Raw genomic sequence first — 72,089 nt, 5'->3', positions numbered from 1 at the left:
CTGCCCCATAGATCACAAGATCTGAAAGGGAAACTTTACTAATGCTTCATTATTACAAGAAGTCTTTCCTGTAAGCTCTCTACACAATCATTTTCTTTTATTAACAGTCCAGCTATGGATTTGACAAGAGTATGTAAACTGTTAGGTCTACATAAGACGGTGCGCAAACTAGAAATGTAGTCTATGTATTTATTCAACATTATATTTACTCCAAAGATTTTGGATTAGGCTTTGTCTTGTGAGCGAGGTGTGCAGATCGTTTTTTCTCGATGCAAGGTTCCATATGTGCTAGATTCGCCTCAAACCAGTCTACATTTTTGTGTTTTTGAGGCCCAAAGGCGGTGATTGCCGAACTGTAGATTACGTCTCTTAATTTCTCCCATCTGATAGAGATGTCTTCTTCATCACTTAACGAGGGGATTGAACTGTTTAGGAGCTCGCCAAAGAGTGCACACTTCTCTGGGTCACCTACATGGTTGACGTTAATTCGCCTAGTTCTGGGTTGAGTGGAAGTGTAAGCCTTCTTGAGAAGTAGCTTGATTTTGCTTAGCACTAGTGAATGGTCTGAGTTGCAGTCCGCACTATAGTATGAACGGGTGTGAATGACAATTTTCAGATCCGTCCTTCGGGTGATGCAGAGGTCAAGCTGGTGCCACCTTTTTGAGCGTGGGTGCTGCCAAGAAACTTTATGGCGTTCCTTGCCAGAGAAGAATGTATTTGTTATACACAGTTCATGAGAGCTACAGAACTCGAGTAGCCTTTGGCCATTGTCATTTATTTATGAGGTCCCAAGCATTTTGGCCATGCATCATTTCCATCACCAACACGGGCATTGAAGTCTCCATTTATATAGAGGTGCTCGGATTTTGGAATACTTTTAATTACGTCCTCTAGAGCTTGAAAGAATCTGTCTTCGTCCTCTTCTGGTGCAGCAAGGGTTGGTGAGTAAGCACAGATTATATTAACTTTGCCTTGCGGTGATGCAAATTTCATGTGTGCTACTCTTTCATTGCCAATGGGAAACATTGCAATGCAGGGGACGAGACTGTTTCTTATTGCGAAGCCGACGCCATGTATTCTAGGGCTTTGTTCTGGTTTTCCTTGCCAGTAGAATGTATAGTTGCTTTCTGTAAGAGATCCACTGTCTGCCAGTCTGGTTTCTTGCAGGCAGGCCACATCAATGTTTAGTCTGCTGAGTTCTCTGTCGATGATAGCTGTTTGTCGCATGTCGGTGACGAGTTCAGGGTCAGTATTGAAGCCAGGACACATTGTCCGTATGTTCCAGCTTGCTAAACGCATTAATGTTGAGGGTTTTTTTTTATTTTATTTGCAGGTGCGGGTGAGCAGCTTGCTTTTTGATTTTGTCTTAGCACCAAGCACCCAGTGGTGCGGCAAGCTGTGGCGGGATAGCACTTTATTGTCCGAGGGCTGCTCGGCTTAAGGCAGGCAGTAGCTATCCAGTGAGCCTAAAAAGCCCCTCCTACCGTCAAGAGTGGTCCCTGGCGTTCCAGCTTACGCCAATCAGCTAGGAACTTATCACCGGTAACTACCACTCTCCGTGTTTTTTTTCAAAGACATTACTGTCAGAGATGGAGTGACCTCTCCATTGCTGGGGGAAAGCCTGGGCGGTAAATTTGCGAGTGCTGGGTTGCCCACACGTCAGCACACGCCTCTCTTCCATACTGACCGGGTCCAAAGGGATGGCGAGCCATCACAATTTGGGGACAGGTGGCTGCAGGAGTTTGCCAGAGAGCAGTAGTCTTACTACTGACCCCCCGCCTACGGGGCTCCAGGACCGGATTTTCTGTTAGGGTTTACTCCCTTAGCCTTAGACCTTACAGGGACACACACACAAGGCAGTGCGGCTATTGACCTATAGCTAGGGATTTGGTTTGTGGGCAACAGGGCGTGTCGCACGCCGACGGGCCATGCCTGCCTCACATCTTGGGGCCAAACCTCCTCCGAGACCCTTGCAGTTTAGCCTGAGGCTTCGCAGCCTCAGTTTCCATCTGCCACCACGAGGAGGTACTGCATAGGACTTGCTGTGGAGAGGCTATGTTCTGGCAAGAGAGACTTACAAAATTGCTCCCCTTTCACAGATGCTAGCCAGCGGTGGCAACAAGTTAAGCTACCACACTAGACGCTTCACTCAGCCATCTAGTTGCTTGGTTTGATCTGTAATTTTTTCTCCTGATTTGGATAGAAGGGGGGCAGGCTTAGACACTGTTGGACCCAGGGCCGCTTTAATGACATCAAATAGAGCTTTGCTATTTCCTGAGTGGAAACTGTCTTGGATTCTGTTGCAGGTATCCCTCCAAAAGTTGTTAGCACATTTTCTAGCCATTTGTTTCGCCTCTTTATTAGCACTTTTGATAAGATAAGATAAGATAAACAATGAGGAAGTGCTACATAGAGCAGGATGCCAGGACATCCGCTCTGTTATCAGCAGCAGACGCCTTGGCTGGCTTGGCCACGTTCGTAGAATGCCAGTAGGTCGATTTCCACAGGACATACTGTATGGCGATCTAATAGAAGGCAGGAGAGCCGCTGGTCGCCCACTTTTACGTTATACGGATGTATGCAAACGCGACATGAAGCTCTTCAAAATCGACACTGGCAACTGGGAAGAGGTGGCACTGGACAGATCCACATGGAGAGAGAGCATAAAGAAAGGGTCACAGATTGCAGATGTCATACACAACAGAAGCAGAAAGAAGGGTGAAAATGCAACGGCGCCTGGTGATTATATATGCCCAGCCTGCGATCGCAGCTGTGTATCAAGGACTGGCCTCTTTAGTCACACAAGAAGTGGCAAAGGGAAAAGATCGTCTCTCGAGACGTAAAATGCCACAGATATTTACTAAATAATAAAAAACCAAACTGTTCAGGCAAAGGCGTAATTCCAGCTAGCACAGAGTTTGGAAAAAGATGCACGCCAAATTAAATTTCAAGATGATTATACCGTACTTAGAAAAATTATAACGGTCAAACCAGAGTTTCCATTGTGCGGCCAATTAGGTAGTAATTGTTTTCTTAAATACAAACATTAACTGTCACATTTATAGCAAAATCATTAGAGCCGTTCTCAAACTACGCGTTCAACATTTCCTCCCCCCATGAAGACAATGCAATGGTAAGGAATGTACAAAGAATTCTTCCATTTTTTTAAAGTATTTAAAAAATAAAAAAAGTATAATTACATGGGCGCCATTTCAAGTGGGATCACGGTGAGACCAGTCATGCCCACTGCCTGTAACACCATCATTATCATCAAGATACATAGAGCAGCCACTTTGTACTCTACGTCTAGAAAGCACAGGGACAGATTGAGGGAGCCAGCAATAATGAAACCTAAATAGAAAATAAATACATTTTGTAAGATCAGGCGATGAAATTAATTGTTGCATATCTTAGAGAATTTTTTTTTCCTTCTGTCATTGAATGTGTGTGTGTATGTATGTGTGTGTTTCTATGGTGACGGTGGTAAGAGGTTAGCTAGGCAGTGTGTATGTATGTGTGTGTTTCTATGGTGACGGTGGTAAGAGCTTAGCTAGGCAGTGTGTGTGTATGTATGTGTGTGTTTCTATGGTGACGGTGGTAAGAGCTTAGCTAGGCAGTGTGTGTGTATGTGTGTGTTTCTATGGTGACGGTGGTAAGAGCTTAGCTAGGCAGTGTGTGTGTATGTGTGTGTTTCTATGGTGACGGTGGTAAGAGCTTAGCTAGGCAGTGTGTGTGTATGTGTGTGTTTCTATGGTGACGGTGGTAAGAGCTTAGCTAGGCAGTGTGTGTGTATGTGTGTGTTTCTATGGTGACGGTGGTAAGAGCTTAGCTAGGCAGTGTGTGTGTATGTGTGTGTTTCTATGGTGACGGTGGTAAGAGCTTAGCTAGGCAGTGTGTGTGTATGTGTGTGTTTCTATGGTGACGGTGGTAAGAGCTTAGCTAGGCAGTGTGTGTGTATGTGTGTGTTTCTATGGTGACGGTGGTAAGAGCTTAGCTAGGCAGTGTGTATGTATGTGTGTGTTTCTATGGTGACGGTGGTAAGAGCTTAGCTAGGCAGTGTGTATGTATGTGTGTGTTTCTATGGTGACGGTGGTAAGAGCTTAGCTAGGCAGTGTGTATGTATGTGTGTGTTTCTATGGTGACGGTGGTAAGAGCTTAGCTAGGCAGTGTGTATGTATGTGTGTGTTTCTATGGTGACGGTGGTAAGAGCTTAGCTAGGCAGTGTGTATGTATGTGTGTGTTTCTATGGTGACGGTGGTAAGAGCTTAGCTAGGCAGTGTGTATGTATGTGTGTGTTTCTATGGTGACGGTGGTAAGAGCTTAGCTAGGCAGTGTGTATGTATGTGTGTGTTTCTATGGTGACGGTGGTAAGAGCTTAGCTAGGCAGTGTGTGTGTATGTGTGTGTTTCTATGGTGACGGTGGTAAGAGCTTAGCTAGGCAGTGTGTATGTATGTGTGTGTTTCTATGGTGACGGTGGTAAGAGCTTAGCTAGGCAGTGTGTATGTATGTGTGTGTTTCTATGGTGACGGTGGTAAGAGCTTAGCTAGGCAGTGTGTATGTATGTGTGTGTTTCTATGGTGACGGTGGTAAGAGCTTAGCTAGGCAGTGTGTGTGTATGTGTGTGTTTCTATGGTGACGGTGGTAAGAGCTTAGCTAGGCAGTGTGTGTGTATGTGTGTGTTTCTATGGTGACGGTGGTAAGAGCTTAGCTAGGCAGTGTGTATGTATGTGTGTGTTTCTATGGTGACGGTGGTAAGAGCTTAGCTAGGCAGTGTGTGTGTATGTGTGTGTTTCTATGGTGACGGTGGTAAGAGCTTAGCTAGGCAGTGTGTGTGTATGTGTGTGTTTCTATGGTGACGGTGGTAAGAGCTTAGCTAGGCAGTGTGTGTGTATGTGTGTGTTTCTATGGTGACGGTGGTAAGAGCTTAGCTAGGCAGTGTGTGTGTATGTGTGTGTTTCTATGGTGACGGTGGTAAGAGCTTAGCTAGGCAGTGTGTATGTATGTGTGTGTTTCTATGGTGACGGTGGTAAGAGCTTAGCTAGGCAGTGTGTGTGTATGTGTGTGTTTCTATGGTGACGGTGGTAAGAGCTTAGCTAGGCAGTGTGTGTGTATGTGTGTGTTTCTATGGTGACGGTGGTAAGAGCTTAGCTAGGCAGTGTGTGTGTATGTGTGTGTTTCTATGGTGACGGTGGTAAGAGCTTAGCTAGGCAGTGTGTGTGTATGTGTGTGTTTCTATGGTGACGGTGGTAAGAGCTTAGCTAGGCAGTGTGTGTGTATGTGTGTGTTTCTATGGTGACGGTGGTAAGAGCTTAGCTAGGCAGTGTGTATGTATGTGTGTGTTTCTATGGTGACGGTGGTAAGAGCTTAGCTAGGCAGTGTGTGTGTATGTGTGTGTTTCTATGGTGACGGTGGTAAGAGCTTAGCTAGGCAGTGTGTGTGTATGTGTGTGTTTCTATGGTGACGGTGGTAAGAGCTTAGCTAGGCAGTGTGTGTGTATGTGTGTGTTTCTATGGTGACGGTGGTAAGAGCTTAGCTAGGCAGTGTGTGTGTATGTGTGTGTTTCTATGGTGACGGTGGTAAGAGCTTAGCTAGGCAGTGTGTGTGTATGTGTGTGTTTCTATGGTGACGGTGGTAAGAGCTTAGCTAGGCAGTGTGTGTGTATGTGTGTGTTTCTATGGTGACGGTGGTAAGAGCTTAGCTAGGCAGTGTGTATGTATGTGTGTGTTTCTATGGTGACGGTGGTAAGAGCTTAGCTAGGCAGTGTGTATGTATGTGTGTGTTTCTATGGTGACGGTGGTAAGAGCTTAGCTAGGCAGTGTGTATGATGCAAGAAAAGCGAAGATTGTCGACAACTGTCTTGGCTAGGACAGACGACTCCAGATTGCCAGAGTAAAAAAAAACGTGTTTTTGTAGTGTGTTCAATTTTGTTCAAAATACCATTTGTATAACATGACTTTAGTCTACTACATTGATTTTTTCACATGAAGTTAAAATTTGTCTCTATTGTGATAAAAGTTATATTTAGTATTTTCCACAAAGAAGTTATGCAAGTTATTTTAAGTTTTCTAAGTTAAAGTATATTACGCCTACAAAGATTTAGTTGTCTCCCAGCAGTCTGGTGCTATAAGTCAACAACCGTCCACTACAACACCTCCAAATTCACGTATAGACAAAAAAGAAAGTAAAGAAATAAAGAAATAGATAAAGTCAATTAGAAAATATAATATAGTATTGTACGAAATCCTGAAAAATATGTAGGTCTATATATGAAGGACAGATTTTCGCAAAAAGAACCACCTTTATCAGAAGTGACATTAACAGGTGAATACGCATTTATCTCAAGTGACTTTTACCTGGTCCAAAAAAAAAAAGAGATGGGATAATCGCACTGAGCATGCTATACCCACGAAAGATCATCTTCACCTCATCTGGACCGATCCCTTAGTCAAGTCTGTTGGACCGTTGGGACACCATGCAAGACTTGTCGACCGTCTTTCCCCATTCCTCTCTGTCTTTTGCCTTAGATAGAATCTCTTTCAATGGCAGGCCCTTCCATTCTTTTGTGTTGTCTTTCCATCGCTTTCTCTGCCTCATCTACTTTTTCCTGGTACCGTTCCCTGAAGGAAGGTCTTTGCCCCAAGACCTTGTACGAAAGATGCACTATATAAAAGCAATTCTTTACAATTGAAATTTACCTGTAAAGACACAGAGTTTTCTAATTTTGGTCTTGCTCATCGAGGTGAAGGAGATCATCCAGTTGCCTAACCCTGTCCAGAAAAAGGCTCCAAGAAACCGGAAGAAAGCAATGAGAGAAAACAAAAGTCCAGTCTGAAAACAGGTTGATACATTTTTATACATTTTATTACACAAAATGTTCATTATTTTTAGCGTCCCTCGTCTGACCCGTCTAAATCATATTCTTTGTTCATAAAAAAACGCAACTTTTTAAAAATATTTCAGAGGAGCTAAGTTTGTATAATAGGTCAAAGACTTCTTTATTAATAACTCTAACTAATAAAGTCGGTAACGTCATATCACCTTGAGGTACAAAAAACTACAAAAACTATTTAAAATGTATTTCTTTTTAAACAAAATAAATAAGTATAATCTACTATAGATTAAAAACTCTTTTTATCGACAATAGTCTGTTCACTTGCATTCAACTTGTGTTTGTACACAAAATAACTATTTTTCTGTTTCTAGACAAAATAGCTACTTCTCTGTCTCCAGACAAAAAAACCTAACTGGCTATTTCAAGAAATTTCCCATAAAAACTTGTATGTTTTATTTACCTTTTCAGCCGTAACTTGTAACACTCCGCTGATGTAGAGGGGCAGGTAGGTGAATATAATTGTCATTGTCCAAAAATGGCAGGTAGAGGAGTAGACATAGGCCAGCATTGGAATGGATGTCACCATCTTTTTGTAGGGTGCTTTGAATTTCTGACATAACAAAATACAAATCTTTGAAGATAGATTTTTTGAGAAAAATTTTTCTCTCTCTTTCTCTCTCTCTCTCTCTCTCTCTCTCCCTCTCTCTCTCTCTCTCTCTCTCTCTCTCTCTCTCTCTCTCTCTCTCTTTATATATATATATATATATATATAAGGTCATCTGTTTCTGTGGCATACGGTTAACGAGGATGTTATGTGGCCAACACAACGACCAACGGCCTTTACTTTTCTCCCAAGTAATGCCAGGTACACATTAAAGCTGGGCGGACTCAGAGGCGGAGAAATTTAAAATTTACGTGGTGGTCTAGGTTAAAAGTAAAAAAAAAAAGGATGGTTTAGATGGAAAAAAAAACAATATATAATCTGGGACCAAATTAACAGGCGTAGCCGATGGGTAAAGCTAGTAATAGTCAATTGTTGTAATTTTAGTGAAAAGAATATTTAATAAAAAAAAACAACAGTTTTCAATGAGATAGCTAAACGTGCCTTTGCACCAGAACCTAGCAAGCTAAAAGCAGATTAACAAATATCTTTTCTTTTAGTGTTTGAGATATAAAGGTAACAGACGAACCAAACCAAACTAATAGCAGCTTCTCACTTTTCGGGGACTTGTTTAAATGTCTACAAACCAAACAAATAGCAGCTTCTCACTTTTCGGGGACTTGTTTAAAAGTCTACAAACCAAACTAATAGCAGCTTTTCACTTTCGGGGACTTGTTTAAAAGTCTACAAACCAAACAAATAGCAGCTTCTCACTTTTGGGGACTTGTTCCAATGTCTACAAACCAAACAAATAGCAGCTTCTCACTTTCGGGTACTTGTTTAAAAGTCTACAAACCAAACTAATAGCAGCTTCTCACTTTCGGGGACTTGTTCCAATGTCTACAAACCAAACAAATAGCAGCTTCTCACTTTCGGGGACTTGTTCCAATGTCTACAAACCAAACAAATAGCAGCTTCTCACTTTCGGGGACTTGTTCCAATGTCTACAAACCAAACAAATAGCAGCTTCTCACTTTTTGGGGACTTGTTCAAATGTCTACAAACCAAACCAATAGCAGCTTCTCACTTTCGGGGACTTGTTTAAATGTCTACAAACCAAACAAATAGCAGCTTCTCACTTTTTGGGGACCTTTTCAAATGTCTACAAACCAAACAAATAGCAGCTTCTCACTTTCGGGGACTTGTTCCAATGTCTACAAACCAAACCAATAGCAGCTTCTCACTTTCGGGGAGTTGTTCAAATGTCTACAAACCAAACTAATAGCAGCTTCTCACTTTCGGGGACTTGTTTAAATGTCTACAAACCAAACAAATAGCAGCTTCTCACTTTCGGGGACTTGTTCAAATGTCTACAAACCAAACTAATAGCAGCTTCTCACTTTCGGGGACTTGTTTAAATGTCTACAAACCAAACAAATAGCAGCTTCTCACTTTTCAAGGGACTTGTTCAAATGTCTACAAACCAAACCAATAGCAGCTTCTCACTTTTCAAGGGACTTGTTCAAATGTCTACAAACCAAACCAATAGCAGCTTCTCACTTTTCAAGGGACTTGTTCAAATGTCTACAAACCAAACCAATAGCAGCTTCTCACTTTTCAAGGGACTTGTTCAAATGTCTACAAACAAACAAGAATCATGAACTGGAGTAGGAAAACACAAAAATTACTTTTTCCGTTGACGTAGTCATGCCAGTTCGATTGGCCAAGATGTACGCTCTCTCTGTTTCACTGATGTAAGGATGTTTCTCTGGTTTGTCCATGTAGAGAAAATACCAGGCCATTAACCAAATCAGGTTGACAGTACCTACAAGGAGAAGAAATCTATTCTTTACACCAGTGGTTCCCAAAGTTTTTTCTCTCGTAGACCTCTTGCCATGATTTCTGGTTTTCGGTAGACCCCCATGCTTAACTTATATTGCATTTTTGCTAATTCATCAACTCCATTTTTTAAAACTAATTTCTAACTGTAGTGAGTGGAAGAATGAAACAGTAATTTGAAGCTACATTTAAAGTTACAGAGATTTATATTTTTGTATTCATAAAAATCAAATTTAAACCAATTAAAATAACAATTAATATTTATTACTGGAATCACCAAACACACTGGAAAAGTTTGTTTGTTTTATGATTTTTTCTCGCGCGTCCATTATCCGTTGCTACCGATATTTTATTTCATATAGGAATTTGTTGTTCTATGGTGTAGTTATCAAACATTAACATATTAATTAATCAATTAATTAATTTGCCTAATGTTTTATTGTAAAAAGTTTTTAGTGTATTTCTTCATCTTTCACGTTTGGCTCAAATATTGGATAAGCAGAACTGTTTCACTAACAGGAGATGGGGCGAAGGTGAGTAACTGGCGCCTAAACCAGTAAGCTTTAAGCAGGAAGGACTCATTAGCCTTGGCCAGCAACCCACCTAGCAGATGGAAAACCTCTGCTGCCTTGCAGCTATACACAAACACGGCAAAGGTTTCGTGGGTCAACCCTGTTGAAAATAAGGAGCACCCGACCCTTAGGCAGTTTGCAGCACACTGTACTACATTCTGTCAGAGCCTGTGACACCGCTGATCCAAAACTGTATGTATGTCGTTTGCAAAGAATTACATAAGATGCTTTAAATTTTATAACTCATGCCATCGATGTGCCCTTGAACTATATTGTTGCTTAAAGAAATTCGTTTAATAATATCTGATGAAGGTTTGTGTAAAACAGTTTTTAAAACTACAACGGCTGATAAAATCAATGTTTTACTTTAGTGTTTTCCATATTTTGCTATAAGTAAAGAGAATTTGTAAAACGCCCACAAACCATCTTCTTCTTTATATGATGTCGAAGAGATATTTTGTGTGTCTATTCTGAACTTTATCTTTGAGTGTTCGAAAGTTTTCAAACCTTTATCTACTTTATCAGGGTGGCATTGTCCCAAATGATCCTTTAGCGTAATTAGTTTCATATCATCATAAAAAAGGCACTTAAGCAACCGCTTGTTTGACAACGAAACAATGAATCCCAATTTTTAAATAATCAACGCTGTACAGTCTTCTTTCTTTTAGTTAAACATTATTTACATGTAGGCAAAATTAAGTTATTGAAATAAATATTGAAATTGAATGTAACAATTTTTGTTTGAATAGCAGGATACATATTTAAAGGATTAACTAAGGTACAAATCACATATTAGTTTAGGAAAGAATTACATTAATGGGATTTTAGAATTAAAGTCACGTCCTGCTTAAATTAAATCTATTATCGTAGACCCCCGTGGACATCTCATAGACCCCCAATTTATTTTTTCACTTTCGTAGACCCTTTGGAAGTCTTCGTAGACTCATTGGGGTCTCTATAGACCACTTTGGGAACCACTACTTAACATAATCTTTTATTAAATTATTTCTTTTCAGGTTAACTTTGCTTAAAACCTGTAACAAACTTTTTCATTCAATAATTTATTATTTTAGTCTGCTGCGGCCCTGGACATGATATTTTTGCGACCTATACGTTGCCTTTGAGGATCTAACGAAGACCAATTGCCAAAGACGGCCTGAATTCCTGACCTGCGACGTCGCAACATGTGGGCAGTGGAGACCAGTAGCTTATTGCTACTTCACTGGCCTGTACGACCTGGTAACGAACTAGTATTCTATATACAACTGGAACTGTATAGCCACTTGAAATACTGTACTCCTCATTACTCTCCGGACTCAATATTATAACTAATTATAACTAACTAAATAAGTTTTGTCTTACCTGTAAAGTAAAAAATAAAAGGCCAGCCATTGTCCAAGGAAACAGTGCAGAGATATCCAGAGACAACAGAGCACACTATAGCACCAACATTAAAACCTGCAGAACAAAGTGAAGGCAACATTTGTTTTCCTGAAGTTCATAAACCGTTAGTTTGTTGTTTTTTTTTACACCTTTTTATGAATCTATGAATCTCAATTTAAAGTAGGCACAATTTTTAAATGATTGTTAATCCTCGTATTAAGTATTACAATTTAATGTACCTGCATAACTAAAAGCTATCCAAGTCAGTTTCTCTGAGTCAGGAGACCACCAAGCAAGAGCTTCTCCGACAACTGGTGCAGTAGCTCCCTGAAGGTGGTCAAAATCGATCTGATCAACATTATGATTCCTTAAGACTAACAGATGGTCAACATTATGATTCCTTAAGACTAACAGATGGTCGACATTATGATTCCTTAAGACTAACAGAAAGTTGACATAAGTGCTTATGTGGAGTTGTTAAATGGTTAATATCCTCCTCCTCATCCAATGGATTAAAACATCGATGTGGTGATGGGACGTTTGATCACATGTGTTTCACCCAGAGAAATGACACAAAGACACATCATATTGTCCGAAATCTCACTGGAGCAAAAAGTTACATGGAGCACCGATTAAAGACAAGCAAGGCAAATTTTTGCTAACGAAAGAAGAACAGGATGCCAGATGGGTAGATCACTTTAAAGAGACCCTTAACAAACCGTCTCCAGACCTGACTTACACATTTAATGAACCCTCTCCGGACAATAATCTCAAGGTCAAGACAGACCCAATAATTTCAGAAGAGGTTACCATGGCCATTGCAGTACTAAATAACAGCAAAGCACCAGGGCTAGACATGGTGTCAGCAGAAATGCTAAAACAGGGGGGGGCAGTGCAGTGCAGTGCAGAATGACAGAGCTCTTTAATCTCTGTTGGCGAACTTCTAAAGTCCATGAGGACTGGCAAAAAGGAGTGATTGCAAAGCTTCGAAAAAAGAGCAACTTGGCAGACTGCAACAACTGGAGGGGCATTACTGTCCTCTCTGTCCCTGGCAAAGCTTTCAGCACTGTTTTGTTGCGACGGCTTCAACAGTCTGTGGATGAGAGGCTCAGAGAAGAACAAGGAGGCTTCCGAAGAGGCAGATCATGAGTAGAGCAGATCTTCATTCTACGAAATATCATAGAACAAAGTCTTGAGTACCAACAACGGCTAACGATCAGTTTCGTGGACTTTACAAAGCATTTGATTGTGTCCACCGAGAAACACTATGGAAAATAGAGAATACAGCATCCCAGAAAAATTCGTCCAGATTCTACGACACCTATACAGTCAATCTAGTTTCTGCATTAAAACAGAAGAAGGAACAACCGAATTTTTTAGCCTCGAGACAGGAGTGAGACAGGGGTGCATCCTATCTCCCTTTCTCTTCCTCCTAGCCATCGACTACATAATGAGGAGAGCAATGAACCAGACTGTCTTTGGTATTTCATGGCGTGAACAACTCCGATTGACGGACTTTGACTTTGCTGATGATGTTGCACTACTCGGGGCTACAAATAAATGCATTCAAGAAATAACGGAGAGCCTAGACAGAGAGGCACCCAAAATTGGCCCCCGCATAAACTTGGATAAGACTAAAATTATGCGAGTGGGATATAAGGCAAAGGGTGTCCCCGTCAGACTTGGCGAGTCAAAGCTTGAAGAGCTGGACAAGTTCACATACCTTGGCAGCATCATAACAAATGTCGAATAGGAAAGGCAGGGAGCATTTTCCAAAGGCTGCAGCCTATTTGGACAAGCCAAGCCATTGGACTCGAGACAAAAATACACCTTCTCAACACAATCGTCATTCCAACTGCTACATATGCATGTGAAACATGGAAGTCATCTGTCAAAATTGAGAAAAGAATAAATGTGGCTCAACAAAAATGACTGAGACGGATTTTAGGAGTCAGTTACACAGATCGGGTTTCTATCAAGGAAATCCTTAGTGAGGTTGTGACAGAGCGTCGCATGAGGTTTGCAAACAAGTTCTTCGACAAAATGAACTACGCATACCGAGAGTTGTGATGACATGGAGGCCAATACGAGGAAAGCGCAAACAGGGACGTCCTCGTATTAGTTGGCACCACACCTTCATGGAGCACCTCAGAACAGTGGACACCAGGTAGGAGGAGGCTTCAGACATTGCCAGTGACAGATCTTTATGGAGACAGCTTGCTGCCCAATGCGCCGAATTCAACATACATGTATTAAGATGTATTAAGAAACGCTTATCATTTTTGTTATGGGGTTGTTTTGTGTCTAGTGTCTAATGTAATTTGTTAGAAAGATTGATGCAATTGAGTTGATAAAAGAAAGTCAACAATTGATGAACGGGAGACAAGTAATGGAGAGACGTGTGTTTATTATGTGCAAGCAGTAACCTTAAAGTGAGTTGAGAGTTTCTAAACCATACAATATCTTGTAATCTCACTTGCGTGTTAATCTATACCTACACTGTTGATACAAGGAAAAAATAAAGTTCCCCTTTAAGACCTTGCAATCTATACTGTTTATAAAAGTCAAGTTTTATTTGAAGATTTTTAGGTGTTTTTTTTTTTTCAAGATTTGTGTACAAGGGTAAGTTAAACTAGCTGACTGGAGCTATAACCTTATACAAACGCCTATCAACAATGTTGCTTTTATTTAGTAGAAATTCGGAAATAAAACAACTAATCGAGCAGCAATAGTAGCTACAACTATGAAACATAGTACAAATAAAACTAGAAACAATACACAAAAGCGTACAGAACATATTCCTGTTATAATACGTATAGCCAGAAGTAAGTAGATGTTGGTCCTGGCTGCTAGAGGAGACACCAGGCTCAGAACAACTATCACCAGTGAGAGCAATATTAGGCACAACTTTCCACCAATCTGACTCTTGATCATGTTGGCCACCAGAGGACCGAGAAATCCAACAAACTGGACGCCGGTCAAGAGATAGCCCTGAGTCTCAGAGTCCCAGTCAAACTCAAATTGAATGTCCTGTTAAATAAAAATGGAGAATGAGACTACAAATATACTGACTAGCACAGAGCAATACTGTAATCATATAGTAGCGATTTACTTTATTGCTAATGAAAAGGTACATGTGTTAAGGTCACTATCAATAAGTCCTAATAAACGTGGTCATAATATAGATATAGAATATAAATCAAGTCAAACCTGCCTTTAATACAGTATACTAAAATTTCAGTGAGCGCAAGAAAAGTTAAAAAAAAATAGTTTAAAAATTACAATATCCGCTATAGACAACTTATAATAAGGCTTGTCTTTGAGTCCAAAGATTAATGAAAAGTGTAACTTATAGAGCAGAACGGCATTACGATTATTACGCATAGATTACATTGGAAAAGAGGCTTATTGCGTCATCATTAGCAGATGGGGCGTAAAATTACTCGTTTATTTATTTAACTCTTGAATTAATGATGCCTTACATTCGAAAATTCCCGAAAGTGATCCTTTCAAAACCGATATTGGATATAAATCTAGACCTAGTTAAAAAAAAAATTGAAATTTATATGTTAGTTTACTTAGAAAAATATTTAAAATCAAAATAGAGTTTTCCGGTCCAACGAGCTAGTAGTTTTTGCCAACAAAAACATCAACTATTTAATGTATAGGAAAATCGTTTGGGCAATTTCCTTATATTCGTATCAATCTGGTTCCACCCACCCACCGACGTGCTTCCATGAAGTTCTGACTTGAATAGAGGCATAGTAAAAAAATCATAATTTAGAGAATTGAATGTAAAAGAACATAATTTCTTTGAGAATATTAATCTTGAGGTATGTATTTGTTTGTTTTTCTTCCTCTTTCTCTCTGTCAATCCCTTACTTTTCCTCTTTCTCTCTGTCAATCCCTCAACATTCCTCTTTCTCTCTGTCAATCCCTTAACATTCCTCTTTCTCTCTGTCAATCCCTCAACATTCCTCTTTCTCTCTGTCAATCCCTCAACATTCCTCTTTCTCTCTGTCAATCCCTCAACATTCCTCTTTCTCTCTGTCAATCCCTCAACATTCCTCTTTCTCTCTGTCAATCCCTTACCATTCATTTTTTCTTATGCCTCTTCCCCTCTTGATGAATTGTGTTTGTTCGAGATGCCTCAAGGTATCTGATATAGTGCATTGAGCAAGGTATTTAAAAGAGAGGATTCCAACCTCTCCAGCCCACTCTCCCGTGGAGTTTGATGTTGGTCAATCTCCTTCCATGCCTTACCATTAGCTGTGTTTCCCTCTCAGTCTCTCTCTCACTTGTTTCTTTAAAAAAAACAACTTTGCTTTTATTTTTCTCGCAAACTCCCCCCCCCCACTTTTTCTTTCCCTTTACCTAATCATTTTCTATCTTACTTTTCTTAATCTTAATCCTATTTCTATCTTTCTTTCCTTTAGGCAGCGTTTCTGTCTGTTAATGATAACTGCCTCACAGAAGACAACGCTGACGTACAATACATTAAATACCTCCACTATGGTGCTGTTGTCAGGCGTGGCTAATGAATCCGTCGCATTCGTAGAATTGACCTCGGGCACTTTGGGTCTATTCACCATACAGACCAAAGCGATGGGCATGTTGTTTCTGGGCAAGACATTCACAAGAACAGACGTATGCAGCAACAGCACAATGGCGCCCCTCCAGGAAAACACTTTCTGCAGAAATGTTGGTCCCGCGTTTTTCTGTGTGGATGTTTGGTTGTTGGTTTTCTTTGTGTTGCTGGAGTCTCTCGCACCAATGTTGTTGGTTTTCTCTGTGTTGCTGGAGTCTCTCGCACCAATGTTGTTTGTTTCCGTTTCCGCTTTGTCTCCTCTAACACTGAAAGTGCTATATCTCTCACTAAGTCCATTGGCGACAGAAGAGCTTTGTAGTTTTGAGGCTTAAAATAATGAACACATTAATTATAGGAATATACTAGCATTAATTAACAGTAATTAATTGACTTTTTTATTATTATTATTGATTCATGTCTTGTCTGTGTCCATGAATAAATGTGCGAAGTTTCAACTGGGTGTGGCAGAAATAACGTGTATACACGTTTTACCAGACAGACAGACAGACAGACAGACAAAGTGAGTTGATACAAGCTTTGTAACTATCGGATTTTTTTTTATCCCAGCCCCTCTTACTGAGAAAGGATACTGGTTAAGAGAATGTATAGATCTACTACACTTTATACTATTCCAATGATAAGCCTTTAGAACTAGACTTAGAAGACAATGCGTAAAATTTTCCTGACCATTTTTTTTTACAAAACTCCTGAATCAATCATTCCTTACATTCTGAAATTCCCGAACGTGAAAGTCCTTTTAAAATTGCTATAGTCCTTTCAAAACCGATGTAGGATCTAGACCTCGATCTGGTTCTCTACCAAATTTAAACTTATTTCTTTTTTTACCTGAGAAAATCTGTAAATAAAAATATCATTCAATTAGGTCTGGTTTTACGCTTGTGCAAAGAGTGCGACCTCAAAGTGCTCGTGACTGATGAGAGGTTACATGTATGCTGAGCGCAATACTTCTGTCTACATAAAGGTTCCTACTGATCCCCCAGACTTTCCTGGGTTCACTGGAGAATCCCTCCACCTCTGCACTGTTCGTAATAATCAGGTCGTCGTTACTGATATTGCAGGGTTTTAATATTCCAATATCTGAGCATGATTAAAAGTTGCTATTTTGAATACAATTTAGGTCTTTAAATATGTCCCTAAAATCTGGGACATATACATTAGTCACACCAACTCTCTTAGTCACTATGTTTGTTTTCTTTTATACTTTTAGTAATAATTATTTTGTCACATTACAAAAATTGTATGTAGTGTCAAGGTCAAAGTTCAACATCTGTAACTTTAAAAAAGAAGAAAGCTTCATGACTAATGCACTTTTCTAAAATGTTCAGTGGTTCTCAATGTTGAGTCACGTGTCTCCGGTAAAATGGAAATTAGTGTGAAAAAAAGTATTTAAAAAAACAACTTTTGGCTTCCAACAATTTAATAATTTCTTTACACCCAGTAGATTAACACAAAGATCTACGAGCACGAAGAACTTATATAAGTGGACTTACCGCACAATCTATAATGCACCATTTATCTCCCCATTTCTACATACAATTATATAACTAATAACCATTAATCAAATTACTACTTTGTTAATTTTTATTGACTCATGCATTGTCTTCAACAATAAACAATTCTACAAAATTTAAACTTGATCCGAGAATGGAAAGTGGAAGAATGAAATGTAATTGAATTCACACGGACAGACAGATGGACTGAGTTCATTTAAGATTTGTAAAAAGGAATCCAATTTCAGAGAACACGCTCTTATGACCTAGAGAACTGTACGCGAATCCAATCGATTTCATGTATCAGGTTGATACTGATGACTTTAGCGTGGGTAGAAGGAAAGAACCCATGACTTTGTGTTTTGTATTTTATTATAGCTTTCTCTTATTTTTGTCCCTTTTTATATCATATAGCGCTTAGAAATGTTATTATGGTGGTCTCGGGTTTTCCCCATTTTGTCCTAAAAGTCTTTGGCGCTAGTGCTTAGAAATTTTGATCTCCGAAGAAATGTCGAAAAGGTTCAAGATAGTTTCGGATTTTCTAATTTTGTATCGGGGGTAAAGCTTACTTTTAAAACTTACAAACAAACATTGACTTCTACCAGGCTGGCGAAACAAGAAAAAGTACACACCAAGGTCAAAGTTTATGTCCGATCTCAAGTTAACATGGAGAAAAATCTTCTGGTCAAAGTCTTTTGTCTAATGACCACGAGAACAAATAAGCTTACGTCATCTCAAGCCATTCATGTCTTATAGGTCACTTTCTAGTATGAGACTTACCTGATAAAATATCAAGACTTTGGCGTCTGCTTTCTAGAAGTCTGTTTCTGGCGGCCATTGTTTTGTCTGATTCATTGGTTTGATTTATATGACGCACACACCAAGAACATCGAAAGGCAAGACAACATGAATGACCACTCACTGTCCAGTCATTCAGATGGGACAATGTGGTGTTAACAATAAATTTTATTTGTCGATAGCAAGTCTAGAGTTGTGCTTAGCTTATAGTCACGCTAATTAACATATTCTTTTAACACCTTATTACTGATAAAGAAAACACTATTTAGAGATTGCTATGGTTCTCAAAGTGGTAGAGGTAAAATCTTGTCAATTCTTTAAAGGTGGCACCAGTTAATACATAGGTTAACATACTTACATATATAGACTATAAATAGTGCAGGATCTAGATTAAACATTTAGGATTGCTTTCTTTATCCCGATTTCGGCAAAAAAATTGAAGCTTGAATAATCGCACTTAAAAAAATAGAATTTATGATGATTTTTAAACTTGTTTTCAGAGGAAAGTAAGAATCGTTCACGCTTTATTCAAACGAATCCTTATCTATAGTAGATGACATCAAGTAATTGTGTGGTCAAAAAGTGTCAGGGTATATCTTGGACAACTTGGACTTGAGTATACGAGAATAATACAAGATCAAATCCTATTCCGATTTGGCTGAAGAAGTTTCCAGAAGTTTCGGGACATCTCTAAATTCATCAAGGTCTCGTGGATTTTATGTCTCTCAAGAAGAACTTTAAAACCTATCTGTTTAATTTTTTTTAGATTAGTTTGTCATTTCAGCTGTCGCGTTTATGTGTTTAATGTTATCACAGCGCATTGAGCTTCCATTTTGTTTTTTAACAGCTGTTAGACACTTAGTATTAGTAGTTTATTTAGAGACGCACCATAATTGACGGACTTTGAACTCGACTAGTGACGTCATGACTTGGGTTAGAGACTACATAGAGACATAAAGTCAGTTGGTGATAGGATCCTTTAGGGATAACACGTATGTATTGACAGAGACTCGACTGTGGCCTATTTAGTATTAAACCTTCATCTGCATTGTCTAACGGTTGGGACTTAGTTTCTGCACTTGTTACTTTGTGTGAGTCTATGTTCTTGTTAAATAGACGCAATGCACTAGAAACTCAGACATCTCCAGAGTAATATGTCGAAGTCAGACAGGCCTCAATAACTACAAGACAGAAGGATCATAACACAGAACTCTAGAAATTAAATTATTATTATTATCATTGGTCCCTATTAGTTGAGGTAAATAATGTCCGTAAGAAGTAATGCTGGACCAATGACCTTCACCATAATCAATAAGCACAGAAACAAGTGCATTCAAGAGTAGTGAGTCATTTAGAAACGTCAGGTAAAAAGACTTTGGTTTTAGATTCTAAAGAGAGATTTACTCAAATCCACAAAACGCTTATGGGACTCGATATCTTTTTCTTGACTGTATTCTTATGCTATGGAACTTTCTAAATGACAATTTTCAGTCATGTTTTTATTTTCATTGTCCTCAACTCGCTAAGGAGATCAAAATTTGATTCTGCCCTTAGAATTGCAAAAAGGTTTTCTGTCGAGTTTCTCAAATAGTTCAAAGTTCAAAAATGGTAAGATGAAGAGCATGAGTTTAAAGGTCACTGTGTTTAACAAACAGAACCTATTGTAAACAAATTATCTAGGCGGCTTATAAGATTCTAAGAAAATGGAAGACCCTTACAGAAGATGCCGTTGTTGCGTTTTTAAGTTTCCTACATTCTTCTCGCTATTTTTAAACTTTATTCTTTGTTTTATATTCTCATTTTTTTATTTCAGCAAGAGTAGAATTTATTAAATATTCCCCACATTGACATACTGCATAGTGTTTGATGTAAAGGAAATAAATGATGAAGTATTAAAGCGAAATGTTTAGGTCAAATATGTTTCGGACAATTATTGTTTCACACGAAACATTTCTGTACATTGAAAGTAAGGGAGGCTCACAGGTTTGAGAACCACTGGAAAAGAAACGTTCTAAGAATAAGCTTTGTCATGATGACCTAGTTAGATACTTCTGTATTAGACACTGAGAATTGCGTGGCTGCTGTAACTGAGGAGCGGCATTGCATGCTAGACCTTTTAGAAAGTTCGGAGTAAACTTAGTACTCTGAGAATACCTTTCCAATCGACTATTTAGACCATAGGCGTAGCCAGGATTTTTTTCGGGGGAGGGGATTTTTTTTTCCAACCCAAAGTATTTCTTAAAATGACTAAGATACATTCGTGTGCACTTACATAAACTCTGTGTCCATATTTAACTATTCTGTTTTAAAACGTCATCTTTCTATCTGGAAAGGGGAAGGGGCGGTTGAATGAAAAAGTTTAATCCTCGCTCCTTTTTATAATTTCTGCTGATGATTGCATTTTGGCATGAAAGAATAGGGTGTCGGGTTTAGGAATTATTGTGTTAACTAGCTGTACACACTTAAGGTCCCGGGTTCAACCTGACAAGAACATCACTCACACACAGTCGTACATAGAGTAACCAACTATCTAAATAGTTTAAATAACAAAAAAAATGAATTTAATTGTATGAAACTGATATATGTGTATGTACAATGAGGATGATAAATAGACAATATATATATTAGATATATATATATAATATGTATATAAAGATATTATTCAATAATTAATTTCAACACCTTTGCCATTGCTATCAACTTGTTACCCTGGTTTCATAGTCCACCAGATTCTGACCGACTGGCGTCACAAACCTGTCAACCTCGGTAATAGTAAAGTTAGACCTCAGATGATCGCCAATTTGACAAGGACACTGAAAACTGTAATATATATTTCTGAGACGGCAAGCGACGCCCACACTAGCATAGACTCGAGCTCAGTATATCCAACTCCAACACTGTCACCCTATAAACGAAATAAACACAAAACTTAACTTCTACTCTAAAACTAGAAATAGTGACAACCTCATACAACATACAATAAGAGATATCACAAACGAATAACTCACACTAAACAGGGGTCCAAAAATCCTACTGAATAATAAGTCCGAGAAACTAGTACAGACTATAGATATAATAAACTTTTACGGACCAATACACCGTCCGTTTCAATCAAATTCAGAGGGTGAACTGCCTCATGACAAAGAATGACCAATAAATGTCACCGGACTTTGTGACGTGGCAAAAACAATTCAAAAGAAAACTACAAGGCACTCTCGCCCCGTACAAGTACTACGAGTTGAGAAAATAAAAAAAGCAGAGTTAGGACAACTACGCGACATCCCCCTCCTCGACGAACTGGATATTTTGAAAGAAATTCCAGTGATCAAAAATCCTTTCGAAGACTAAACTTCGTAGGAAGAATAAGGAAGGAAAAAAATCATAAGTGCATCTTGTTATTGATTTCGAAATGTAATAGTGAAAGAAAAAAAATGATTTCGAATCACAAATTGATTCGCCCATGGTCACCACATGAACCACAATATACGTCAATATAAAACCCCAACAACAACAAAAAGTCGGTTTCCTTGACCTTTAAAGTAATCCCTATCAACTTGGGCCAAAAACAAAGTTATATAAACAAAATCATATTTACAAATACAACATTAATATAATATGCCAATTAATAATCATGGTAAATAAATACACATTATATTTTTTAAATTTGATTCATTTACATAATATAGAATAGAAATCCAAATGTTATAACACATAGAAACGTAATATAAATGGCGGATGGAAGTCTATATCAATCTTGAACAAAGATCAGCCAGCAGATTGTTCTCTCCCTTTACGTGGGCAACGTCCAAGGAGTAGTCTTGTAGCATCAATGTGGTAGTCTTGTAGCATCAATGTGGTAGTCTTGTAGCATCAATGTGGTAGTCTTGTAGCATCAATGTGGTAGTCTTGTAGCATCAATGTGGTAGTCTTGTAGCATCAATGTGGTAGTCTTGTAGCATCAATGTGGTAGTCTTGTAGCATCAATGTGGTAGTCTTGTAGCATCAATGCCCATCTTGTGATAGGTGCATTTGTAAAGTTTGTGCTCCTGAGATACTATAAGGCCTTGTAATCAGTCAGCAGGTGAAATCTTTTACCTACTAAATAACTGTCCAGTTTCTTTACAGAATATACTATGGCTAATCCTTCCCGTTCAATACTAAAGTACTTCTGTCTGCTCCCGAGGCAACAACTTACGGCTTACATACTCTATGGGATGTAACACACCTTTGATACACTGACTTTAAAACTAGAAATAGTGACAACCTCATACAACATACAATAAGAGATATCACAAACGAATAACTCACACTAAACAGGGGTCCAAAAATCCTACTGAATAATAAGTCCGAGAAACTAGTACAGACTATAGATATAATAAACTTTTACGGACCAATACACCGTCCGTTTCAATCAAATTCAGAGGGTGAACTGCCTCATGACAAATAATGACCAATAGATGTCACCGGACTTTGTGATGTAGCAACAACAATTCAAAACAAACATACAAGGCACTCTGGCCCCGTACAAGTACTACGAGTAGAGGAAATAAAAAACAGAGTTAGGACAACTACGTGACATAGAGGTGGGGCGACTCAATATAAGAATTTTATTGAATTTATAGCATACATAAATTATATTAGTGACATTTTTTTTTCCAATTACTTTCTTAACTAAAATACAAAAAGAAAAAAAGTATTGGTTTGCCACCTGGTACAACCCTTTTTATTTTTTATTTACTAATGATAAATTTAAGATCAGAATGTGTGTGCGACATAATACACAAATGGCTAAAACATCAATATGTACCTTATATTTTATACATATTCAACTAATGTTGTTCAAAGACTATGATTTCTTTATAAAAATAGGACCGACATCCCCCCCCCTCCACTCAGAGGGCTAGAGTTGGGAGGGCAGTATAAGCAATCACCCCCCCCCCCCCCTTCACCTCACTGTATCGGCTAAGATACCAGAAGTGTAGCGATAGAATATAAACATTATATAGTACTTCAACTAATTTGTTCACAAACTATGATTTCTAAATAAAAGTAGGACCCCCCCACACACTCAATGGGTTTAGGTGGGCAGGGCTGTAGAAGTATTCGCCCCCACCCCCCAATCGGCTAACAGGGAAATGACATAATATAAAGATCGGTTAAAATATCAACAACAAGTTTTAATTATATAGATTTTTAATTAATTCTATTAACAAGCTGTGATTGATGTTGTTTCCACCTCCCCATCCCATCAAATCTGTCAACTTACTAGAGGGGGAGGTGCGAAATAACCTAAAAGTAGGTTAAAATATAAATAATGAGTACATATTATTAACATAACTAATACATTTATATATAAGTTGTGTGATTTCTTTATTAAAATTCGTCCTCTCCCCCTTAGGGGGGGGGGGGTCACCGAGGGGGAGGGTGATCGCCCCTACTGCACTAACCCACTGGATCCGTCAGTGATTGTGTGGCAAGCTGTCTCCACAAAAATCTGTCCCACCTGGTGTCCACTGCTCTGAGGACCTTCATGAAAGTGTGGCGCCAAGTTGTACTAGGATGTCCCTGTTTCCGACTTCCTCGTAATGACCTCTATGTCATTGCAACTCTTGGTATGCGTAATTCATTTTGTCGGAGAACATGCGATGCTCTGTCACAACCTCACTACGTGGTCGACTCCCAGTTCGGCATAGGATTTCCTTGATTGCGACCCGATCTCTATAACTGACTCCTAAAATCCGTCTAAGCCATCTTTGTTGAGCCGCATTTAGTCTTTTTTTTTTCACTTTCGGCAGATGCTTCCATGCTATTCAATGCACTTTATTAATAGAGCCCAGCGACTGGTAGAAATGTGTAACCTCTCTTGGCTAAACCAACTGGGGGGGGGGGGGGGGTTAAACTAAAAAATATATGAGATCCATTGCCTTTCGAGACAAAAAGAGCCATATATGAGATTTTATTTTTTAAACCAACTGAAAACCCCTTTAGCTACTCTCATAAAATTTTGTGACTAATTTGCTTTAGAATAATATTGAAGAGGGGGTTTTCAACCTCAAAACTATAGGGGTGGGGGTAAGCTTAAAGCCCTCTGGAGGAGGGTGGTTTAAACTCAAAACCCCCCTTGGCTACGATCATAGAATTTTAAGTGTGTAAGTTTTTAATTTTTTTTTTTGTATATTGAAGAAGTGTATGGGGGTGGGTTAAACTAAAAACTCACTGGATGGGGTTTTAAACACAAATCTCCTGTTGGCAACTTTCATCGAATCTTGTGAATGATGTATGCTTTAGTCTTATATTGAAGAGGAAGTTTCATCGTAAAAAAACATTCAGAGGGAGTTTTAAAATCAAAATCCCTCATTGACTATGCTCTTTAAATTTGGGGATTTTCGGAGTGAGATTTTAAGCTCAAAACCTTTCTTGATGGTTTAATATCAAATTTTCCCCCAAAATAAACAAAATCAAAGCAAAAAATAATTCACAAAATCCCAAGGGGGGGGGGGGTTTGAACCCCAGGATCCCCCCCCCTCCCGGTTACGTCCATGATTTAAACTCTAAACTCTTGGGTAGAGACAGTGCCATTGACTTTAGCTCCTTTAAAGAGTTTAAATAGATTACCAGCGTCACACGTGGAGAATAATTTTTATGACAAAGCTTACATTAACTCTGTCTGTCTGGTAAAAAGTTTGAACATGTTTTTTCTCTCATTTCCCATTTTTGGATCAAGTTAAAACTTTGCAAAATTAATTATTGAACCTGACAAGACATGAAACAATAAAAAGAAATAAACAATTACTTTTTAAATTATTGTTTATTCAATATATTTTATTAAATTTCAAAATAAGGGAAATAACTACTACTTAATCATATATATATATATATATATATAGCCAAACCCTGTAATTTTCGGATAAATTGCAGTAATTAATGGTTATTTCCCCTTAGATAAGGTTTTCAAAAGTATTTTTTTTTTCCTATCGCTTGTTTTTGTGTTGTGCTCCCTATCCCCCTCTCAGAATTCCAAGACATTTATTTCAAGAGTGATAATGCTGTAAAGCATCTATATACACTACTGTTAGTGATATAAGCCAGCTCATTATACAGTCGATATTGGCTATGATAGAGTTGAACCTCACCTGATCCCCAACTGGCACAACTGGCACTGTAACTAATGATAATAACTGCTAGTTACACTTGTTTACAGTGATTATGTAAGCAAATTGAAAATAGGCTTCAATGTTCACTAAATTCCAAAGTTCGGTCATTTCGGGAGGGGGGGGGGTTGAATCCCCAACTCCCCCCCCCCCCCGGCTACGCCCATGAGTCTATTTGTCTTTCTTGTTGAAGGTCGTGAAATCCATACCCTCTGATCTAAGGGATGCAACCAAAAGAACTTTATTATTCTTTGTTCTAGTCCTAATTGTCTCTCTTGTTTAAAAAAATATATCTTTTTTTTTTTTACAAAGATTCCCTTCTTCCCTCAACAGTTTAAACAAGTAGTAAGGAGTAAAGGAAAGATCACTCTCTTATTTCTGCGTATAGTCCACGAGAATACAAGAGTAGTGTTCACACTACGGATCAGTGGCGTCACCCGGTGCGGTCAACTCAGGGTCTTACCCCCGCTCCCCCCCCCCCTTTCAAAAAAATATTTTTCTTTTTTGAGCCATTATACACACAATTTTAACTTCACTACATTCATTGATTGTTAAAAAAATATATATGAGTGTCAATCAAATTTTAAAATTCAGTTGTTACAATTTATCTATAGTTCAATTTTGTAACAATACAACCTTAAGTAAATTACTTTTTTTTTCTTTTCTGGATTTCAAATTTGAAAACTTAATCACATAATTTGCTGGTAATTTTTAAAACATTTTCCCGTTGTGAAAGTGTCGTCTATTCCTTTGTGGAACGTATTATGCTTTTGACAAAGTTGTATTAGCCAACACTTTGCCAATAGTTTATAGGTACTTATGTACTTTTGGCCTTCAAGTGCACTTTCACCGCAGAAAAAAAAAATAAAACAAGATTACAAAGAGAGTTTGTGTGGCAACACAGAGGTGGCCCCCGTGGGAGACGGATCCCTGGTCGACTGAGGATGGCATCGAGCAGGGTATGAAACCGAGACCATAGAGATAATCCGTCCTGCGCGCTACCCGCACGACCAGGCATTGCTCTTAATCTAATGACAAACTGGTTACAAACTAATAGCCTACTATTGATAATATACCTACACATTACGGAATGACAACTACCGGATATGTACAATATGTCAGAAGAGCGATTTTAGATAATTTTTTGGCATTGAGCATTTTCATTTAGGCCTAAATGGAACTAGAATGAGGATGTAGATCTACCTAAATAAAACTACTAATTTAGCACTCTCAATATCTATATCTACTAGATCTAGATCTAAAATATATATTTGAGATAATGTAGATGTAATTAAGATAAGATTTATAAAAAAAAACACTAGATAATCAATTAATAGACTAATTGCAATATGAAATATTAAAATAGTAGATTAGTTTTAGTATTTTTTAACATTGCAATATTGACTTATTGACAATCTAGACTTTAGAAATAAAAATCTACACTTTAAGCATAGAAATTAAAATTATAGATCTTGATCTAGTCTAAATCATGGTTGTCTGGTAGTGCGGTTTGCGCGCTGGACTGTCGTTTGGATTTATCGATGGTCCCAGGTTCAAACAATGCCCGCTCCCATCCCCCGTCGTCCTGCGGGAGGTTTGGACTACAACTCTGAAGGAACATCCGAAACATGTAAAACAACAAACATTCCAAACTAGACCAAGAAATTCTAAATCTAGATTCTATAATGATTTTTATTTGAACTTAAAATCTAAATCTAGTTTTAAAAATCTAGCTCTAGTGTAAGAAAAAAATCTAGATCTAGTGTAAAAAATCTAGCTCTAGTGTAAAAAAATCTAGATCTAGTGTAAAAAATCTAGATTAGATCTAAATCTAGCTATTATGTCTTTTTAAAATGCGAGTCACATTATGAGGTTTAATAAACATTACTATACCGAGTTGTTTTAGCATTTAAAGAATTTATCCCATATGACGTCACACGGCCTAGTTACACTAAAAAATATCATCTATACGAGTAGCTTGTTGAGGGTTTATAGACATTGGTGCACCGAAAGATTTCTTTTAGCATTTCATTATAAGAATTAACTCCATATGACGTCAAAGGAAAAAAAATCCATTACGTCACACGTCCTAGTTAGACTAAAAAATGTCATCTATACGAGCAGCTTCTCGAGGGATCATAGACATTGGTGCACCGAGTTAGTTCTTTTAGCATTTCATTTGATGGGCTAGTTAGACTTAATATATATATATATAAAGGGAGAAAAAAAAAGACTAAAAGCGATTGAAAATCTGATTAAAATTTAATTTCCCTTCCGAAACATCGCATTAGTTTTACGTTTCTATTATAGATTGTTACGGATGTTTATACATTTATAGTGAAAGAAAATAAGAATTTCAGATTAATCAAATGCCGTTAATTAAATTTGTGGGATGGTCTGTTATGAAAATTAGATGTACCATAGCCTTATGTAGATTTTTCAAACCATACTTTGGTGTTAGGAAGTTGTTTTCCTTAAAAATCAGAACATAATATTAACAATAATTAGATTTTCTAACGTTTTAGATAGAAAGTTAAATGTAGAGTAAGAGAGAAGTGCGATTTTACATAAATAGAGTTAAACTATTTTTCATAAAAAATCCGGAAAAAACAATTTTCGTAAATGAGAAAATTATTTGTTTTATTTATTAGAAGATGGATTTCAAACATTTATTAGCGTTATTAGATTTTTCATATAAAATTCGGATCATTTTTGGCGACGATTTGTAAGAAAATTAAGGTAATGTAGGTCGATTTCTTTTTCGAAACAAAATCCGGAACATTATTTACCGATTAAACAACTTTTATTATGTTTCGGCAAGAAAATTAACTGTAAAATAAGTCTAAAAATTGATTTTCAATAATCGTTTCTAGTAAATTACTTTCTTATTTTAAAATCCTGAATAACCTAATGTCGATATTTTTGAAAAAAATAAAATTATTTGACATAAAGTTGTTTTAAATAAAAAATTCGAAACAATTGATATTGATAAATAAACTACAGTGACGTAGTGTCAAAAAATAGAAGTGTAATATTAGTCAATTATGCGATTTCAAACAATCATTTGACATTATTTATTTTCTATAAAACAATATCCGGAACATCTTTATTGTTAATGAAATATAAATCAGTATAGATATTTTTATTAGCATTTATATGCTATTTCTCCAAATGGAGAAACCTTCAACGAGATAGATTACATTTGCATCTCCAAACGATGGAGGTCATCTCTGTTAGACGTGCGGACCCGCAGAGGAGCTGATATCGGCTCAGACCACTACCTTGTCAGTGGCAAATGTAAGCTCCGATTGAAACGCCAACCAAAACGAGCCACACGACCCCGCCCATTTAATGTAGAGAAGCTTAAAGACGGCAATACTGCAGCACAGTTCCAATTGAAACTAACGAACCGCTTTGAGGCTCTTGCAGATATATTGACCCTTGAAGAAGAGTGGGCCAACTTCAAATATACCACTATTGGGTGCGCAGAAGAAGTTATCGGAAGGAGGCGAGGTTCATACAAGGAACGGTGGATACAAGACAGAACATGGAAATTGATAGATGAGAGGAAAGAGGCCAAACGTAGACGAGATCAGAAAAATGAAACACAGGATCGCAGCCTAGCGGAAGAAGCCTATAGGGAAGCAGATCTGAAAGTAAAGAGAAGCTGTCGGCAAGATAAACGGGACTGGATTGAGCAGAAGGGACAAGAGGCACAAGCAGCTGCAAGCAGAAATGACACAAAAACCCTCCATCGTATTGTCCGAGATCTCACTGGAGCAAAGAGTGGACATGGGGCACCAATAAAAGACAAGCAAGGCAAAACTTTGTTAACGAAAGAAGAACAGGATGCAAGATGGGTAGAGCACTTTAAAGAGACCCTTAACCAACTGTCGCCAGACCTAACTTACATATTCAAGGACCCCTCTCCAGACAATGATCTCAAGGTCAAGACAGACCCAATAACTGCTGAGGAGGTTACCATGGCCATTGCAGTGCTAAAGAATAACAAAGCACCAGGACTAGACATGATATCAGCAGAAATGCTAAAATATGGGGGACAGTGCATTGTTAACAGAATGACTGATCTTTTAAATCTCTGTTGGCGAACTTCAAAAGTCCCAGAGGACTGGCAAAAGGGAGTGATTGTAAAGCTTCCAAAAAAGGGCAACTTGGCAGACTGTAACAACTGGAGGGGCATTACTCTCCTCTCTGTCCCAGGCAAAGTTTTCAGCACTGTTTTGTTGAGACGGCTTCAACAGTCTGTAGATGAAAGGCTCAGAGAAGAACAAGCAGGTTTCCGAAGAGGCAGATCATGTACAGAGCAGATTTTCGTTTTACGAAATATCATAGAACAAAGTCTTGAGTACCAACAACGGCTAACGATCAGTTTCGTGGACTTCAAAAAAGCGTTTGATAGTGTCCACCGAGAATCACTATGGAAAATAGTTAGAGAATACGGTATACCAGAAAAATTCGTCCAGATCCTACGACACCTTTACAGTCAGTCTAGTTGCTGCATTAAAACAGAAGAGGGAACAACAGAGTTTTTTACAATCGAGACAGGTGTTAGACAGGGGTGCATCTTATCTCCCTTCCTTTTCCTCCTAGCCATCGACTACATAATGAGGAGAGCAATGAACCAGACTGCCTTTGGTATTCCATGGCATGAACAACTCCAATTGACGGACTTGGACTTTGCTGATGATGTTGCACTACTCGGGGCTACAAATAAATGCATTCAAGAAATGACGGAGAGCCTAGACAGAGAGGCACCCAAAATTGGCCTCCGCATAAACTTGGATAAGACTAAAATTATGCGAGTGGGATATAAGGCAAAGGGTGTCCCCGTCAGACTTGGCGAGTCAAAGCTTGAAGAGCTGGACAAGTTCACGTACCTTGGCAGCATCATAACAAATGATGGAGATGCTTACCATGATGTAGCGTGCCGAATAGGAAAGGCAGGGAGCATTTTCCAAAGGCTGCAGCCTATTTGGACTAGCCAAGCCATTGGACTCGAGACAAAAATACACCTTCTCAACACAATCGTCATTCCAACTGCTACATATGCATGTGAGACATGGAAGTCATCTGTCAAAATTGAGAAAAGACTAAATGTGGCTCAACAGAGATGGCTGAGACGGATTTTGGGAGTCAGTTACACAGACCGGATCTCAAACAAGGAAATCCTTTGCCGAACTGGGAGTCGAACACTTAGTGAGGTTGTGACTGAGCGTCGCATGAGGTTTGCGGGACATGTTCTACGTCAAAATGAATTACGCACACCAAGAGTTGCGATAACATGGAAGCCAAAACGAGGAAAGCGCAAACAGGGACGTCCTCGTATTACCTGGCGACACACCTTCATGGAGGACCTCAGAACAGTGGACACCAGATGGGAAGAGGCTTCAGACATTGCCAGTGACAGATCATTATGGAGACAGCTTGCCGCCCAATGCGCCGAACGGCGCGGGAGGACCTAATTCTAATAATTCTAAAATTATATGCTATTTAAATTAAAAAACCGGAACAATATATTAAAGATGATGTGTTTCTTGCAACGTTTAAGCATGGATATAAAATCTAATATAAGTTAGAAGAGCAAACAAATATTCATTGGCATTGATTTGTTTTTCACAAAACATCCGGAACAATCTATTATAGATACTTAAAACTATTGAAATATTTCTGAATGAAAAATTAAAGGTTAAATCAGATTTACAATAGCCTCTAGTGTTATTTGTTAATCTAATAGTGACGGACAAACTGACCAACAGACAAAACGCACAAAAATAATTCTTCTTTTATTCGGATGGGGGCACTAAACAAAAAATAAATAAAATCTGATTTTTTTAAAAAGTTTAAGGAATTGGTTTAGCACCATGACATGCTGCGACGTTACGCTACTGAACGAAAGTCTCTGCATAAAAAGACCATTCTAAAAAATGTGCGTGAAATTACATACAAAGTGCATTATTAGCCTTTATAAACAAACAGAAATGTTTTCTTTAATTTTAGCAGCTAGATGACCAGAAAAAACACATTTAACTATTATTTATATTTGTTGTAAACATTTCTTGCACATTTTAAAAATATATTTGACTTAGTGATACTGAAAATACGCAAAGATTGTCCATCTTTGTTAGCATATTGTAACATTGCCTCCTTTACATTTACGTAATTGTTTTAGAATTGGTGTATTTTTTTTTAATGAAAAAATCGCTTGCATAATTAATTTTATAAATTAAACGGTTTGCTTTTAGAAAACTAAAAGTAGCAGTTGCACCTAAACTTTTCAAGCCGCATTTAATGATGAAATAATATTTTTTCATATCTCTTCTAGTTTTCGAGATCTGAGTGTGACAGACGGACAGACGGACAGACGGAGATTTTGCACAAACCTAATAGCGGCTTTTTCGCCTTACGGGGGCCGCTAAAAAAACAATAAAGATAATAAAGATAGGTAAAATAAAAGATATCTGGCAGTAGATCTTAAGCTATAATTTTAGAACAATTTTTTTTTCTCATTGTACCAAACATTTTAGGCAAGAAGCACTTTCTGAAAAAGAATGTTGACCGCATAGATTAAGTGAATGTTATACACATCTATTAAATAGCTTTAATGCTGGTTCTTAAAATCTTCTGTACTCCTCCATGGCTCCAGACATTGAAGCTATTTCATATTCCTGCGCTCGACATATCACAACTTCAAGCTAACACAAACCTAAACCCCTTTCTAGACATTTTAAGATATTAAGTTGATCTCATCAGCTTTCTTCTCTCTTAAAATCTTATATCTTATGAATCTGATCAGTGTGTAGTATGTCAGGTGTGCTGTCAAACAAAATACAAAAGTGTTTACAGTAATTCTGAAGTCTATCTTTTACGTGGTTTTCTAAAACATTAAGACACTTTTCAACATTATAGATACACTTTCGGTGATGGGTTTTATCCACAAATTGCCATCATCTTATGGACATTCTATATATTTAATGAAGACTTACGTTAATATGGTCACGAAATGTCTGATTGTATAGAAACAATCTGTGTAATTTATCCTTCCATTGTTTTTCTTCTTTACATCAATCATAGCAAGGACTTCCTTGTCAAATGTATTTGTAGCCGGATGTCCTTATTTTCCAATTTTCCAATTCTGATGACTAGTCTCAGTATGTCTTTTAATATTCCAATTTCAGACTTTTATTTCCACCACTTATTAAGTAACTAATTTGAATTTCATTTCTATAAAATTAGTTGAAAAAAGTTGACAACAAGTACATACGATTTCTTGCCATTAAGTGACTAAATCATCCCAAATAGCACCAGAACCATTATTTTAACAACTGACGTAGTTTTCCTTTTGCTCTGGATAATTTTCTATGTAATTATGTAACATTGGCACACGATAAGAGGAAACTATCCCTAAAATATTGAGGTCTATATCCTTCAACTGATTCATTGTAACATTTCCTTCTTCATCTTGGCTAGAGTTTCTATCACATTCAAAATCTGCAAATGCATCATCATCTTCATAAATCTCAATTGACACTTAATTACTTTAGAATTCTGCAAAATTGGCATTATTTACATGTGAGATTTCAATATTTTATGCCTGAAGAATGTCGCCTTTTTTAAACAGTGACTTTGGTTGGCATATTACAATGATATTACAATGCTTGCAATTATCATAATAAATTCATTAAAATCATTGCTAAAAATCCAAGCCTGCAGCTAATATACAACTGAAAGTTTTCATGTCTGCTTTAGATATAAAGTATTATATAAAGTTTTGGACTATTTGCAGATTTTGTTTTTAAAAATAAAATATGTTTAACCGAAATATTTTAATATATATATATAGATCTGTTTATCAATTGTGAATAACATGTATCAATATTTAGCTACTGACACTTACTTTTTTTTAAAATTGTCAGTTATTCCAAAAGTGAATTTTTTTCCACTTGGGTGTCACCCCGCCTAACGGGTGTCACCCAGTGCGGACCGCACCCTCGCACCCCCCTAGTGACGCCACTGCTACGGATGACTGGCTGCGCGATGGACTGTCGTTTAAATGTATCAAACTCTGCCCGCTCCCATCCCCCTTTGTCCAGCGGGAGGTTTCCACTAGGAACTAATCTAAGTAATCTACTGATATATATATGTAAGTATAAGTAGCAGGGCCGGACTTACCCATTGTGGGGCCCTATGCGAAACGGATTTCGCGGGGCCAAGTTTGAGCAGGGAAGCGGATAAGTGAAATTTAAGAGTTTGTATTATAAAATAAATTTGTCTATGCATTTTATTCATTCTTTACTACGTACAGAAATACTTTACGAGCCTTGCGTGTAGCGAAGTTATACAGTATATCATAATAATTCTGTTTCCTACATAGATCACGCTCAATAGCAAGAATTACCAAATGTTTTAATCTATCTTTGAGAATTGTTGACCTCAAGTAATTCTTCATTAGCTTGAGACGCGAGAAGCTTCTTTCATCAGATTACACAATTAGGGCTGATGCATAATGTCGCACCTAAGATTGGCGTTTTCCATATTGAATGACGCCCAAAATGACAATTTTCGTGTATATATTTCAGTATATTTTAAGGATTTTTTCGTATATTTTGCGATTTCGGGAGATTTCCAGGAGCTCCTGGTAAATCGCCAGGAGGTCGCTGGAAATCTGTTTTAAGTTATAAAATGGTTTAGTTAATTAATTTATGCACCTTGAATTAGCGCGGGTCCTATGAAAGTGCTCCTGGTAAATCGACAGGAGGGCGCGGGGAATCTCTTTTAAGTTATAAAATGGTTTAATTTAATAATTTCTACACCTTGAATTAGAGCGGGCCCTATGAACGTGCGGGTCCTATGAAAGTGAAGGGCCCACAGCGGTCGCATAGGTTGCAGGCGCCTAAGGCCGGCCCTGCAAAATAGCGGCGTATGCTACGCCGCCGGTCGACTAGTAATGTATAAAATAATAAATAAAAATGCGAGTTGTTAAAAATTATCACCTACACAAACACACACATACGTTTAACTTATTTTCTTCAATGTTTAACCAACTTTTGTAAAGGAATGACACTCCAGAGCGCATAACACACGAATAGGCAGCCATCAATTTTTTATAATTTACTCTTTTAGTTATATCAAAATAATTTAATAAACTAATTAAGATTATGATTTTAATGTAGATTTTTTTCCACTAATTGAGATTTCCTATAGCCCTTAAGTCTATTGACATGTAGAAGTAGAAGATGTCACTGAAACCCACGTTTGCATCAGAGTGTTCAGTTTCATGTATAGCATGCAATGAAGTTTTGGGCCGAATCGTATGGTAATGCCCGGGCCGATTTTAACACCCAGTCTGCTACGGATTTCGATATCTTGTTTATGTGATCAAGAGCTAGGATCATTTCGATAGCTTATTTCTCAAAGCTGTTTTCATAAAAAGTTCTTTTGTTGTTGTATTCAGATCAGATTTAAACAAATAATTATTGCGTCAGAAACACAGGAGTTGTAACTAGCAACTTGAGTACACATTAAAATCTGTTTATAAAAATCATAATTTTAATATTTACACTTTAGAAATACAGTTTTAGTATCTTCACCCTTTCTGCATACATGCTTGTTTATTAGTACATGTAACAGTTTGAGAAGCAAACATTACATTACAGAAATACACTTTGAAAAAAAAAGTCATAACTTTACATTTGTCTTTGATTTGTGATAAAACAATTTGTCTCCGTAATTTTAATGGCATCTAGCACATTGCAATAGTTATTCGAAGTGGACGAATCATTTTGGCAATGCGTAGATTTAGTCTCTTCTAAAATGTTTAGACCTAGTATTTTCGCTTAGTAAAAATTACCTTTATTAGAAGATTAGTTCAAAATTATAGTTTTTGAAAGCTTAGTTTTTATTCAAAGTGTCTAAATTGATTTCAAGCATCATTCGTTAAATGTTTGTTCCTATTTAAATCAGACGCTGATACGCTAAATATCGAATCAGTCTGGTATCCTGCGTTGTCCAAACCCCCGAGTCTTTTTTCTACATCAATGTCCTGACTTGAAGTTATTTCCGAGGTGAACTTCTTTGCGCTTTCGGTTGAGCTCCGATTTAGCCGAAGGTGCAGCTGGTGCGTCAACTGTGGAGACTCTGGGAGAGCGGGCAGCATGAAGGCCAGCTGGGCGTTGAGACTGAAGTCAAACTTCTTGCTTACGCTGATGGGGCTCAGCGGCAGCGTCTCGTGAGTATTAGAGAACCTGCGGCCCATGTGGACAAACGGAAGAATAATGTTGGGCACGGCCTCTCGCTTGCCCTGTGCCCAGGGTTGACGGTCAGCTCGGCCAAAAAAGACAAAGACAACTCCAGCCGACATGTAGACAAAGCTTGTCAAAATCCAAACCATTCTCCATTCTTCAAAAGTATTCTGAGAAATAAATCAATTAAAATACAAACAAAATAAAAAAAACTTTCAGTTTAGTTGCATCAATTAGTTTGGATCAGTCATGTAATTAAGTTAGTAATAGATTAGAAAAATTTGTACAAATACTCCTTCTTCACTAGTCCTATTAGAGAATGGAATGGGTTGCCTGATCTAGACAGGAAAACCAGTGACTTGGCAGAATTTAAGTCATTGGTTAATATGCATGACTGAATGCATGACGCGTAGGACGTAATCATCTTCTTTTTTGAATTAACGTCTGTATCATATAAGATAAGATAAGATAAGAAATATTAGAGATATTTTTACCCATTATTTTTGTTTAGTGCAATTTCATGCTTTAGATTTAAAACGCTATGATCCTATCATTGGTCTGAGCCAGTTGGGTAGGGGTAGAAGTAGAAAGAAGGGGTATCTGGGTGATCGCTTTTTAAATGTATTTATAAAAAAAAAACATGTGAGCTCCCTGATTCAACATCAAAGGTTAAAGACTCCTCAGCCTCCTCAAGTCAATACAGTAACCATTGTGCCAGCGAGCAGCTTATGAAAATAGGTTTTATAGTTCTTTACAAACTTTTCTTTCTACAAACAATAAAGGGAACTAATTAAACTTATACCACCTTATCAGTCAACTAAACTTTCTTTCCCTTGTTTGAGATACTAAAAAAAACAATTAATTACCAAAAGTAAACTATCTAATTGTTTTTTTTTTAATTGATTCTAGTGATGGAAGGTAAAATAAATAATTAAAATTTCAGTATGATCCGAAATTGGGTGTGGGAGAAATAACGTGTACAAATTTTTTACCAGACAGACAATAATAATATTTTTAAAAAATGTAAGTGTCTCAAATGTTTACACGCCTTCTTAAAAAACAGCTGAGGAATTGTTTACTTGTTGATCGTAAGACAGCCTACAGACTCACCTCATCTCTCCGTTTTATACATCAGACTGATAGATAGATAGATAGATAGATTGATAGATAGATAGATACATTTGATAGATAGATAGATGGATTGATACATTTGATAGATAGATAGAAACTTACATTTGGTGCAATGTAGGCGACCACTAATGGTCCAGATATGGAGGTCAGCATGGCGATAAAAAGGTTAATACTAGTTATCAATCCTGAAAACCTTACAACAAAAGAACAAAAAATAAATAAACAAAAAGAAATCTTTTCTCTCATGTAATTAGCCTAAATAGTAAAATATAAGTCTCAAACCTCATCATTTTATACTATAGAAGTTCAATATTACTGAGTGGGGGGTCTATGTGTATTTAAAAAAAAAATCGAAATAAAAAAAAAAAACTAGATAACAAAGAAACGTGAGTAAATACAAATTCACAGGTGATTTACCAAGGGTCCACCTATGCAGGTAAAACGGCAAATTTCAATGTTTACAGCACGAGAAATTGTGAAGTAGAAACTATCTACAAACATAATCCTACCAGCCTTCATTAGAAATAGACGAGACGACAGTATTGCAGTTTGATTGTATGTATTGATCTGCTGACGGCATGATAGCGCATTTGTGGAGATATATATTCATCTTGTTTATTATTACAGTGTTGATATTTCTAAATATTCAATTGACTGATTGTTATAAAACTATGCTTGAATCTAAGCCTGGCTCAAATGTTGTACATCATGAAATCGAATTTCATTATCTTTCAGAATGTGTCAAGTTTTTATTTGGGCCTGGTCCCTAGTGAATTGTATTTACATCTGTTGAAACAGAATCTAACAATCTGGTGTGTAAATCTTTTACCGCCCTCATGGTGGCGGCCTATGATATGAAAGTAGTTGGGTATAGTGTAGAAATACAAAGGCAGCGGTAGAATGGCCACAGTTGTAGGAGCCATACCCATTCTAGACGGATTGAATCAATTAATTGACTGTTAATTAAGAAAAAAAACCTTTAGCCTAGCGCCATTTTCATGTTTTTAGCATGCTCGTTGCGCTATGGTCCAAACTCCTTGGAGGACCAATTCAAGATGGAAGGTTTCGGTGCTGCCTTAAGGCACTCAGCATACAAGTCAGCTCGAGTCTAACTCAAGCCCTTCTTGAATGGTAGCCAAGCGGTTTAAGTCTTTTAGCCACTCATCCAACAGACATTACGATTTGTGAAAGCCAATTTTTAATTTATGATCTCTGGAAGAAGTCTTTACCTTTTGATCAAGTGTGGAACAGTTTAATTGGTGGGATCAACAACAATAATAAATGGCATTGGACTTTATCTATAAAATCTTCTTTTTAAAATGTCTAGAATAATGAAAGTAAAACATAATTACATGGGCGCCATTTCAAGTGGGATCACGGTGAGACCAGTCATGCCCACTGCCTGTAACAGCATCATTATCATTAAAATACATATAGCAGCCACTTTATACTCTACGTCTAAAAAGCACAGGGACAGATTGAGGGAGCCAGCAACAAAGAAACCTGCAAGAAAATTTAATTATTTTTTATTTTATTACAAAGCTTATATCAATTCACTCTGTCTGTCTGTCTGATAAAAAGTGTGGAAAAGGTTATTTCTGCCACACCCATTCTCGGATCAAGTTGAAACTTCGCACAATTATTCCTCGGCATAAACAAGACATTAAAAAAATCATTCAATTATTTACTGGTAATTATTAATTATTTTCTTTGATACAAACAAGGGAAAGTAATCCTTCAATATTCACTGATTTGGCTAAATTTGTTAGATTTAGTCCCATTAAATAATTGTTAACGCTATTTCTCCCTCACGCATTCTTGGGTCAAGTCGATACTTTAAACGATTATTTAATGTACCTAACAAAGTATCTATCAAACCAAAAAATTACCAAATTAGTCAATTACTTATTGGTTATTAATTATTTTGTTTGATATCGAATAAGGGAAATAACTAGTACATTATTTATAGATATAAAATTAATGTCGAAGTTCTTCCCCTTAAAAAAAGCTTTGCTTTTTGTTATTGTTTTTTTGTTTTTTTTCACAAAAAATGATTTATATATTTTGCTTTTTTTAGATTACGTGATTGGATAAAATGTTTTCAATAAATTTCTATTTCTAAAAAAAGACAAAAAGAACAAGATTACAAAGAGAGTTTGTGTTGACACACAAACTCAGAGGTGGCCCCCGTGGGAGACGGATCCCTGTCGGATCCGTATATTCGCAAGGACTATCCAAGACGTGATTTTGTTTTGATTGTTAAAAGTAATAATGTTTCAAAGATTCATTTGACGTTGTAAAAAAATTTTTTAGTCTAAATCATGGCTGTCGGGTAGTGCGGTTTGCGCGCTGGACTGTCGTTTGGATTCATCGATGGTCCCAGGTTCAAACCCTACCCACTCCCATCCCCGTCGTCCTGAGGGAGGTTTGGACTACAACTCTGAAGGAAAATCCGAAACATGTAAAACAACAAACATTCTAAATTAGACCAAGAAATTCTAGATCTAGATTCTACAATGATTTTAATTAGAACTTAAATCTAAATCTAGTTTTAAAAAATCTAGCTCTAGTGTAAAAAAAAAATCTAGACCTAGTGTAAAAAATCTAGTTCTAGTGTTTAAAAAAAATCTAGATCTAGTATAAAAAATCTAGATTAGATCTAAATCTAGCTATTGTATTTTTAAAATGCGAGTAACATTACGAGGTTTAATAAACATTACTATACCGAGTTGTTTTAGCATTTCATTTAAAGAATTTATTCCATATGACGTCAGAGGAAAAAAATCCAATACGTCACACGTCCTAGTTAGACTAAAAAATGTCTTCTATACGATCAGCTTCTCGAGGGTTCATAGCCATTGGTGCACCGATTGAGACCTATTAGCATTTCATTTGATGGTTAGTTATACTAAATATGTATATAACATATATATAAAGGGATTAAAGACGCTTTTTTTGTTTTGTTTGTCAGTCTCTCTGTCCGTCATGTTAATAGCGAGAAAAGACTCAAAGTTATTGAAAATCTGATTAAAATTTAATTTCCCTTCCGAAACATTGCATTAGTTTTAAGTTTCTATAATAGATTGTTCCGGGTGTTTATGTATTTATAGTGAGATACCGTTAATTAAATTTGTGGGATGGTCTGTTATGAAAATTAGATGTACCATAGCCTTATGGAGAGATTTTCAAACAATACTTTGGTGTAAGAAAGTTGTTTTCCTTAAAAATCGGAACATAATATTAACGATAATTAGGTTTTCTAACGTTTTAGCTAAAAAGTTAAATGTAGTGTAAGAGAGAAGTGCAATTTTACATAAATATAGTTAAACAATTTTTCATAAAAAATCCGGAACAACCAATTTTCGTAAAAGAGAATATTATTTCTTTTATTTATTAGAAGAGGGATTTCAAACATCAAACAAAATCCGGAACATTCTTTACCGATTAAACAACTTTTATTATGTTTCGGCAAGAAAATTAACTGTAAAATAAATTAAAAAGTGATTTTCAATAATCGTTTCTAGTAAATTACTTTCTTATTTTAAAATCCTGAACAACCTATTGTCGATATTTTTGAAATAAATAAAGTCATTTGACATAAATTTGTTTTAAGTTAAAAATTCAGAACAGTTGATATGGATAAATAAACTACAGTGACATAGTGTCAAAGAATATAAGTGTAATATTAGTCAATTATGCGATTTCAAACAATCATTTGACATAATTTATTTTTTATAGAACAATATCCGGAACAACTTTATAGTTATTGAAATATAAATCGGTATAGATATTTTTATTTAGCATTTATATGCTATTTACATTAAAAAACCGGAACAATGTATAAAAGATGATGTGTTTATTGCAACGTTTAAGCATGGAAATAAAATCTAATATAAGTTAGATAAGTTAGAAGAGCAAAAAATATTCGCTGGCATTGATTTGGTTTTCACAAAACATCCGGAACAATCTATTATAGATACTTAAAACTATTGCAATATTCCTGTATGAAAAATTAAAGGTTAAATCAGATTTACAATAACCTTCGTTTAGTGTTATTTGTTAATCTAATCGTGACGGACAAACCGACCAACAGACAAAACGCACAAAAATAAGCTTCTTTTATTCGGACAAAAAACAAAAAATAAATAAAATCTGATTTTTAAAAAAAAAAAAATGTTTAAGGAATTGGTTTAGCACCATAGCATGTTGCGACGTTACGCTACTGCACGAAAGTCGCTGCATAAAAAGTCCATTTTAAAAAATGTGCGTGACATTTACATACAAAGTGCATTATTAGCCTTTATAAACAAATAGAAATGTTTCTATTAATTTTAGCAGCTAGTTGACCAGAAAAAACACCTTTAACTATTATTTATATTTGTTGTAAACATTTCTTGTACATTGTACATATTGTAACATTGCCTCCCTTACATTTACGTAATTGTTTTAGAATTGGCGTATTTTTATGAAAAAATTGCTTGCATAATTAATTTTATAAATTAAACGGTTTGCTTTTAGAAAACCAAAAGTAGCCGTTGCACCTAAACTTTTCAAGCCGCATTTATTGGTGAAATAATATTTTTCATATCTCTTCTAGTTTTCGAGATCTGAGTGAGACAGACGGACAGACGGACAGACGGACAGACGGACATTTTGCACAAACCTAATAGCGGCTTTTTCCCCTTACGCGGGCTGCTAAAAATGAAAAAAAATGTTGTACTAAAAAGTTTTTTGTTAGAGACATAACCCGCGCAGACACTTTACCTTACGAGACAAATAGTACATTTAAAATCACATTTGACAAAAAAAAAAAAAAGAGACTAATTTATCTAAAGTAATATGTTTACCTGTGAAGACACACAGTTTTCTAACTTTGGACTTGGTCAGCGAAGTGTAAGACCTCATCCAGTTGTCCAGCCCTGTCCAGAAAAAAGCTCCAAGAAAACGGAAGAAAGCAATGGCCGAGAATAAAATTCCTGTCTGAACAAAATAGTGGGGCATCCAATTTCAATTCATTAGTTTCAGTACTCTCCCTTTCACACCCTCCTATTTACCTCTGTATGTGTGTGTGTGTGTGTGTGTGTGCGTGTCTGTGCGCGCGTGTGTTTCTACGTGGTGGGCTGAAAACTTTCTGACCTCACAATGTAAAAAATAATTTGATAATCATAATGGCTTTCTTCCTATTGGCTACTTCTGCCAGCCATCTGAGTTGGAGTCAACCGGAGGCGGCATAAAGAGGGGAGGGTGGCCATTGGGGCAACCGCAATTGGAGATTCCCTTGTCACCGCCAGTTCAGAAACCAGACAAGTTCTCTTACATCAGAACTTGTTACTTCATATTTTGGAATCCATTCGAGGCATCCATAAAATATTGTTATAAGCCTGGTGGTGACCGCAGGCCAGAGCTTGACGAGCGGTCAACCGTGACGAGTGACAGTACACGCCAGTTCATATAATTCTCTGTACCAGTCTGATTAGCGCTTGATGTCACGCCATTTCTCTTTGTATAAATTTTGTTTACGGATTTATATTATTGACCCTTCACGATGTCTCCTGTTACTAAAAAATTCCCACTAGCACGTACACTTTTGTCCTGAGACTTAGAACCTTAGCAAATTCTACATCTGGAAAAGCCCCATCTCAACTCTTTCATTGAAAGAAAGCATTCTAGGCTTCCAGATGTACATCAGGAGCTCTCTAGAGCAGCCTCACTTGTCATGACGTTGTTCTGTTACAACACGATAGCGTCTTTAGCTAGAGTCACTTCCCCTACATAGGAGATGCTCAAGGTGCTAGCGGTCAGTCTATACAGAAACAATTTCTTGTCTAATCAAGAGCCTGTCGCCTTCCCAAAACGTAGACTCATGATGAAAGTGTTGACAAACGTACAGGATCTTCGTTAGACGGAAATGCTTCTGAGAGAGTAACAACTGGACACTAGAACAATCGAGTGGAGTTATAAAAACACTCAAGCATTTGCATCTATATTACCAAAAGCAGTCTAGTGATGATTCACTGTTTCACAGACAAGAAGACCACATTATTGTCAAGAAAGCTACATTACAGTTTTAAGTCAAGAAAGCTACATTACAGTTTCAAAAAAGTGTCCCAGATATATATATATTCGTTTACCTTTTCAGCTGTAACTTGTAACACTCCGCTGATGTAGAGAGGCAGGTAGGTGAATATAACGGTCATTGTCCAGAAATAACAGGTAGAGGAGTACACATATGCAATCATGGGAATGGATGTCAATATTTTTTTGTAAGGCGCTTTGAGTTTCTATTAAGAGATACAAATCTTGAAAAATAAATGTTCTTACAAAGTATTACTTTAATTAAACTAGGGTTGAAACATATTTAGCTAAACTACAGTTGATATGAAAGCTCACTAAAGCTTACACATATATATACCAAAGTAAGAACCTTAGAGCAACTATCAATAGAACGCCGAATTTATTCTTCTGTAGTTTTAATGACCCCGGAAAGGAAAACGAATCATATGGTCTGAATGTCCGTATTTTACGTTAAAAATGCGATTTCACAAAACATTGTAGCGAGTCAAATTAAGGTTTATTCGGCTACAGTGTGTCTTGTCGTACTGAATTGTCAATAATAGGTTGCTGACAACCTTAAGTCTTGACAACATTACTGACAACCTTAAGTCTTGACAACATTACTGACAACCTTAAGTCTTGACAACATTACTGACAACCTTAAGTCTTGACAACATTACTGACAACATTAAGTCTTGACAACATTGCTGACATTAAGCGATGTCTACCGAGCTACTTTTCCCTTGAAGATAGGTCGTCGTACAGTTAGGAACTCATAATTTGGCATCGCTACTTTAACAGCTTGCTAAACCTATCGCTCTAACATTCTTATTGATTCGTGACAATAGGGCTCTATATTTGGGTTAACATCCCAGCAATGTCTCGCTACTACGTGACAATAGGGCTCTATATTTGGGTTAACATCCCAGCAATGTCTCGTTACTACGTGACAATAGGGCTCTATATTTGGGTTAACATCCCAGCAATGTCTCGCTACTACGTGACAATAGGGCTCTATATTTGGGTTAACATCCCAGCAATGTCTCGCTACTACGTGACAATAGGGCACTATATTTGGGTTAACATCCCAGCAATGTCTCGCTACTACGTGACAATAGGGCTCTATATTTGGGTTAACATCCCAGCAATGTCTCGCTACTACGTGACTATAGGGCTCTATATTTGGGTTAACATCCCAGCAATGTCTCGCTACTACGTGACTATAGGGCTCTATATTTGGGTTAACATCCCAGCAATGTCTCGCTACTACGTGACAATAGGGCTCTATATTGGGTTAACATCCCAGCAATGTCTCGCTACTAAACGTTCACTGGACGTCTTTTGTAAACACAAACACAGCGGAAAAGAAAAAAAAAAAACTTTTTCCGTTGACGTAGTCATGCCAGTTCGATTGGCCAGGATGTACGCTCTCTCTGTTTCACTGATGTAAGGATGTTTCTCTGGTTTGTCCATGTAGAGAAAATACCAGGCCATTAACCAAATCAGGTTGACAGTACCTACAGAGTGAAGAAGAATATGGTATTAAAAACATACAATTTAGATTATATCTAAGGATTTTTTTTAGATTCATTGTTGATATATGCACACGTATCTTTTGTTACCACGAGATTATAATAAGGTCTTCTAGAAACTATTACAAAAAGGTAACTTAATTTCTACAAAGCTATTATCAACTTGCTCTGTCTGTCTGGTTCAAAAGTTTGTGCACGTTATTTCTCCGACACACACTTTTAGATGAGGCGGAAATTTCGCACAATTATTTCTTTTAACTTACGATTGGTAATTAATACTTTTGATTGGTATCTCAAAGAAGGGAAAGAAATTTTACTTGACTAAAGTGGTTGTATAAGCTGAATTAGTACCCTTTATTAGTCGCCGCTGTAAAGTAAGTTTGAAACAAACAATAGATAACTATACAATCTTCTATTTTCATACACACCTCACAAGCAGAGTGGTTAGTGTGTTGGCTTGATGAGGCTTGAACCGTGAGTTTGAGTTAAGGTCGTTCTCCCCCTTTTTTAATATAGAAAAATGATTAACAGCTCAGTTCGCCCAGATATTCTTTTTTTTTTCTCCCACCCTCAGCAATTTTCCCAACTGGTCCTGGCCATTAATAGGATCATAGCGTAGTGAGTCAAGTGATAGGATCATAGCGTAGTGAGTCAAGTGATAGGATCATAGCGTAGTGAGTCAAATGATAGGATCATAGCGCAGTGAGTCAAGTGATAGGATCATAGCGCAGTGAGTCAAGTGATAGGATCATAGCGTAGTGAGTCAAGTGATAGGATCATAGCGCAGTGAGTCAAGTGATAGGATCATAGCGCAGTGAGTCAAGTGATAGGATCATAGCGTAGTGAGTCAAGTGATAGGATCATAGCGTAGTGAGTCAAATGATAGGATCATAGCGCAGTGAGTCAAGTGATAGGATCATAGCGCAGTGAGTCAAGTGATAGGATCATAGCGTAGTGAGTCAACTGATAGGATCATAGCGTAGTGAGTCAAGAAATAGGATCATAGCGTAGTGAGTCAACTGATAGGATCATAGCGTAGTGAGTCAAGAAATAGGATCATAGCGTAGTGAGTCAACTGATAGGATCATAGCGTAGTGAGTCAAGAAATAGGATCATAGCGTAGTGAGACAAGTGATAGGATCATAGCGCACCAGCGCACTGAGACAAGTGATAGGATCATAGCGTAGTGAGAAAGCTAATTACCTGAAAAAGCGCAAAAAAAAAAACAAATGGTAAAAATATTTCTAATCGCACAGATTTACTGTTGTTGGTCTGATCCGAACTAATTGATACAATTACACTTCGTATAACTATAAGCTTTCTTTTTTTATTTCTGTATGTATTAGCTTTTGGAAAACATTGAAATAAATTAAGGTTAACTTTATATTTATATGTTCTAGTTAGTCTTAATTTTTTAGTTCACCTAAAACTAATGTTGGAGTTTTTGTCTTACCAGTAAAGTAAAAAATTAAAGGCCAGCCATTGTCCAAGGAAACAGTGCAGAGATATCCAGAGACGAAAGAACAAAACACAGCACCAACGTTGAAACCTGAAGAGCAAATCACAGCTTGAAATTTGAAGGTAATGAAACACTGAAACATTGCAATAAATGACACATTGGAAAGTATATTATTGAACTATGCCACTGACTGGAGTTAGCGTTATAAATAAGTGTACCTGCATGGCTAAAAGCTATCCAAGTCAGTTTCTCTGAGTCAGGAGACCACCAAGCAAGAGCCTCTCCAACAACTGGGGCAGTGGTTCCCTGGAGGAAATGACTCAATAGTATGGTCATGTTTTAGCAAGACTTAAATAGTCAGATGGTCCAAACTGACTTCGTTTAAATAAGTAAAGTAGTTACCATTTCGAGCTAATACTCTCCAGGCACAATATTTTATTCCCACCTAATTCAACTCAAATATGTCAACGTTGATGTCTGGTAAATGATAAGTCCCTTTGAAATTGTTTAGAGAGATTCGTTAAGAATTGGGTTAATTTGAACAAACAATAAACAACTTAAAATAAATACAAACTTGAGAAATTAAAAAATGGACGCAAGACACGGACACTTACAGAACAAATTCCAGTTATAATACGTATAGCCAGAAGTAAGTAGATGTTGGTCCGGGCTGCTAGAGGAGACACCAGGCTCAGAATAGCTATCACCAGTGAAAACAGCATCAAGCTAAACTTTCCACCAATCAGACTCTTGGTCATGTTGGCCACCAGAGGGCCTAGACATGCAACAAACTGGACGCTGGTCAAGAGATAGCCCTGAGCCTCAGAGTCCCAGTCAAACTCGTATTGGATGTCCTGTAATAAATGGATAGATCATTAGATGATACGTTTAACAAAACGGGATAGTGGATATAGTTTCATACTTTAATGTTAACTATATTTGTCTAGGAAAAAACCGAAACATTATGTAGCAATATCTATAATTATAAGAATAAATATATTTAAAAAAATCAAGCTAACGTTGTGAAAGTATATTCGATAAATTTATTTGCTCCAACTTTACTAATAAATCTATATACAAAACTAAATGGAAGGCACTTTAAAAGAAAGGAATTTCATTCTAAGAAATGTTGCATGTCTGATTTGGCCATCGTATGTTTTTCTTTCCCTCGTTCGAGCTGTTATGCTCTCTCTTTGATCTTTTACTACTTTTTTCTCTTTTTCTCTCTTCCCTTTCTCCCCCCCCCCAGTAACGTCTTTTTGTTTTTTGCATGTCTCTCTTTTTCTTCTTTTTTCCCCTGTTTTTCTCTAACTTTACCTCTCACACTCTTTTTCTCCATCATACTCTTTTTGTCTGTCTCTACATTTTGTGTATATTGTAAACTTCTAAACCTATTTCACCCTTCATTTCTCTCTATCACCTGTCAGTCTGTGTCCCATACGATGTCTACATTTCTCTTTCACCTGTCAGTCTGTGTCCCATACGATGTCTACATTTCTCTTTCACCTGTCAGTCTGTGTCCCATACGATGTCTACATCTTCTCTTTCACCTGTCAGTCTGTGTCCCATACGATGTCTACATCTTCTCTTTCACCTGTCAGTCTGTGTCCCATACGATGTCTACATCTTCTCTTTCACCTGTCAGTCTGTGTCCCATACGATGTCTACATCTTCTCTTTCACCTGTCAGTCTGTGTCCCATACGATGTCTACATCTTCTCTTTCACCTGTCAGTCTGTCTCCCATACGATGTCTCTTCTCTTTCACCTGTCAGCCTCTAACCCATACGATGTCTACATCTTCTCTTTGACCTGTCAGTCTGTGTCCCATACGATGTCTCTTCTCTTTCACCTGTCAGCCTCTAACCCATACGATGTCTACATCTTCTCTTTCACCTGTCAGCCTCTAACCCATACGATGTCTACATCTTCTCTTTGACCTGTCAGCCTCTAACCCATACGATGTCTACATCTTCTCTTTCACCTGTCAGTCTGTGTCCCATACGATGCTATTCTCTTTGACCTGTTAGCCTCTAACCCATACGATGTCTACATCTTCTCTTTCACCTGTCAGCCTCTAACCCATACGATGTCTACATCTTCTCTTTCACCTGTCAGCCTCTGTTCCATACTATGTCTACATGGAAGATATACAAGACCAGCTATTTGTTTAAAAAGAAAAAGTAAATACCTCGATCAGTGAAAAATTAGCATGAGGCATGTCTAATGCCACTGTTGCACTGGTAGAATTGACCCCGGGCACTTTGGGTCTATTCACCATACAGACCAAAGCCATGGGCATGTTGTTTCTGGGCAAGACATTCACAAGAACAGATGTGTGTAGCAACAGCACAATAGCAGCCCTCCAGGAAAAAACTTTCTGCAGAAATGTTGTCCTTTTGTTTTTGTTGTTTGTGACGTTGTCATTCGTGTCATCATTGTTCAAATAGTCTTCTCTATCATTGTTATTTATTTCACTTCCTGGTTTGTCTTCTGTAAGATGGAACTTGCCATTTTGTTCAGTGATTCCATTGGCCACAGAAGAACATTGCAATTTTAAGGCTTATCGAAGACAGTCAATGTGTTAATAAAATAATAATATTTCACAATAATACAATTAGTATTTAACAAGCAAAATATAAAATAATACTTAAAAAAAAAGACAAAGGTTATCTGAGAGGAAGAACTCTACATTTACATCAATATTTCTCAACACTATTTCCATTTTTCGATATTAAACAAAAACAAAATCAGGAAGGACCGAATTTTAAGTAAGTCAAAAACTTGGTGGGAAAACTAGTTCGAGATGTTCTTGGACAAATGTGGAAATATGTTTCTTGGACAAATGTGGAAATATGTTTCTTGGACAAATGTGGAAATATGTTTTTTGGACAAATGTGAAAATAGTTTTTTTGGACAAATGTGAAAATAGGTTTTTTGGACAAATGTGAAAATAGGTTTTTTGGATAAATGTGGAAATATGTTTCTTGGACAAATGTGGAAATAGGTTTCTTGGACAAATGTGAAAATAGTTTTTTTGGATAAATGTGAAAATAGTTTTTTTGGATAAATGTGGAAATAGGTTTATTGGACAAATGTGGAAATATGTTTCTTGGACAAATGTGGAAATAGGTTTTCGGACAAATGTGGAAATAGGTTTCTTGGACAAATTTGGAAATAGGTTTTTTTGACAAATGTGGAAATAGGTTTCTTAAACAAATGTGGAAATAGGTTTTTTGACAAATGTGGAAATAGGTTTCTTAGGCAAATGTGGAAATAGTTTTTTTGGATAAATGTGGAAATAGGTTTCTTCGACAAATGTGGAAATAGGTTCCTTGGACAAATGTGGAAATAGGTTTCTTGGACAAGTGTGGAAATAGGTTTCTTGGACAAAGGTGGAAATAGGTTTCTTGGACAAATGTGGAAATATGTTTTCGGACAAATGTGGAAATAGGTTTCTTGGACAAATGTGGAAATAGGTTTTTTTGACAAATGTGGAAATAGGTTTCTTAAACAAATGTGGAAATAGGTTTTTTGACAAATGTGGAAATAGGTTTCTTAGGCAAATGTGGAAATAGTTTTTTTGGATAAATGTGGAAATAGGTTTAGTCGAGAAATGTGGAAATATGTTTCTTGGACAAATGTGGAAATAGGTTTCTTGGACAAATGTGAAAATAGTTTTTTTTTGATAAATGTGAAAATAGTTTTTTTGGATAAATGTGGAAATAGGTTTATTGGACAAGTGTGGAAATATGTTTCTTGGACAAATGTGGAAATAGGTTTTCGGACAAATGTGGAAATAGGTTTCTTGGACAAATTTGGAAATAGGTTTTTTTGACAAATGTGGAAATAGGTTTCTTAAACAAATGTGGAAATAGGTTTTTTGACAAATGTGGAAATAGGTTTCTTAGGCAAATGTGGAAATAGTTTTTTTGGATAAATGTGAAAATAGGTTTCTTGGACAAATGTGGAAATAGGTTTCTTGGACAAGTGTGGAAATAGGTTTCTTGGACAAAGGTGGAAATAGGTTTCTTGGACAAATGTGGAAATATGTTTTCGGACAAATGTGGAAATAGGTTTCTTGGACAAATGTGGAAATAGGTTTTTTTGACAAATGTGGAAATAGGTTTCTTAAACAAATGTGGAAATAGGTTTTTTGACAAATGTGGAAATAGGTTTCTTAGGCAAATGTGGAAATAGTTTTTTTGGATAAATGTGGAAATAGGTTTAGTCGAGAAATGTGGAAATAGGTTTCTTGGACAAATGTGGAAATAGGTTTCTTGGACAAATGTGGAAATAGGTTTTCGGACAAATGTGGAAATAGGTTTCTTGGACAAATGTGGAAATAGGTTTTCGGACAAATGTGGAATAAGTTTTTTGAACAAATGTGGAAATAGGTTACTTGAATAAATGTGGAAATGGGTTACTTGGACAAAAAGTGGAAATAGGTTTTTTGGACAAATGTGGAAATAGGTTTTCGGACAAATGTGGAAATAGGTTTTTTGGACAAATGTGGAAATAGGTTACTTGGACAAATGTGGAAATAAGTTTTTTCGGATAAATGTGGAAATAGTTTTTTTGGACAAATGTGGAAATAGGTTTCTTTGACAAATGTGGAAATAGGTTTCTTGGACAAATGTGGAAATAGGTTTCTTGGAATAATGTGGAAATAGTTTTTTTGGACAAATGTGAAAATAGGTTTCTTGGACAAATGTGGAAATAGGTTTTGTAATATATGTTTATATTAATTAAAAGAAACATTTTCAGGAAAATTTTTTTTTTTGTCTCCTACAAAGTTTCTGAAGAATATTATTTTCATATTATTAAATTTGAAATCTGCGACTCGTTATGCATACATAGTGCATCGACGTAGAGGGATTACATAAGTTAACCATTCATCTCTTCTTAACGCTCTAAAATATGAATATTATGTCTAAGTGTTGATTGAAACCACTTTATAAGGAACAACTAAAAACTAAGGGTGGTTGATCTCTGGAAATGTTTCCCTGAAATTCTAGCAACAATGTCAAATAAATGTGCATAGCATTATTTATTGAAAGAAAGGTATTTGAGATAGTAAACTTTTTTAAAGATATAAATTCAACAAGCAAAACAATTTCAAATGACTATGTCCAATTAATTGGGGAAAATACGTTGTGACATAATGGGGAGATAACTATTTTGAGTATATGTGTAGAGGAGTGTTTCCCTTAAGAAGCTTATATAAGGCCCTGTACAGTTAGTTTAGTTGCCACTTCCTCCCGAGTTATCAGCTTGACCACTGGACCTTGCTGTATGTTATGTTTACTGTAGATATTTTTTCTGTTTATTAGTGGTTTGGGAAACAATGCAGCAATCTGTATTGGTGTGTCTTGGGGTACTCAGGAGAGGTAATCCTTGCCCTGGAGATCTTTGAATTAATTAGTAGATATAGCATCAAATGATTTCCAGGCAGTATATTTTAACCCTGATGATTTTCATCCTGGGGTATTATCAACCGTGACATATTTTCTAACCTTGTGTATTTGATTGATTAAAATTTGTTTTAAACCATCCGATAAGCTTTCCTGAAAGGATGACTATAAGCTGGTTTCCCTGAAGCTTATAGCTCATCAAGACCTTATTTCAGTTAAAAGTCTTATATTTACCTGCTCCTGGGAAAGCCTACTCGGATCCAAGCATCAAGATAAATGGACACGATAAAAACACAGTGGACAAATTCACATATCTTGGCAGCACACTCTTCAGAAACGGAAAGATTGATAATGAAATCGACCTGCGTATCGCCAAAGCCTGTGCAGACTGCTTTAAAATGTCCGGAACAGACGTGGTATCACCACAAATACAAAGCTAGGGATCTATCGAGCCGTCATCCTTCCTACATTGCTCTATGCCTCAGAAACGTAAATAGTGTACAGAAAACATGCAAAGAAACTGAGCCACTTCCACATGACATGTCTAAGAAAAATACTGAATGACAAATGGCAAGACAAAATACCAGATACAGAAGTCCTTCAAAAAGCGGGTCTGCAAAGCTTCCATACAATCCTGATGCAGCCCCAGCTGCGATGGGCAGGACACGTCTGCAGAATAGAAGACCACCGCATCCCTAAATGACTCTTGTATGGCCAACTAAGCGAAGGAAAGCGGTCGCAAGGTTGTCAAAGAAAGCGCTTCAGGGATACCCTCAAAGCTTCTCTGAAGGCGTTAAGCATAAGCCCAGCCACCTGGGAGACAGAGGCACATGACAGAGCATCATGGCGTCGTGCTGTGAAAAGTGGCGCACAGGTTGCTGAGGAAAAGAAAACAACGCTGGCAAAAGAAAAACGCCAGAGAAGAAAAGCAAGGCCCAAGACACTAGCTTCAGCTTTAATAGCCTGCCCAGTGTGCGGCCGAACATTCCGGGCTCACATAGGTCTCACCAACCACATGAGGAGGCATATAACCCCAGTGCAAAGCCCTCAGCCCCCTGGATGACAAAATGGTCATCATCGAATCACGATGGACCAATTATATATATATATATATATATATATATATATATATATATATATATATATATATATATATATATATATATATTTCAGTTAAACGTGGCTATGTGTTGTCCTGAAGCTTAAACCTTAGAGTATTTAGAGGTGATTATGTGTCGACCTTAAGCCTGTGACCTCTGAATGGCTAAGGGTGATTATGTAGCCTGGAGCCTGTAACCTTAAAAGTTTTTTTTCTGACCATAATTTGTATAGTTTAGTAAGTTTTTTTCCCGAACGAGACGATAGATTGCTGCCTTATGTTTCCCAAACTGTGTTCCGTTGAGCCCTGGTGTTCTGCGAGGCCTGACTAGGTGTACCACGAACTACTGGAACACTTAACTACCACGTGAATTAATCTCTTTAAAACAAAAAAATAAAGTGTTCTGCTAAATACTCAGAATGTGTGAAGTTTTATAAGCTCTACCCGCTAGTAGCTAACATTAAAGATCACATGTGTTCATAACGGGACTGCTCTTCGGAAGCAAACTCATTCCTTATGGAGCAGAAGTGATGAAAGCAATACAATACAATACTGAGAGGTGAGTCTTAAAACTGTGTCACCATCTTTGAAAGAGACTAAAGTACAAGGACAAACTAAGGAGGCCTGGCATACTGCTCTACACTTCTTGCTATTTGGGGCTCACAATGCTTCCTTTTAAGTCTATTTTTTTTTTCAAGTTGGTCTGATGCAGTGTTTTAAGCAACCGTGGTGCTAGAAGGTCATTTCGCCCTGGCCCGTGACTAATATGGGCCACAGAGACCTTGAACATCGTAAGTTTCTTTTAAGAATACGTAAAAACATTGAGCCAGATGACATAATTGACTTGTCGTTACAGAATTGACTGTACTAACACTTTAGATCCTACTTGTAAATGGTGGTACTCACAAGGAGATGCAGAAGGAGTCTTTTCTTTTTCTCAAATAAACCTTTTGATTTCTTCGGTAAGAGACACCATTCTAACCTTGCAACACCACTGCTCTTATGGTAGATGATTGGGACTGTCGCCATGATTGACTAGAATTAAAACCACTGGCGTATCCAGGGGTGGGGAGCGGTATGGGAGATCGCCCTCTTGCCTACAACAAGAGCTCTCGCTTAACATAGAGAATATTACGATAAATACGCCTACTAAAGATATACTTAGACTACTTGTATCTCGATTGTCACTCACACTTCAGTATCGGCCATTTACTTACTGAATTTAACATGCCTTTTTAATTTGAATGAATAGTGAGATGCAGATATCAGGAGAATGCGTTTCTGGCAATGAAGAATGCAAGAAGACGCTTGAAAGAAAGGGTATATCTGTATGGATTTGATCTTAATTGGATTTTTAAAAAAAGGAACGACCTGAATTTGAACTTGTGGTTCACGCTTACTCAGGCCTACTTGCTAGCCACTCTTAGGACTGGAGAAAATTGTATAGCAATATATTTTTTGTTTTAATTTAGAGCGGCGACCTTTAAGGGGACTAATTCAGCTTATACAACCACTTCAATTCAGTACAATTTCTTTCCCTTCTCCGAGATAACAAACAAAATAATTAATTATCAATAGTTGATTCACTAATTGTTATTTTTGTTAAATCTGAAAGAAGCTAGAGCCAATGTACAGAGGACAGTAAGGATCTGTGCCAATGAATACTGGGTAGAGCTCAATGAGAATATTCAGCTCGCAGCCCAAGTGGGCAACATAAGAGGGATGTATGAAGGAAAAAAAAAGGCTCTCGGACCTGCCCAAAACAAGTCAGCACCTCTTAAATCAACCACTGGGGAAATTATCACAGACAAAAGCCAACAAACGCACTGATGGGTTGAACATTACTTTGAGCTCTACGCCACAACAAGCTCTGTCTCTGACTCAGCCCTTAAGGCTATTATACAATTACCCACAATGAACAAGCTAGACGAAATACCCACCCTTTCAGAAAACAACAAAGCCATAGACAACATGGCTGCCCGCAAAGCACCCGGATGCGACGGTATCCCACCAGATCTTCTAAAACAATGCAAAACTACACTAATCCAACATCTACACAAACTGCTTTGCAAATGTTGGCAACAAGGTGCTGTGCCACAAGACCTTCGGGATGCTAAAATCGTTAAACTGTATAAGAACAAAGGTGACAGAAGCGACTGCAACATTTAAAGGGGAATCTCCCTCCTAAGTATTGTAGGCAAAGTCTTTGCTCAAGTGATACATCCCAGGCTACAAAAACTTGCTGATCGGGTCTATCCAGAATCACAGTGCGGCTTTCGCTCAGGGAGATCCACGATTGACATGAATTTCTCCATCCGCCAACTTCAGGAAAAGTGTAAAAGAGAACAAAAGATGCCTCTATATATTGCGTTCATTGACCTGACAAAGGCCTTCGATCTAGTCAGCAGAGATGGCCTCTTTAAAATTTTACAGATAATAGGCTGTCCACCAAAGCTACTAAATCTAATCGTATCTTTCCACCAAAATATGATGGGTACAGTGCAATGCAACGGAACCAGCTCCAAAAGTTTCAGTATAAACAGCGGAGTTAAACAAGGATGTGTCCTGGCCCCAGCCCTCTTTGGAATACTATTTTTACTACTAATCCACAACGCTTTTGACAAATCCACGGAAGGCATCTATCTCCATTCCAGATTTGATGGCAAACTCCTAAATATTGCCAGACTGAGGGCCAAAACAAAAATCAGAACCACCCTCGTATGAGATATGTTATTCGCGGATGACGCAGCGGTAGTGGCACACACACAAGAGGAGCTTCAGTCACTAATGTCCCGCTTCCTTCAGGCCAGTAAAGAAAATGGCTTAAATATTAGCATGAAGAAAACAAACGTTATAGGACCACCTGCTACAGCACCACCCTCCATCCTTGTAGACGATAACAAGCTGGACGCCGTAAATGAATTCTGCTATCTAAGAGCCTCTAGAAGAGGAGATAAATAAACGCATAGGGAAGGCTGCCTCGACCTTCGCGAGACTCAGACCAAGTGTTTGGGAAAACTAGAAGCTCACTATAGTGACCCAAATGGAAGTCTACAAGGCATGCGTTATGAGTATACTACTTTATGGCAGTGAATCATGGACCACCTACGCAAAGCAAGAGAGAAAACTAAACTCATTTCATTTGCGATGTCTCCGTAGGATCTTGGAAATCACATGAAAAGAAAAAGTGTGCAATACTGAGATCCTTGCGCAAACCCAGCATCTTTTCAGCCCTCAGACAACGCCGCTTGCGCTGCCTTCGACATGTTCGCCGGATGGAGGACAATCGCATCCCGAAAGTCATCCTCTATGGACCACTCGCGACTGGCTCAAGAAAAACTGTTCGCCCCCACCTCCGTTACATAGATGTAATAAAACGGGACCTCAAATCAGTGAACATCAATGCTGACCATTGGGAAGACATAACTCTAGACCAGATGGAGAGAGATAGTGACCAAGAAAGCTGTGGACAGTTAAAGAAAATGGGTCTCAGCGCAGGAAGAAAAACGTACAATACGAAAAATGACCAGCTCCTCTACCACCGAAGCAAAAGTCAACTTAACCTGCGATATTTGTGGACGGGAGTGTCTCTCCAAAATAGGGCTCCACAGCCACATGAGGAAGTGTGCCCTGAGATGAACCATAGTCCTTCTACGACTGAAGTAGACCAACAATTGGTATTTTTTAAATTGATTCTTGTGTTGTCAGGTAAAAGAAATAATTTTGCAAAATTTTACCTTGAACTGAGATTGGGTGTCGCAGAAATAACGTGTACAAACATTTTACCACACAAAGAAATAAACAGACAGAAAGATAGACAGACAGACAAACAAACAGATATAGTGTTTTGATATAAGCTTTGTAAAAAAATAGATTGTGATTCTCTATACTGGCTTAAAGAGAAGAAACAAAAAACTATTGAGATATTCTGGAGCTAATTCAGTCATTGTTAGAACAATGCAATAGTTTCTGGAAAACCCCCAAGAAGTTGACTCCAGTTATTATTATTATATTGTAATGCGTACGAAATAAAAAACAATAATGCTGTAGAAAAGAGTAAAAGGTTCCCTTGCGATCCATAGGTTAACGAGGTTAACGAGGGCCCTATGTGGCCAGCACTACGACCAACCGCCTTTACTCTTCCCACTAATGTCATTCACATATTAGAGCTGGGTGGACTAAAGATCCCGAATGTAAAAATCCTAGTCTTCACCAGGATTAGAACCCGGGATTAGGTTGAAATAATGATCATTAGGACTGGAACGTCTAGCAGTGAAAAAACAAATTGATATAGTTTACTTGAATTAATCCGATCTGACATCTAAAGTCTTATGGGGAAAATGGCTGATGCGCATTTAGCTACCTCTTGTTTACTAGATCTAGGTCGATAAGTATGAAAACAATTTTTTTTTTAAATAATTAAAATTAATTATATAATAATTAATTTGCAGGATGATTTATTTTTGGTTATTCCTTCTTGAAGTGACACAGTCGCCATAGTAAACAAAATGGTGAGTCATCGATTTTGACAACTTTTCTAATTCTATTAAAATGAAATCTTGCTCATAAATTCACACTGCGTGACAATACATCGTGTGCACATTTTATAAAGATCACATCATAAATTATCTTTAAAAAAAAATTACTATCGAAAACTGGTGTACAATCGATGGACTATAAGCAACTGACAATTATATTTTTTAAAACTGAATTGTTAGCTTGCCTTTCCAATGAAAAGATAAGACAGAATAATTATTTTGTTGTTATACATTCGAAGTATGCATTTAAAGAAGGAAGTGATTTAAAAACAAATTCTTGTATTCTGCAGCGTATGTAATTTGACTAAAAATAAGCATATGGGCACATGGGTAGTTCACTAATAAATTCTTAGCCTCCAAGAGGCTAAAACAAGAACAAAAATTCTGAAGTCACCACTTCAATGAAAAGGTTTGTGCGTGTGACTTGACGTTTGTAAGGGTGTCTTTGGAAGGGGGTGAGTGGCGGGCTAGTATGGAAAAGTGTCAATGTGTCGATTCAGAGTTGGGAACAGTGTGGAATTTATTTAACTGATTTATATACATGCATTTCCTTTTATGTATGAGCCTTATGTGTTTGCGTAATCATGTGATTCCGTGAAACATGCACTCAGCATTAATCTTTGGAATCGAGGACATTGCCATAATGAACCTTATAATTAGTAGAATTAAAATCGAGAAATATACGACTCAATTGTAGATAGTAAGATTTATTTAAAAACATCAACTGGTCATCAGGCTTGTAATTTAAAGAGACCGCTTCTGGGGCTGGCATCAAGGGCTTACTACTGATAGTGGCTATTAGTTAATAGTTGGAATCTGAAGCATTATATGTCAATATTTAGTTGTTTAGATTAATTCATTTGCGGCAAACGATTTTTTTTTTATCAGCGGGAACATGAAGTATATATTTATAGCTTCAACCTTAGATGGTGCCGAAGTATAGATTAAATTGTAGTCTGTTGGCCTATTAATGATCTTTGTTTAGATGTACAGTTCTATAGATCTAAGAGCATTAGGAAAACCAAAGTCTAAACAAGGCATTCCTCCATACCCTTCCTACTCACATGTAGACTGTGTATCCCACTGATTTTAACATTCTGCTCAGATAGGCGTAAAGGACCTACACATGTAGTCGTAGCGTAGTGCCTAAAGTTGATGATGGTGATTGACCATCACACGTTTTTTTTTTATTGGGCATAGGCAATAGTATTGAGTGGTTAGGCAGAAAATAATACATTGGAATGGTAAGTCAAGTACACTATACATATTAACAGAAATATAGGTACTACTGTGTACTTTTTGCTATCCGGCCAACTATCCTGCAGTGATATTCGGCCGATGCGGAATATGGCCAGATAATAGTAAGTGGCAGAATATTCAGCCGGAGCCGGAGCTACTACTCGGTGCACCCCTAAATAAAAGACACAAGTTTTCTCAGTAGCCATATAAGATAAAGCATAATCAACAAATTAATATGCCAAAATTAAAAAGTTATGAGAAACTGAAATATTATGCCAGGCTGATCTTTTTGTCGATACATCTTTTTTTTTAATGGCTTAGGTGCGAAATTTAGAACTTTTTGACTGTAAAATAAAAGAAAAAAAAGAATATTTTTATTTCTTTAACAACGTTTATAGTTTAAAATTTACCTGATAAAACATCAAGGCTCTGACGTCTGCTTTCTATACGCTTTTTTCTGGAGACCATTATTGTATACTTTTTATTGTATTAATTAATGAGACACACGGGAAGAGGAAACACAAAATACAATTAATATGAAAAGCAGCTCACTGTATGACACTGAAAAGAAATAGTGGTGTTGACCGAACTGTACTGTGAAGAGCAGGCCGACAGTTGTGCTTTCATAATTGTTCCGGCTATTAACATTTTATTTTAAGACTTGATTAGTAGTAGGTAAGTAGACCATTTCTTCCAAAGTGCATGGATTCTCAGAGCTGAAGATCGTTACATCACATCCATAGCTAGATTTAACTTAAACAGCTCATTGACTATCGGGAAATAGATTGAACTGTACACATTGTTCTATTTCTTCAGGTTTCAGCAAGGTCAAAATGTTAAACATTGTTGAATAAGAGTTCTTTAATGCACTGGATACTTTGGTCTGAGCCTTTAAACCATTACAGATAGGAAACCTTCCATGTACGATAGTCTCTGTTTAATTGTTGGAACACAATGACCTAGCTGGGTCAAATAAATATCATTTACTAAAGAGTACAAAATAATTACACTTGCACCCGGCGTTATACTTTCAAGTTGATACAAAAAAACAACTTTACTAACTCATGAAAGTCATTGTGTACCTTATTCGCTCTTATCTTCTTTGGTCTGATTAAAGGACATATTGGTCCAAATATTCAAATAACATTACACATATTTAATATGATTTGTTTTGGTACTTTAGGATTATTTTAAAATAAGTGGCTAGTCCATTGTACGACCCCTGGGTCAATTAACCGGATTCCACTGTATATCTAAATATATATTTATGGACTATGTTAGCTCCACAATTAGGCTCTTACAATTCATAACTCATCATTCATTAATCCTATGACTAACTAATGCATTTCTGCTTTTGATAGTGCGCGAAATCGCATGTTGGGCGATCTTTCAAGTCAAAAATTTATATAGAGATGATTTAGCTTCTGCACTAGATGGGGAACTGAGAGTAGTGAAAACTTTTCATATTCTTGAGTCTTAAAATTTGCTTTCAAATTCCACAATCAAGGAATCCAAATAAATATTGCAATTTTTAACCATTTTACTTGAAATAGTTTCACCCTTCAGCAAAGAAAATGAACAAAACCTGTTTTCATTTGCTTGCCTGGAGAAATGGAATAGCTTTGTTTGAAAAGATTTAACATACGCATACATGTGCAAACAACATATTGTAATTAAGTCCATGACAAACATAAAGTCTAACTTCCACTCGTCATTAGAAATATTATTAGCAAAGTTACAGCCAATGTCGTTCCAGGAACAGAACATATTCTTCTCAATACCTTGCTCATGCTAAGTCAGCTAATACTACGTGGTATGGAGCATTGAAAAGTTTTGTTTCCAAATCTTCAAATAGACTACTTCTCGAAACTGCCTGTCGTCCAGACCACTAGCTCTGATAAGTTGGATAAAAGAAATAATTGAGTCAATAACATGTTTGATATTCAATGCAGCGTTGCACAAACATTCCCTTGTAGAGGCAAGAGTGTTAGGTTGGGATAGTGTTCTTTAACGTGATTCACAAACCTTTTGTTTGTCTCAGTCAAAGCACGGGGACGTTTGTTACGCTCACATTTGTTCCATGCACACTCAACACTTTCTACACACTTCTTTATAGCATTGAATAAATACAGGCCTGCATGTTTTGGCATATTGCAAATTAGAAAATTTTTTTATTAACTTTAAACTTTTTAGAAGGACATGTATAGACTATGTTTCTTTATCATAAAATCAGAAGTTTCAGAAATTTATTTAGATAGATCTTAAAAATTATTTAGATAGATCTTAAAAATTATTGATTTTTAATATTTATTCTGTTTTTGTATATATGATCTGTAGGCAGAGCTAATATTTGTAGGTGTCCGCGGGCCGCATAAAACGCTCCTTGATCTAAAGAATAAGTGCAAAACTTCATAAAGTAATGAAAGAATAGTAATAAACAAAAAGAACCAAACTAAACTAAGTGAGAGCTTTATTTGTACCATTTCTATATGCTTATAGATATATTTGGAGAACAAATAAACTATGCGAGTGAGAGAGAGAGACTGAGAGAGAGAGAGAGTGAGAGAGAGAGAGAGAGAGAGAGTGAGAGACTAAAAATACAACGAGATGAAAGATAGAGAAACTGCTATAGAGAAAGAAAAACACATTTGAGATCAAATATAATGGAGCTAATTCATTCATTGTTAGAAAAATGAAATAGTTTCTGGAAACCCACCCACAATTGGAATCCAGTTTTTATTTAGAGAACATTCCCCAATGCAATACGAGAGGAGGACAAAAAAAATGGTAACGCTGAATAAAAAAAAAAAGAGAAGAATTTTTTTTATACAAAAGAAATGACCACAAATAAAAACAAGAAAGAAATGACCACATAAATAAAAACAAGAAAGAAATGACCACATAAATAAAAACAAGAAAGAAATGACCACATAAATAAAAGCAAGAAAGAAATGACCACACAAATAAAAACAAGAAAGAAATGACCACATAAATAAAAACAAGAAAGAAATGACCACATAAATAAAAACAAGAAAGGAATGACCACATAAATAAAAACAAGAAAGAAATGACAACACAAATAAAAACAAGAAAGAAATGACCACACAAATAAAAACAAGAAAGAAATGACCACATAAATAAAAACAAGAAAGAAATGACCACACAAATAAAAACAAGAAAGAAATGACCACATAAATACAAACAAGAAAGAAATGACCACACAAATAAAAACAAGAAAGAAATGAACACATAAATAAAAACAAGAAAGAAATGACCACATAAATAAAAACAAGAAAGAAATGACCACATAAATAAAAACAAGAAAGAAATGACCACATAAATAAAAACAAGAAAGAAATGACCCTTTGAAAGACATTAAGCTACCTGTCGACGTAACTCTGAACAGTTTTCATAATCCCAGGGCTGCAGTATTACATGTTTCTTAGGAGCATTTTAAGTTGATCAATAGGTCTGTTCGTTAAATAGGCAGCTCATAACATTAAAAAAGAGAAGGAGAGAGAGAACTAGAGAGTAAGAAGAATGATGATAAAAAGGGAGAGAAATAGGAAAAGAGATGACAAATAGAGTGGTCAAATAGGGTCAAGAGAGAGAGAGAGAGAGAGAAAGACTAAAACGGAGAGTTGGTGAAAGAGAGCGTAAAGAGAATAGTAAAAAGAGGGTAGTGAAAGAGAGATTCAAGTATTGCAGTCAGTATTGTAAATAATGCATTTAGACGAAAGTTTTGTTAAATCAATAAATGATAATAATGGCAATGACCTCAATTCTAAACAGTAAGAGACACATTGTATACAATAAAACACGAATCAATAAAATAAATATTAACCAATTAGTCAATCAATTATTGATAATTATTTTGTTTGATATCGAAAAAGAGAAATAATTTCTACATTATTAAGAGATATAATTGTAAATGTGGAGTTGTTATCTTTATATGAGCCTATTTTTTAAAACCCTAACCCTAACCCCTAAATCTAACCCTAACCCTAATACCTGTATATTTTGCTTGTTTTTCTTATAGATAGCATTACTATTAGCACAGTGGCGTAACGATGTAAGGACTGTTTGGTCACAAGCACTAGTGGATCAAGAACTTTGGAGTGGGGGGGGGGGCGATTTTTTTCTAAACCCTAACTCTAACGCCATAATGCGTACAGCATATATATATATATATTTATATATATACTGTATGTATATATGTGAGAATAAAATAAAGCAGTGTTTTTCAACCTTCGTCGAAAAATAAAAACAGTCATGTTGAGGCCTTTGTCTTGCAAGCTTGGGGGTCTAGGAGAGCGCTGAAAGCTTCTTCAGTGGGGTTCCGGGCGAAGCTCCGTCGCCAAAAGCGTTTTCTTGCATTCTTCACTGAAGAAACGCATTCTCCTGACCTAAAGCTCATTATTCAACATATTATAAAGGACCTTTTGAATAATGTTGAAAAATATTCTAATATGAATTTATATGCCCTTAATACATTGCAAATAAATCCGATTTGTTCCTTGAAAAGATAAGATACCCCACATATTTAGATTAAGACTTTGAGGATCGCCGTCGAAAAAATAATATTCAATAAATAATATTCAATAAAATTCAAACATAAATTGTGAGTTATAGTCCCAAATTTATTTAACTAGAAAAATATCAGATCAAAGTTGGAAAAAAGCGACTAGGAAAACATAATCTGGGTTTAGAACTCATCTCAATCGCGACTCTTATACTGAAAAATTTCATTTGATTATAACTTTTCCAAAGCAAAGTCTTTCTTAAAATAATTATGATAATTCATGTGAAATCACATAAACTCTGTCTGGAAAGGGGAGGGGCGGTAGAGTGAAAATGATTAATCCTCGCTCCTCTTTATAATTTCTGCTAATGATTGCATTTGGCATTAACGAATAGGGGTGGGGCGACTCGATATAAGAATTTAATTTATAGCATGTATAAAATATATTAATGACTGATTTTTTTTTATTTTGTAATTTTATAACTATAATACAAAAAGAAAAAGTATTGGTTTGTCCGATGGGCGAAAGGCAATTGCATATATCGCCCTTCCCACCTGGTGCAACCCATTTTTATTTTATGTTTACTAATGATAAAATTTGAGATTAAAGTGTGATGCGACATAATATACAAAGGGTTTACATATTAATAAGTTTACATTATTTAGATTTTCGACTAATTTTCTTCACATAATATGATTTCTCCACAAAAATAGGGCCGCCCCCCCCCCCAGCACACATAGGGCTAGAGTTGGGAGGGCAATACATGCAATCGCCCCCCCCCTTACCCCACCGAATCGGCCAAAATACCGGAAGGGGAGCGACATAAAATAAAATTTATATATTAATTCAAATAATTTTGTTCACAAACTATGATTTCTCCATAAACGTAGAACCGCCTCCCCCACTCAAAGGGTTTAGTGGGAAGGGCAATAGAGGTATTCAGACCCCACCCCCCAATCGGCCAACATGGGAACGACATAATATAAAGATTGGTTAAAATACCATTAAGAAGTTTTAATCATATAGATATTTAATTTATTCTGTTAGCAAGCTGTGATTTCTACCAATAAATTAGACCGCCCCCCCACTCGAAAGTTTAGGGGAGGTCGGGATTGATGCCATTGCCCCCTCCTGACCCCACCATATCGGCCAACATACTAGAGGGGGGGGGCGAAATAATCTAAAAATAGGTTGAAATATAAATAATTAGTATATATTATTAACATAAGTAATAAATTCGTATACAATTAGTGAGAATTCTATACTAAAATTCCCCCCCCCCTTGGATCCGCCAATGGGCACAAGCGTACGGGGCGTCAGAACACAAAAATACACACATTCGATAATTCGAAGATCTAAATTAAGAAGTTTGTTTAATTTGACCAACCTTTGAATAGTCTGACAACAGACTGAGAAAACAATTTGTAGTTGGACCCAAAACGTATAATCCCCAGGAGTTCATGAGATCTTGATGACCGAAATGGGCTAAGGAATGCAACCAACCTTTCCCACCCCCTGAGGAAAGTAAAAAGTACGGCAAACTCGAAACCGAAACATTTGACCTTAGTTTGGGTGTCTCTGAATAAAGTTTCCCCCTTTGGACCTTGCAGTTGATGTATCTAGGATGTCATGTATGTGAATCTCGAAATTAAAAATCCCAGTCTTCCCCAGGATTCGGACCTGGAAAACTCTCCACCCCCCAGGTTCGGAAGCCAAACGTATTACCACTCAGCCACCGCGCCTCTCTATAGAGTCTATTACACATTATTGGCTTGTTGTCAAAAAATCTCATTTGGGTAACTACCTATTTTATGTATTTTTAGTTCTCAAATTTTGCTCATTTTTTATAATGCCAGAATGAGAGAAGAGAACAAATTGAAGCTTAATAAAAATCTTTAATAATTAGATTTATATAATGCATTGACAAGTGATGTATAATTATAAATAAAGATTATATCACAAGTTCTACATAGAAACATATACATCATATCAAGACCTCGATATACGATCACAAGACGATAACAAAAAGTTCAGTGTAAAAAAAAAAATTAAAAAAAAAAAATGTTTGAAAACAACCTGGTTTATTTACAATGAGGTACAACTCTGCAGTCAGAGCACAGCCTTCAAAAATACAGCGTGTTGTTATGTTCCCTGCGAAATGTCTGAACTAGCCACAAATTGGGGTGCCTAAGGGGGTGCGAGAGCATCCTCATTGCACTGTGCGGAATTGTAAAAAAGTTCCCACAACCTTGTAACAATACAGGCGCCGTTCCTCAAGGGTCCGTGTCCTGCACGGTTAGCCTGGTATAGAAAAGGAAAATGACGGGGGTCACGGTGTACGCAGCCTCTGGCCGCGAGCCTGACCCCCCGCGACAGAACAGTTTACATTGTTCTCATTCAGGTCGGTTAGAGGGAGCTCTTGTTTACTTTTGCTGGCCTCGAGGTCCAAGAGCCGAAGGCTCAACTCTACCAGACAGTTTCAAGAAGAAGAAGAACTTGTCACAAATGTTTTTTTATAGAAAATCTAATCTTCGGCTTGGAAAACATTTGTTACGAAATATGAATTGAATATAAAGAGGATTGGTAAACACATAGTCTTGGATTTGTTTGACTTTCGCCAAAAGGAAGAGCTTTTCATTTCATAGTTACGTATACATATCTTACAGCATGAAGGGACAAAAAAAAAATGGTCAGTGGGAAACAAAATGACCAGATATTAAATTGTCTTAAGGTTTGTATTACAAGTACAATTATAATTGGATTGAAGAGAGTAACATATTATTGTGGCAACTCATATAAGACTTAACATTATATCTTGAATAGCTGAAGGAAATGATTATTTGGATACTGTTTCATCATTCTATCAATTGTTTACCATTAAACTTGAAGCTTATTAATACAAAGATACATGTATACATAGCACACACAAAAACCCAACAACAACAATATCACATTTAGAAAAAGAATACATTATAGTTCTAAATGAAATAGATTTGTTATATATATTTTAACACTATTACAGAGTTTGTGCTTAACACAAAACTTTGAGACGGCCTACGAAAGGTCCACCTATCTGTTTGGTAAGCAATGTAGGTAAAAAGACTGGTTTCAATATTTCCAGCCCACATATCAGAAGCTATCCTGTCTTCTCCGTAACGAGAGTGTTGTTGTATTTTTTGTTAGTATTTTGTTAATATTCATAAGTATTCAATGAACTAATTGTCATGGACAAAGAGTGACCTGCTATAACGATGTGATTGAATGGTCATCTAATTGATGGTTGACCTACGGATTGTTGAATTAACAGTCTCTTCATTATTCCCTAAACATCTCTATTTAATAAAATACAAATTAGGTAAACCCATTTTTACAGTATTTTATTAAAACCAAACTCTACACTACACTTTTCTTTTCGTTGGAAAATTAAAAAGAGATAAAACCATTACTTTCTGATGCAAGGAACATGATCACTAATCGAATCATTCATCAATCCCTTACAATGGATAAGCATCGGACTACATACAGACCACATACAGACCATACACAGACCACATGCAGACCGTCTTCACATACAGAGACAGACTGACTTACAATCTTTATCCAGGAGCAAATTAAGTTAGAACGTCATTGTTTGCTTTGCAGATTGTACATAATTTAGTTTTTAATCTGAACTTGCGTATAACAATTTGTTTCCCTTTTTTTTTCGCTCAATAACCTCCCTTGCCGTCAACATTATTGCTACTGTAAGTTCTCTTCGCTCCAGGACTTCGGCTACTGACATGGGCGCCCATGGCTACTGAGGTGTAACTAGAGACGGCGCTGGGTCTGTGTGTTCGGGTACGCTATTCTGCCTCAACGTGGCACCCGGGTGGAAACGATTACTTGAGGAAGTAATTAGGGTAAATGAAGAGCAATTCAAAACTCCTGTGGGAGTGTCCAATGATTGTGAGAGCTTTCCCATTGCACGGTGCGGAGTTGAAAGAGAGCTTCCACGTCCCTGTCGTTAATCCATGCGCCGTTCCCCAAGGGACCGTTACACTAATGGCGAGTCCTGCACGTTTAGCTTGGTACAACATAGGAAAATGGAGGGGGTTCCCTGTGTACTCGACCTTCGGCCATGCATTCTAGTCCATGCACCAGGAGTGCCGGATATATCGGAAATAGCAATGTTTTATATAGATATTGACTTGGATTTCTTCCAGACAGAACGGTTTGTTCAAGCAGGCTTACACGCCTAGAGTTCGAAGAGCCTTCGGCTCAACTGTTTTGACAATCAAACGGTCTGTGTGTTGAAGCATTGACAGAACTGACAGTCCAGACGTTAACATTTAAAAACATAAGCTTTTCCAAGGCTAGAGCAAATGTAAGGACTGGGACATTAGGTTAAAGTTGAAACATTTTCTGTGCTGTATTTGTGCAACAATAAAGTAGATTTTAAGTACAATCTTACTTCGCGGATAATGTTAGCGTGTATTTTACTTCGCGGATATTCTACGTTTTCAAATGAGTCATTAAATGATTAATTAATTGGAGGGAGACAGAAAATGAAAGTACCAGGAAAAGAAGCTCAATGCCTTGTTAAGACTTTGGCTTTCTCTCTTTCTATCTCTCTTTTTGTCTCTCTCTCTCTCTCTCTCTCTCTCTGTCTTATTCTAATATTTTAACAAACCATCTTTTTCTTTATTTATGTAACACGTCTATCCCTATCTCTCTGTATCTCAAGCTCTCTCTGTATCTCTCGTGCTAACTCTCTCTGTATCTTTCTCTCTGTCTGTCACTGTCTGTCTCTCTCTGTATATCTCTCTTTGTCTCTCTATTATTCTAATTTTTTTTAGAAACCATCTTTTTCTATATTTATGTAACCCGTCTTTCTCGCTATCTCTTTCTCTCCCTCTCTCTTTCTTTTCTCTCTCTCTTTCTCTTTCTCTCTTAAAATTGATTTTTAGTGTCATTACATTATAGAGATTTCATCTCTGTGGTTTTCTCACTGGTAGTGAAAATGAGTTTTTATTTTTTAAAAGTATGAATTATTTGACTTGAATAAGTGACAGGTTTCCACAATATAAGATCCGTCTCGATAGGAGACAACGTGAACTATTATATGTCGAAATCAATTCCTGTAAGATGATCACATAGACACGAGATAAATCATGCAATATTTAAGGCAGCAGTTTTTCACGAAGCTAGTGAGTTTTTTGTTTGTTTTGCGATTCATAAATCAAGACATGCGCTCTATTCACAAGGAAACAAGGAAATCACTTTTGAATCACTCATCAGTAAGTACCAGATTTAGAATTGATGAACATTTAACAAGGACCAGCTGTACAGCTCAACCAGTGAATCCATTGAGAACTGATCAATAATCTCTAAAGTCCATTACAGAACAAGCTCAACATTTAGTAGTTCTTGTATTCTCAGCAAGTGGCTCTTCTTTATAACTTGACACAAGTTAATCAAAGTACTCTAGTATCAGGCGCCATAATTTTACAATAATAATTTAGTACAGAAATTATTTTAAATATGAGACCATTTTATTTCAATATAGACCTGTATATGAACCATGTTTTTACGGTAGAAAATCTATAAATGTATGTTCATTTGGTGCCTATATATGATTTCAAATTGGCCATTTCATGTGATTCAATACTAGGTTAATCAAAGTGTCTTTATCAACACAACTGGTTAGTATGTAGGACTAGTTTGTATTTCCGCAGTTGTATATTAGTCTAAAGCCTGAGATACAAGACTAAATGTTAAAAAGAGACACATATTGTTATGGAAGCTAATATGTAATGAGAGACTTCAATGGGAAGAAAATTTGATTTCTTGATCTTTGAATAAATGTTTATAAATGATCTACTATAAATATCTTGTACACAATTGGCAACTACGTAATCTTCATGGTCATGGTTTCATATGGACTTGTGTTTTCAAATATGTTTTATCTCCATTGTTCTTCCCTGACCAAACAAGTCAATATAACTTAACCAGTGCTCTTGAATCTCTGTGTTCTGCTGATTGGTGACAGACTCACAATGCATCATCTCTTACTGACAAATAGTAGTAGATGTTTTAGTTAAGTCACCATCATATCATTCTCGCGTATGTTATATTGAGAAAAGTCTCAATGTAATCCAATGGGCATTGTAAAGGTGTTCATAAAAAGAATGGCTCTCTTTAAAGCGCTAGCACTGTCAAGTGAGCTCTCTTGGGCGTTCCGCTAGCGTCTTTGCACGTGAGCATTTTGCGCATGTATTCTTTGAAAATATGATTCATGAAAGCGTAGATGAAAGGGTTGGCCACGTTGTAGATGAAGTACGTGTAGAAGACGACAAGGTTGAAGCTGACAAGGCGCTGGGCCATCAGCATGGCGGGAACGAAGGCAATCACGAAGACGATGGTCACGGTGAAGAGCATCAAGGCGGTCTTGGCGTTGGCAGAGCGGTTCTCCTCCCAGAGCTTCTCAGTCTCGAAGCTGTGCTGGGACTTTCTCCGCTTGGTCTTTCCTTTGTAACGCTTCATTGAGTCCCGGTTCTTGTGCCAGTGGTACTTCTGCTCCGGAAGGTGGCTGTGCCTGCGCCCGCCCTGTCCCCTATCCCCTGAAAGAGAGTCATTATTGTTATTGCTGCCGCTCTGTGTGTAAAAGTTGTTGAGGATCGGCGTGTTGTCGTCATGGTCAGTGGGGGTGACTGCCGTAGCGATGGGAATGGGGCTAAAAGAGATCTTATTTTTAGGAGCAGTTTCCACCAGAAGATTGTGACCGTGTTTTTCAAAATCGGAATTTGGTTCCGGGAGAAGATCAGCGTTCTGACAGGATGACGTGGTTTTCAGAACGATGGAGCTGGACCCGATCTCGTAGCCGGATATTGAGGTAGGCACTGAACCTACAATGGAAGAAGTGGATATGTTGGACTTTTTACAGTTTGTCTTCTTTTTGTCCCCCTCTCCGGAAACGAGTCGTGTATTTTCGTACGTCCCGTCCCTACTAACGTAAGAGCACATGAGAAGTTTCTGGCGAAGCTTCTTGGAGCGTCTGAGGCACATGAACCTGTAAATAATCATATACAGTATCACCACAGTGATCAAGCACACAGGCCAGACTGCGATGTGGATAGGCCGATAGGCCTCGAGTAATGCTGTTCCTACTATCACGGCGGACGGGTCGCACGTCCCCACGTCGACCACCTCAAACACCATCGGGAATGAGCCGTTGAAGGTGGCGTTGTGTTCGGAGATGGCGTTGATGATTCTCTCCCTCTCCGTGTAGTAGTTTTCCACGCTCGTGCCCTTTCCGTCGTCGCTTCGGCTCTTGACGACATTCAGCTTGTCCAGATTGGCCCTGGACTGCGCCGTAAAGTTCGTACCAAGCAAAGAATCGATTCTCTCAGTATCGATCCTCTCCACGTAGTGATAAACACTGTAAAAGAGGGATGTGATTACTCCAAGAGTGCAGGCCAGGAAGGAGAGAAACATTATAATGACCTTCACCCTCCTCACTGTCATGATTCTCTTTAATGGGTGGCAGATGCAGAAGTAGCGGTCAAAGGCGATGGCCACCATGATGAAAGCTGAGAGAGGCACCTTGGAGGTGATGAAGAAGTGGTAGAGCTTGCAGAAGAAGTCATACTTGATCTTAAAGTCTGTGTACTCCACCACCATGGTGAAAGGTATGATGACCATACACGTGAACAGATCAATGACTGCCATTGTGATGATAAATATCTGTGCAGTACTTTTATCACGAATCCTCTGAAAAGAGAAGTAGAACAAAATGTGTATAAAATGTCAAAACGTTTGGAAAAGAAAACCAGGAAACATATTTTTTTTTAAATTAGAAAACAAGCTTATCTTAGAGGAAGAACTCCGCCCTTACAACTATATCTATCTGTAATGTATAACTTATTACAATTTTTCAATAGCAGACAAAATCATTAATTATCAATAAAAAAATTAAAGCGAAATATCAGTTACAAAATTCATTTCGGTGGAAGGGATTGACCCAGCGCAACAACAGTCACGAAACTCTATGAGCGAAGCCAATAGAAGATTCTGAGCGTTAAAACGCCTCTCCGCCCCAGACCCCTCTAGAAGAGCTCAAAGCGCTCACAAGACCCCTAATTGAGAAGGGCGGGGGTCTACTCTCTTTCCACTAACTAAAGGAAGAGCCTAGTCTAGGGTACACACAAAACTTCCTAAAGAATGACGGGTCAGAATATAATTAAGATTAATTATGTGTATGTACACACACACACACATACACAAACACACATGTACACACAAAAAAACTTCCTAAAGAATGACGGGTCAGAATATAATTAAGATTAATTATGTGTGTGTACACACACACACACACATACACACACACATACACAAACACACATGTACACACACAAAAACTTCCTAAAGAATGACGTGTCAGAATGTAATGAAAATTAATTACGTAAATCACACATACGACAAAATATATTTGGGGGAGGGCGAAAGAAAGACCCCCTCCACGAAAACTTATTTAGCTACTCCCATGCCTCCATACATTTTCCCCTCAGCCACCGTGCCTCCTTTTAAACAAGTAACTAAAAATACTTTGAAGGCCCAAAACTTCAAAAACAAATTTCACACACATATGTACACACACGAATATGTCTAAACACTCTCAATGACGCACGTAACAACACGCACACACCCATTTGTGTCTATTGTTATTGTCTCTCTAGATAACCAGTATTACCCACTGGCTACGCCTGTGGATTCTGTCTGTCTGTATCTATATTCACTTTCATCAGTACGTAAGTGAGGATTTCAAACATTTGTTGTAATTGATATTACTGCTTTCAATCAGCTGACGACTTTGTCGCACAAAATTATCTTTGATATTTTAGCGTCAAATATTTGCGTCGGAAAATAGTGTTCTCCAAAGTAAGTTATTTTTAGTCGACTAAGTGAGTATCTAGTGTGTCAAGGTCAAATTGATGTAGTCGACATCACTGAAAGAGAAAAAATCGTACTCTTCTGAAACGAAGTTAATTATTTCTATATCTTGAACATACTCAGTATATATTTAGACCGAAATCTATAAACATATTTACAGTAGCTCTATGTCACTATGGAACCTTTCCTAGTGCAACTATATATCATGCATGAAAGGTAACTTGTTTTGTGATGACAAAAGATTGAACGGGTATATTGTATGGTACTTCTCAATCTCCTCAGAGAGAAATAAATAAATAGACTAAATATTAAAACGCTTTGACTATTTTCATAGTTGCCTACCTGAAGTCTCTATTCTTTCACCCTTTGATATGCCCCCCCCCCTACCAATCAAACAAGACAAAAAAGGAAACTTCCCTTGGACAAAGTCGCCCTATCTTCTAATCGTTTCCGCTTAATCCTTTATTAATTCTAGTTTTGATGACATAAATGTATCTTATATTTAAATGCAAGAAGAAATGATTGTGTTACTTAAACTAAGAGTAGAAGTTATTTCTATTCGGACACGGCTAGGTTACCAAGACGTTTAAATGTGTTACAGTTCTTTCTATTGCTGGACATCTGACACTGATCTAAATC

General features: G+C 37.1%; 3 protein-coding genes across 5 annotated transcripts in view; all 3 read right to left on the bottom strand.

Moving 5' to 3' along the window:
- LOC106076884 (uncharacterized transporter slc-17.2-like) overlaps window positions 1-18,306 on the bottom strand; it is a 19,898-nt gene extending 1,592 nt beyond the window's left edge. Inside the window, exons 1-9 of the mRNA XM_056008691.1 lie at window positions 18,108-18,306; window positions 15,734-16,143; window positions 14,019-14,258; window positions 11,468-11,555; window positions 11,208-11,303; window positions 9,123-9,259; window positions 7,294-7,443; window positions 6,697-6,829; window positions 3,201-3,351 (exon numbers count right to left, since the gene is read on the bottom strand). Of these exons, the coding sequence (XP_055864666.1) occupies window positions 3,201-3,351; window positions 6,697-6,829; window positions 7,294-7,443; window positions 9,123-9,259; window positions 11,208-11,303; window positions 11,468-11,555; window positions 14,019-14,258; window positions 15,734-16,143; window positions 18,108-18,165 (1,463 nt within the window). The 5' untranslated portion in view covers window positions 18,166-18,306. The remainder of the gene's footprint in view (window positions 1-3,200; window positions 3,352-6,696; window positions 6,830-7,293; window positions 7,444-9,122; window positions 9,260-11,207; window positions 11,304-11,467; window positions 11,556-14,018; window positions 14,259-15,733; window positions 16,144-18,107) is intronic.
- Window positions 18,307-34,821: 16,515 nt separating this feature from the next.
- Window positions 34,822-58,609, bottom strand: LOC106076308 (uncharacterized transporter slc-17.2-like). The gene is made up of 11 exons (XM_056009014.1): window positions 58,410-58,609; window positions 47,901-48,271; window positions 46,326-46,565; window positions 45,930-46,017; window positions 45,706-45,801; window positions 44,101-44,237; window positions 42,798-42,947; window positions 41,514-41,646; window positions 38,019-38,169; window positions 36,769-36,859; window positions 34,822-35,705 (listed from the first exon to the last, which is right to left on the bottom strand). The coding sequence occupies exons 1-11, from the start codon at window positions 58,465-58,467 to the stop codon at window positions 35,217-35,219; spliced, it is 2,004 nt and encodes a 667-aa protein (XP_055864989.1). The 5' UTR covers window positions 58,468-58,609; the 3' UTR covers window positions 34,822-35,216.
- Window positions 58,610-64,397: 5,788 nt separating this feature from the next.
- Window positions 64,398-72,089, bottom strand: part of LOC106076309 (uncharacterized) — an 80,954-nt gene continuing 73,262 nt past the window's right edge. For all 3 annotated transcript variants that reach the window (XM_056009010.1, XM_056009011.1, XM_056009012.1), the window contains one exon: window positions 64,398-70,271. In XM_056009010.1, the coding sequence (XP_055864985.1) occupies window positions 68,700-70,271 (1,572 nt within the window). In that variant the 3' untranslated portion in view covers window positions 64,398-68,699. The remainder of the gene's footprint in view (window positions 70,272-72,089) is intronic.

The sequence above is a fragment of the Biomphalaria glabrata genome, chromosome 13 (assembly GCF_947242115.1).
Source record: "Biomphalaria glabrata chromosome 13, xgBioGlab47.1, whole genome shotgun sequence".
In the NCBI taxonomy this organism is placed as follows: domain Eukaryota; kingdom Metazoa; phylum Mollusca; class Gastropoda; family Planorbidae; genus Biomphalaria; species Biomphalaria glabrata.
The sequence above is the reverse complement of the archived record's forward strand: the minus strand, read 5'-3'. Positions and strand labels throughout refer to the sequence as shown.

What these genes read in the sequence shown, in the direction of transcription:
- LOC106076308 (XM_056009014.1), bottom strand. Translation starts at nt 58,467, where the DNA reads ATGGTCTCCAGAAAAAAGCGTATAGAAAGCAGACGTCAGAGCCTTGAT. An exon ending in CTAATTTTTCACTGATCGAG is followed by an intron (nt 46,566 to 47,900) that starts GTATTTACTTTT and finishes CATTTATTACAG; the next exon opens with GACATCCAATACGAGTTTGA. An exon ending in CCACTTGAAATGGCGCCCAT is followed by an intron (nt 36,860 to 38,018) that starts GTAATTATGTTT and finishes TTTTGTTGTAAG; the next exon opens with GTTTTCAGGATTGATAACTA.